Genomic DNA, 72,089 nt, shown 5'->3' with positions numbered 1-72,089 from the left:
TATACTAATCCTACATTAATCCCATATTCCTACCACATCCCCTCAATTCCCCTACCACCTACCTACACTAGGGGCAATTTACAATGGCCAATTTACCTATCAACCTGCAAGTCTTTGGCTGTGGGAGGAAACCAGTGCACCCGGCAGAAACCCACGCAGTCACAGGGAGAACTTGTAAACTCTGCACAGGCAGTACCTAGAATCGAACGCGGGTCACTAGAGGTGTGAGGCTGCGGTGCTAACCACTGCGCCACTGTGTCTTCTCCAGACACCCCTTGAGAAGTGAGACTTTTTGCCCAGAGATGGGGCTCTGTTTCTTGGCATCAGGATGGAACCACATACCAGTGGGCCTGTATGACATGCACAAGGATATCACACACTGCCCCATCTCTGGTACAGATCAGAGTCAGACACTGAACAGATTGCAACCCACAAGGACATCACAACCTTCCCGCTCTCTGGGACAGGTCAGTGTGATACACCAAACAAACAGCACCCCACAGGGACCTCATAAATGCCACGTCCCTGTGACAGATCAAGGTCAGACACTGCAAATATTGCAACCACAGGAATGTCACAAATTGCCCCATCCCTCGGACAGCTCGGGGTCTGACATTGAACATATTGCAACAAGGACATCACTGTATAACTCCCTCCATTTTGAAAAACAAGCATTCACCCTACTTTTTACCCTGCAGCCAATTTTGGATCCACACTGCCACTGCCTCTTTAATCCCATCTGCTTGAATTTTGTTAGCAAGTCATAGAGAGATGCAAAACTGAAACAGGCCATCCGGCCCACTGAGTCTGTGCTGACCAACCACCACCCATTTATCGTAATCCTACACCATAATCCCATATTCCCTACCACATCCCCATTCTCTTACCTACACTAGGAGCAATTTACAACAGCCAATTTACCTATCAACCTGCAGTCTTTGCTTGTGGGAGGAAACCAGAGCACCCAGCAGAAACACACACAGTCACAGGGAGAACTTGCAAACTCTGCACAGGCCGTACCCAGAACTGAACCTGGGTTGCGAGAGCTGTGAGGTTGCAGTGCCAACCACTGTGCCATTGTGCTGCCCCAAGTCTAGTTTATGGTATCTTTTCAAACACAATTTTGATGTCCAGACACGTACCATTAGCCTCACCGCCTTCGTCAACTCTCTCTGAAACTTCATCAAAGAAATTAATTCATTAATTATTTCAGACACAATCTTCTGTTAACCAAACTGTACTGGCTGTCATTTATTAGCCCATGTTCTACCAAGTGACAGTTAATTTCCTCCTGGATAATTGTCTCTAAAAGTTTCCCCACCACCGACATTAGACTAATTGGTCTGTAGTTCCTGGGTTTATCTCTCTTTTTAAACAGGGCTGTAATATTCACAACCCTTGCAGACTTATCTTTTCATTCTGGAAAGTCTATTGTGGACAATCACTTTGGGAATGACTTTAACCAATTAAAGCAACAGGATACTTGATTAATAAGTCCAGAACTTTTATTGAGAGTAAAATAGTACTTAATAATTGAAAGTAAAATTATACTTAACAAACTTGGGGAATATAACTTTACAGCTCTGGGGACTGGTCGAGCTTGGTCTCAGAGTGTCACGGTCCTCTTTGTCCAGTCTAGATCCCTCATCAGGTGGAGAACTTGGTCGATGATCTGAGCCTTTACCCCTGAGATCTTCTAGTGTTCCTGCACACTGAAACCTTACAAGATCCCTACTTTTAACCCCTGGATGGCCATCACACCACCATGTAAAATAATAATTGGTCCTAGCTGTTGCTAGGTACATTTAATTAGTTCTTAATAATGTCTTCCACCAACAGTCACCTGTCCTCAGAATCTCAGATATGAGTACAATGGAGTGGTTTCACACTGTCTCCCAATCTGATCTGAAACAAGTTTCCTGTTCATTAAATCAAGACTCTTGAAGGTCACGATGTAGCATACCATGGGTTTTATCAGGGGTCCTAGAAAGGTCCATTGTTTGAATAAATTTAGCTGAAACTGCCCTTTCCCACAAAGACACAGAAACTCACAGTAATTAGATTGAACTAACTTTAAATGAAAACCCATTCTCTCTAAAATGTTTATTGATTCATTAATTATAACTCAATCAAGGTTCATTACTTTTACAATCATCTGTTTCAGGATGGGTAGCTACTCATTAATTATACAGGATATAAACGTTAGTACTGAACACAAAATGGTTCCTTTGGTCATGTGTTCATTATAAAATGGCTTTCGTAACGTTGTTAGTTATGACAATGGATACATTATAAAAATGGTCAAGTTAAACTAAGATCGAACTACCCAAGCTTACCTCCATCCTCCAGTCCTCTGGCATCATTCCCATATTCAAGGAGGATTGAAAGATTGTGGTTCGAGTCTCCGCTATTTCCACCCTTACTTCCCTCAGCAACCCAGGATGCAGCCCATCCAGACCGGGTGACTTTTCTACTGTGAGCACTGCTAACCTTGTAATTGTCTCCTCTTTATCTATTTTCATCCCCTCCAAATTCTCCACTTCCTCCTCCTTTACTGTGACATTTGCAGCACCCGTTTGTTTTGTGACAGATGAAATGTACTTAATTAGTGCCTCAGCCACACCCTCTGCCTCCACAGGATCTCCTAATTGACCCACCCTTTCATTGACTGTTCATATGTTGGGAAAAGACTTCAGTGTTCCCAGTTATGTGACCTGCTAATCTTTTCTCATACAGCTTGCTGATCTCTTTTCCTTTTTCAGCTCTCCTCTGCACTTTCTGTATTCTGCTTGATTCTCTACTGCATATGAGTCCTCACATGATTTCTCAGTGAATGGTTTTTGAACTATTTTGTAAAAGGATTTAGTTTGGTAAATTTCTCCCTAGCTCCCCTCATGGTCAGGCAGAAAGTTTAACTGCTGTGTTTTCAAACAGCAACAGCTTTATTTGAAAAGCCATTGGGACAGGATTCCGGGTTTTAATCCAGTCACAAATCTGGTTCTGACGTCTTGTGGCTCCAGCTGTCACATGACCTGTCAGAGGATGACCTCATAATTGACCCAGTCATGGAGCTGTGGGTTGATGTTTAAATTGTTTCAAAATAATTTTCCAGAAGGACAATCAAAATGAATCCATATATAAAAGGTAGATTTTGTGAATTTGTGCTCCCAGTGGAAATTCCTGCAGAGTCTGCTGGTTTTCATTTCCCCAATTCCCCACAGGAAGCTTTGTGCTCGGAGTCTGTATTCATTACATCAACATTATACAGAATCATTTCATGGGAGACCCCAGTGTGAATTGTAGACAGGTGGGTCAGTTTTAACTTTCAAAGTAACACAGAAGCAAAATACTGCAGATGCTGGAAATCTGAAATAAAAACAGAAAATGCTGGAAATACTCAGCAGGACTGGCAGCATCTGTGGAGAGAGAAACAGAGTTCACGTTTCAGATCTGTGACCTTTCATCAGAACTGAGCTGATTGTGGAATCAATTTCAGGGTCAAAGACTTTGTACTTGGTAAGGATAGGAAGATGGAGATTATTAAGTATAGTGCAAAAATATAGATGCTTTTACATTATTATAATCAAAATTAATTTAAACTTTGCGCTCATGAATCCGATCTTTTGATCACAATGACACTGATAACAATGGAAAAAGCAAGACTTGCATTTCACGACCACAGGACATTGCAAACCCTTTTACAGCCAATGAAGGAAGGACTTTTCAAGTGTAGTCACTCAACAGTACAATAGAGTACCCTACAATAAAGATGTATAAGATTCTCACCACACAACTGCCAGACAATGACCATCCCAAACAAGAGAGAATCTAACCATCTCCCTTTGACATTCAATGGCATTACCATCGCTGAATCCCCCACTCTCAACAACCTGGGGGTTACCATTGAGCAGAAACTGAACTGCAGTAGCCATATAAATATTATGGCTACAAGAGCAGGTCAAGAGACTAGGAATCCTGCGGCAAGTAACTCACCTCCTGACTCCCCAAAGCCTGCACATTAGTCAGGGGTATGATGGAATACTCTCCACGTGTCTGGCTGGATGCAGCTCCAACAATACTCAATAAACTCAACAGGACAAAGCAGCCCGCTTGATTGGCACCCCATTTACAACATTCATGCCCTCCATCACTGGCACATAGTGGCAGCAGTGTGTACCATCCACAAGATGCACTGCAGCAATGCGCCAAGGCTCCTGAGACAGCACCTTCCAAACCCGCGACCTTTATCACCTGGAAGGACAAGGGCAGCAGATGCATGGGAACACCACAAGTTCCCCTCCAAGCCACACACCATCCTGAATTGTAACTGTATCACCGTTCCTTCACTGTTGCTGGGTCAAAATCCTGGAACTCTCTTCATAACAGCAGCACATGGACTGCAGTGGTTCAAGAAGGCAGCTCAGCACCACCTTCTCAAGGCAATTAGGGATGGATAATAAATGCTGGCCCAGCCAGCGACACCCACCTCCCATGAATGAATAAAAAAAATGATAATATCCTGTAATCCTCCAAAGTAGAAAATACAGATGGAAATGAAAAATAATAAAACACAGTCAGCATGGATTTCACAAAGAAAGACTTGATTAACCTTATCTTTGAAAAATCAACAGCAAGAGTAATATAGCAGATGTGGAAGAGTTTAATTTAATAAAGCCTCATCCAATTATGTGCGTGAACCATCAAATTGTAGGTGAACAAACAAACACACTAACTGACAGAGCTGCATGTTGTTCTTTCTAAATTACCCTAAAGTCGGGTGTTAATGAGTTAAAGCTTCAGGTTGCTGCAACCAGAATAGCCATTGTCCACTATCAGTTTTACTGTTATAAATAAAGATGGAACATTCATTGTGAATCTACAGAAACAGTCTGGTCCTGCACACTGCAGACACATCCACGTCATCACCAACCAGCTCTCCTATAATTGATGCAGTTATTTGACTTTGCCCCATTCGCTCCATGGAATTACTTTTAAAAGATTTTAAATTACAAGCAGTTTTGTTAATGTTCAGCCTTTGAGAAGAAATCATTCCCTGGCCACAGTTGAGAGAGCATTGAATATAAAACAGTAGACTACCAGGTAACACAGTGAAAGCTGATCAGCTAATCTATAATTACTTACTTTTCTTACTTTTGCTCTTGCTATTCGGTTTTTCATCATTTTCAGCTCCTGACTCCGGATATTATTGTGATTAAATGAGAAAAGATGCAATGTGTCTCAGCCCCGGTATATTGACTCTTTCTCTGTACAGTGCTGTACATACTCAGATACTGACACTGTCTCTCCCTCCCTCCATTTTCCAGCCCTGACGGTGCAGAAAGCGCTGCTCAAAGTTACACATTCTGACTGTTTGTAGTTGATTAGTGAGAGCTTATTAACGTATCCTTCTGCAGCGCTGCCTCGGTTAATAACAGCAGATCGAAGTCACATTTCAGGTACAGAAACAGACGCATCAATTATTCACTCTTTCCCAGAGTGAGTGAGGCCGGGACAAGCAGCAACATTCCGGCCCCACATTCTGCAATTACCCAGCACCAGCGGAAAGCAGTGAATACAGATTCAATCAGTGGGTTAATGTCCATTACAGGGATGCAAGATTCCACAGCCCAGGACAAACATCCCCATACACCGAGAACAAGCTCAGGAAAACCCGAAGGAGTTAATATCCCAATCACTGAGCATTCCAGTAACATTGAACAAGTTCCTGAACTGAGTGAACCTTTCAAAGTACAGAAATGAGGACGAGGTCAAAAAGGTCTGAACAGTTGAGGTGACTGAGTGGTTTCAGCTTCTCTGTTCAGGTTGCAGCTTTCACTGGAGGCATGTGTTTAAATCCCACTTCTGACAACTTGATTTTCAGTTACTTTACAGAGTTTCCTTGAAGGTTTGAGGGAGAGTAAATACTGAGGAACTGTTTCTAACTGCTGAAAGGTCAATAACCGAAGGTTATTGATTTAAGGTGACTCACAAAACCAGAAGGAACTTGAGGAAAAATTCCTTTCTGCGACATGTGGTTAGGATTTCAGTTACGTGGATAGATTGGAGAAGCTGGGGTTGTTCTCTTTAGAGAGGAGATTTGATAGAGGTGTTCACAATCATGAGGGGTCGTGACAGACCCGATAGAGAGAAAATGTTGGTAGAAGGATTGAGACTCAGGTAAAAGCTGTGGCTCAGTTGATCACACTCACCTCGAAATCACAAGCTTCTGGGTTCAGATTTCACAGCTGACACTCCAGTACAGCACTGAGGGTGCTGAAGGTGCTGCCTTTCAGGTGTGATGTTAAACCAAGACCTGGTCTGCATGTTTGGGTGAATGTAAAAGATCCCATGCTGCAATTTCAAACAAGTGAAGAGCAATTCTCCCTGGTGTTGTGATCAATATTTGCCCCTCAATCAGATCAGTTGGTCATTATCACATTGCTGTTTGTGAATATCAGCTGCTGCATTTCTGACATTACAACAGTGATGACACTTCAAAAGTATGTCATTGTCTACAAAGTGCTTTGATATATCCAGTGGTCTTGAAAGGTGCTATAGAAATGCAAGTCTTTTCTTTCTTTATCACAACACATTGCTGTGTAAAAAATGGTTCTTCATGTCACCTCTGGTTCTTCTGCCAATCACCTGATATCTGTGTCCTCTGCTTACTGACCCTTTTACCACAGGAAACAGTTTCTCCTGATTTAAACTATTGAAAACGTCCATGATTTTGAACAAATGTGTCAAATCTCTTCTGGATTTTCTCTGCTGCAAGGAGAACAACCCCAGCTTCTCCAATCTATTCACATAACTGAAATCCCTCACCCTGTTACCATTGTGGTAAATCTCTTTTTTATTCTTTCATGGGATGTGGGCACTGCTGACACAATGTGATTCCTGTCAACGCAGCGTCCCGCTGACATCATCGGACTGTGCCAAGCTGTGCATAGGCACAGCTACATCTTGCCAGGATTAAGTGGCACATGCGTAGGATGATGTCATTGCGCAGCGCCAACATCATCGCATATCTGCGCCTGGTCCATCTTCGCACATGTGCGCTAAAGAGTCATCGGGTATCCAGCCCCTCACTCAGCTGGAGGAAGCGGCTGAATAGGAGACTTTGAGGCTGGAGCTCTCCCCCCTCGGCAACTCGCTCCAGGCCTCGACGTTTCCTCCCCTCAGCCGCTCGCTCTACACCTCGATGCTCCCCTGGACAATTGTTCCCCACTCGCGTCATCCAGCTCTATGGCCGCTTGCTCTCTGCCCCCCAACCCCCGCTCCAGCCGCTAGCTCTAGGCCGTGCCACTTCCCTCCTCTAGGCCACTCACTACTCACTCCTACGTCATACTTTGCAGCCCACCTTGCTTCTTCGGGCGGCACGTGGAGACTGGACAAACGTGGGAGCAAGTAGCCGAGAGAAGGGAAGCAGCGCAGCCTAGAGCTAGCGGCTGGATGGGAGGGGGGGTGGGGAGTGAGCGAACGACTGGAGAATGGGGTGACATGATCGGGAGACAATCGGCCAGGGAAGTTGGGGGGGGGAGCAGCGAGGTCTGGAGCGAGCGACTGTGGAGGGTGGAAGCGGCCGGTGCAAAGCAGGGCGAGAAAGCGAGTTGTGCCACTTAGTGGTTGCGTTGTCAGCAAACGCAGCCTTTATTGTCCATCCTTAATTGCCCTTGAGAAGGTGGTGGTGAGCTGCCTTTTTGGAGCTGCTGCAGTCCATGTGTTGTACGTAAACCCACAGTGCTGTTAGGAAGGGAGTTCCAAGATTTTGATCCAGTGACAGTGAAGGAATGGTGATATAGTTCCCAGTCAGTACAGTGTGTAACTTGGAGGGGAGCTTGCAGATGGTGGTGTTCCCATTCATCCAATGTCCTTCTAGGTGGTCGAGGTTGGGGGTTTGGAAGGTGCTGTCGAAGGAGGCTTGGTGAGTTGCTGCAGTGCATCTTGTAGATGGTACACACTGCTGCCACTGTTCACTGGTGGTGCAGGAAGTGAATATTTAAAGTAGTGGATGGAGTGCTGATCAAGTGATCTGCTTTGTCCTGGATGGTGTTGAGTTTCTTTGGTGTTGTTGGAGCTCCACTCATCCAGGCAAGTGGGGAGTATTACATCACACTCCTGACTTGTGCCTTGTAGATGGTGGACAGGAGGTGAGTTACTTGCAGCAGAATTCCCAGCTTCTGACCTGCTCTTGTAGCTACGGTATTTATATGACTGATCCAATTCAGTTTCTGCTCATTGGAAACCCCCCGGATGTTGATTGTGAAGGATTCAGCAATGGTAATGTCATTGACTGTCAAGGGGAGATGGTTAGATTCACTCTTGTTGGAAATGGTCATTGCCTGGCATTTTTGTGGCGTGCATGTTACTTGCCACTTATCAGTCCAAGCCCAATCTTGCCCAGGTCTCTCTACATGTGGACACGGACTGCTTCAGTATCTGAGGAGTTACTAACGCAACTGAACATTTTGCAATCATCAGTGAACATTTCCACTTCTGACCTTATGATGGAAGGAAGTTTATAAATGAAGCAACTGAAGACGGTTGGGGCCTAGGACACTACCCTGAGGAACTCCTGAGCGATGTCTGGTACTGAGATGATTGGCCACCAAAAACCAGCACCATATTCCTTTGCGCAAGGTATGACTCCAACCAGTGGAGATTTTTCTCCTTGATTGCCATTGACTTCAATTTTGCAAGGGCTCCTTGATGCCCTTGGCAAGAGCAGTCACTGTCACCTCACCTCACCTCCTGAATTCAGCTCTTCTGTCCATATTTGGGCCAAGGCCATAATGAGGTCAGGAACTAAGTGGCCCTGGTGGAACCCAAAATGAGCATTGGTGAGTAGGTTATTGCTGTGTAAGTGCTGCTTGATAGCACTGTCAGCGACACCTTCCATCACTTTACTGATGATCAAGAGGAGGCTGATCGGGCAGGAATTGACCGGGTTGGATTTGTCCTGCCTTTTGTATACAGAACATTCCTGGGCAATTTTCCACATTGCTGGGTAGATGCCAGTGTTGTAGCTTGGCGGGCGGTGTGGCTAGTTCTGGAGCACAAGTCTTCAGCACTGCAGCCAGGATGTTGTCAGTATCCAGAGCCTTCAGCCATTTCTTGATATCATGTGGAGTGAAGTGGATTTAGCTGAAGATTGGCACCTGTGATGCTGGGGACCTCAGGAGGAGGCCGAGATTGATCATCTACTTGGCAGTTCTGGCTGAAGATGGTTGCAAATGATTCAACCTTGTATTTTGCACTGATATACTGGTCTCCCTTATCATTAAGGATGGGGATATTTGTGGAGCCTCGTCCTCCTGTTAATTGTTTAATTATCCACCACCATTCAGGACTGGATGTGGCAGGACTGCAGAGCTTTGATCTGATCTGTTGGTTGTGAGATCACTCAGCTTTGTCCATTGCATGCTGCTTCCGCTATTTGACATGCAAGTAATCCTGTGTTGTCGCTTCACTCATTTTTAGGTCTGCTTGGTGCTGCTCCTGACATGCCCTCCTGCACACTTCATTGAACCACTATTGCTCCCTTGGCTTGATGGTAATGGTAGAGTGAGGGATATGTCAGGCCATGAGGTAACATATTGTGTTTAAATACAATTCTGCTGCTGCTGATGGCCCACAGTGCCTCATGGATGCCCAGTTATGAGCTGCCAGATCTGTTCATTTCTTCCCTCAGATATAATTGAAAAAAAAATACTGAAGAAATGCATGAACTAAATAAAAAGGAGAGAGAAATAAATACTGACAAAATAGATGGCAGCATTTGGAAGGTAAAAAGATTTCAGTTTTATTATTGATGAGTGAGAGGAATATATCACACTTTGGGGCTTCTGGAAGTGGATTTACTGATAATCTGGGGAATTGATAGGAAACTGCTTCATAGTTGGTGGAACAAATTCCCGCCCTTGGGGTGGAGACAACAGCTGCATCCGTCCAATAACAGACAGAGTCGAAGTACTGTATCAGGCCTTGTTAACTCAGTTGGTACGGCATGAGACTTTTAATCTCAGGGTCTTGGATTTGAGAGCCTTGTTGTGTGGTTGTTCTTCCCTTTTTCAGTCTTCATCAGCAGAGCGTTGAAGGAGTGTTTGAAATTAAATTCAACAACATCACCAGATTTCAACTACTCCCACCCCGCCCCCTCCCAGTGTAATTGACAGGACTCTCAACCTCTGCCTTCCGCCTTCCCCTCCCTCCCAGAACTGCGACAGGGTTCCCCTTGTCCTCATTTTCCACCCCACCTGCCTCCACATCCAAAGGATCATCCTCCACCATTTCCGCCACCACCAGCGTGATGCCACCACCAAACGCATCCTCCCCTCCCCTGTCAGCATTCCGAAGGGATTGTTACCTCCGCGACACCCTGGTCCACTCCTCCATTACCCCCAATACCTCGTCCCCTTCCCAAGGCACATTCCCATGCAATCGCAGGAGATATAATACCTGCCCTTTTCCCTCCTCTCTGCTCATTATCTAAAACCCCAAACACTCCTTTTAGGTGAAGCAGCGATTTACATGTACTTCTTTCAATTATGTATACTGTATTCACTGCTCACAATGCGGTCTCCTCTAAACTGGGGAGACCAAACGCAGATTAGATGGAACACCTCTGCTCAGGCCGAAAGCATGATCCTGAGCTTCTGGTTGCTTGCCATTTCAACACTCCCCCCTGCTCTCATGTCAACATTTCTGTCTTTGGCCTGTTCCAGTGTTCCAGTGAAAATCAATCCAAGCTCGAGGAGCAGCACCTGACCTTTTGATTCGGCACTCTACAGCCTTGTGGATTGAACATTGTGTTCAATAACATCAGAGCATGACTGGTGTCAGGCAACCACAAGCATTAACACACTCTTTGCCTTTGTCCCAGGACAGCTTTGTTATTTAATCTCTCCTGCCCTCTGCCCTATCAAACACCTTCCCCTTTGTTCTCTCCCACATGCCCCTCCCTTTCACTTGTTTAAAACCGAATTCTTTTCTAACCTGTGTCAGTTCTGATGAAAGGTCACAGACCAGAAACATTAACTCTGTTTCTCTCACCACAGATGTTGCCAGAGCTGTTGAGTATTTCCCGCACTTTTTGTTTTCATTTCAGATTTCCAGCATCTGCAGTATTTTGCTTTTATTGTGTCAGAAAGTCTTTCCTTGATTCAGGACTCTGACCCCTCTCCAGAATCTCTCTGCTAAAGATTGAACTTTATCTCATTTCACTCACAGCTCAGGGTCAGTGTGGCACAGTGGGACTTCTGGTTGTCTCCCACTTCACAATCCATCAGTACTGAGAAAACAATGGGGAATATTACTCACATGTTGTGTTCTGTAACTTTTTGCAAACACTTTAATGTATATATTGTCTTCCAAAGCAGTGACAGAATGGTGGCTTTAGTGTGTTGTTGAAATAGCTTTGTTGAGTTCGTGTTGTCCTAACAGTTAAACAGTTCTTGGTTCAATCCCATGTTTTGGCACTTTCAACCTCTCCTGTGTCTTTTTCTTTGGCTCCAATTGTCAAGCTGCATGATTTACTCTGAAATTAGCACCAGAGAACCAAGGCACCAGCGAGCATGAGGAGCTGAAATTAGCACAGATCAAATCCACTTAATATTTCTGACTGAAGATGGTTGCAAATGCTTCAGCTTCATCTTTTGCACTGACGTGCTCACCACCACCATCATTGAGGATGTGAATGTTTTTGGAGCCTCCTCATCTTGTTAGTTATTTAATTATCCACCACCATTCACGACTGGATGTGGCAGGACTGTGGAGCTGTGATCTGATCCTGAGGGAGATATCCGTGCGTGGAGTGGCGGGATGTATGGAGAGTGATCCTGAAGAGGGTGTCCGAGCCTGGAGTGGAAGCTTTCTGTGGAGGTACAGGAGTAGGCCATTCAGCCCCACTGTTTTATAAAGGTTTAGCATAACTTATTTGCTTTTACTCTATGCCTCTATTAATAAAGCCAAGTGTCCTGTTTGTTCTTAGCAACCTTTTCAAACCTTGATCAAAAAAGATTGGTGTACATTGTCTCATTCTTCCTCCCAAACTGTATCACTTCACAATTCTCTGTGTAAAATTTTATCTGTTGTGTGAAAGCCCATTTTACCAGTGTGTTTAAGTTCCTCTGAAGTGTGTTACTGTCACTGGCATAGGACGAAATTCACGAGCATTCTTTGATGCTTTCTCCGTGGAAAGAGCAATCTTGCACACTTGCTCAAATGTGGTATTTTGTGTGTTTGGTATCTTTCCTCATCCACCAATATAAGCACAAATCTGTCTCAAAATGTGCGGTCTAAGAATGTGCCAATGTTGCAATGTGGTGATAAATTCTTCAGTGTCACAATGCACTCACCAACTGTTTCACTACTTTTCTGATTTCTGGATCCAAGTTTGTAGCTTTCCGCGATCTCTCGTGGCTTAGGGTTGAGCCTCACTTCAACGAAGAAACGGAAAGTTATGATTTAAAGATTACACTGTCAATCATTCACATCTCTGTCTTCTCCTGAACTTCGAGTTCAAATTTGTTTGTGAAGTTGAGTCACACGTTAAGACAGCACAGTCTTTGTCTTTGTGAAGGAATTGATTTGGGAATGGCTGTTTGAAATTGTCCCTTCTTGCACAGAAATTCAGTGCAAATACTTGATCACTCACAATTTCCTAGAGAGAAATTTGTTCACAATCGCATTCGACACGGAAACTGCCTCAGCATTAATCTCACTGAAGCAGAATGTGACCGTGTTGTATGTTTCAGAATGTTGGTGCCGTTATTTGTCGCTTTTAACCGAGACCGGGACACAGGGAAAGGTTCATCCGAGTTTGGAATATATGATCATTCAGGAGGAAGAAAAATCAACAGGAACCAAATAAGAAAACCCAGTCTCCAATTTGAGAATCTGTAGATCCGCTTTGGGAAAGTGAATCAGAGCAGAATGAAGGGTGAACAGTCCAACTGCCCAGAAGAGATGAAGACACGGCTCAGTCAACACGTTCCCCTGGTTTATGATGCTGGAACATTCCTCACACAGAAATGATTCAACCCAATGACAAACATTCTTGCAGCTGATAATTTATGCTACTGATTTAAGGACTGTCTCATGTGGTTACCGAGTGACGACGAGAAGATATTAAACTTTGTTCTATTCAATCTCGCTGTGATGAAATTTGAATTTTTCTACCTTTTATAAACAGCATTTGAAGGGTCTTGGTAACAATGTTCAGTGTTGATGAGAGTGGGGTCTGGGTGAGAAGCTGCTGAGTGTGACAGGGTCAGGACTGGATGCAGGAAGTTCTCTGACAGTCTCCCTCGATCTCTCTAATGGATTTGAGATGATTTACGACTGGTAGCTTTTATTTTACTTTTCTTATTTAGAGATACAGCACTGAAACAGGCCCTTCGGCCCACCGAGTCTGTGCCAACCAGCAACCACCCATTTATACTAATCCTACATTAATCCCATATTCTCTGCCACATCCCCACCATTCTCCTACCACGTACCTACACAAGGGACAATTTCCAATGGCCAATTTATCTATCAACCTGCAAGTCTTTTGGAGGTGGAAAGAAACCAGAGCACCCGGCGGAAACCCACACAGACACAGGGAGAACTTGCAAACTCCACACAGGCAGTACCCAGAACTGAATCCTGGTCGCTGGAGCTGTGAGGCTGCGGTGCAAACCATTGCGCCACTGTGCTGCTGTTGGTGTTTTGATTAATGAAGGAAGTTCCCTCCACCCATTTTTTTTGGACAGCCAGTGTGGTATAAGGATGTAAAGGGTTAATGCTGAAGATAGTGTGATCAACCCCTCCCACTGTCAGAGTGATGATGTAACAGTCACATGAGATGTAGTTTGGGAGAAGAGAGAGCAGCACCAAGGACATCGTGTAAATTAGAAATGAGTTCTTAGTTCTTTCAGCAGGAACTGTGTCCAGAAAATATCGAGAAACTCACAATTTTATTATTCAGGAGTCGGAACACAGATATTAATTCCAAGTGACAGTTCTGGGACCAATTAACAAAAAAAGTAGAGAATAATATTGCTCAGTGATTGAAATCCCCCAGTGAGGAGACAGTTAAACAGGTGATCTGTTGGGGCATCCTTCGATCCAAGGTTTCAGCAACATTTAATCTCCATTTTTGGTGAAATTCTCTGTTATTTGCAACTTTTTTTATCAGCTTTGTTGGGCGAGTGTAAAAACTGAAAAAATTGAACAGTTCCATCCTTTCTTTTCTTCCTTCTTCTCTTCTTTCCATCAGTTTCTCTTTTCTGTCCCAGATCAATATAATGATGAGAATCCCAATTTAATCTGCTGTTTCTGGTGTTTTATCCATTCCAATCAAAATTTCAACATTCCAATCAAATCTATTTGTTATTCCACAGTGTCTCTCCATGTGTTTTATTCTGTTGTATTCTCTCACAGTCTGTTTGATGATCAATGTTACATCTCACTCTCTGTTCTGGTGAAGATCAGAAGCAGTGATATCTGTTTACACCACCCGACAAGTCAGCCTGAGGCTGTGCCTCGCCGATCATCTGGAGTTAAAGCAATTCTTCCAGTCAGTTAGTTCAGTTGTCATTTCATGAGAAATTCGGTCATCATGACTTCATCAGTGACCGAATGGTTCAGGTGTCTGAGTGATGTTAATCATGATGTGATGAAATGATTGTATGTTCCAGTCGTTCCGTGGTGGGTTTTCACACTGAGTAGAAACGTGTTGGACATGGTCTGGAAATGTTTCACACCGCTCCATTCCCAACTTCATTTACTGACAGAAGATATATTTCCATCATTACACAGCTGGCTGCACAGCCAGAAACTGTGCTGAAGGTGACAACTATGCTTCTGCAGCTGGCAAGGTGGCAGAGAGGTTAAGGTGATGGACTGCTAATCCATTGTGCTCTGCACACGTGGGTTCGAATCGCATCCTTGTTGTTAGTTTATGAACTGTTCAGTGTATTGTTTGTGTTGGTGGAGTTTATGTGCAAAGTCAGCCTCGAAACCTGTTTTTGTTAATGTCCAGACAGTGATTCCAGAATTTGTTATACTTTATTAAAATTGAGACAGACAATTGGAATTCTTCACCCAAACTGCACTGGAATGAAGATCAAATAGGGATCACGAAACGGAGCAGGATTTTTCCTCCCCTCCTTCCTTCCATCTTTACTTTCTCTGGATTTGCACCAAGTGAAAGACAAATGGGAAAAGCAAATGGCGAGGGAGCAGATGCAGAAAATTATCCTTTGGCAAGAAATTTATTTTCAAATCTTCTTGATAGATTAAGTGAGTGAGCAATGCTTTGGCAGATGGAGTTCAAAATGAGGGGTCATCTACTACCTACGATAGATCAGAGTGTTTTTTTGTAAGAGGTGAGATGTTAGAAACGGCGGAGGAGCAGAGACCCGAATACTGAATTAATAAAAGCTAGTGGACTGGTAGAAAATAATGTGAAAAGTGAACAGAATCTGAAGACTGGAACTCATGTTGCAGTGATATAAAGCTCTGTGCTCCTGAAGTAAATGTCCAAGCCCAGATTGTGGGGAATCTGTGGAGAGTGATTTGGTTTTTATTCATTCTTGGGTGTGAGTATCGCTGTTAAGGCTAGCATTTATTACCCATTCCTATTGCCGTTGAGAAGGTGGTGGAGAGCTGCCTTCTTGAACTGATGCAGTCCATATGGTGCAGGAACACCCACAGTGCTATTGGGGAGGGAGTTCCAGGATTGTGACCCAACAACAGTGAAGAAATGGCGATATCGTTCCAAGTCAGGATGGTGAGTGACTTGGAGGGGAACCTGCAGGTAGTGAGTTCCCATGCATCTGCTGCCCTTGTCATTCGAGGTGGTAGTGGTCACGAGTTTGGAAGGTGCTGTTGAAGGATACTTGGCGAGTTGCTGCAGTGCATATGGAGATGGTACACACTGCAGCCACTGTTTACTGGTTGTGGAGGGATTGAATGTTTAAGGTGGCGGGTGAGGTGCCGATCAAGTGCGCTGCTTTGTCCTGGATGGTGTTGAGCTTCTTGAGTGTTGTTGAGTGGGATGTATTCCATCACACCCCTGACTTGTGCCTTGTAGATGGTGGACAGGATTTGGGGTGTCAGGAGGTGAGATACTTGCTGCAGAATTCGTAATCTCTGACCTGCGCTTATAGCCACAGCATAGATGTGACTGGTCCAGTTACGTTTCTGGTCAAGATGTTGATGGTGGGGGATTTAACGATGATAATGCTTCTAAATATCAAAAGGTAGATTTTTTTTCTCTCTCATTGGAGATGTTCACTGCTTGGCACTTGTGTGGCCGGAAGGTTGCTTGTCACTTATCAGCTCAAGCCTGAATGTTGCTCAGGTCTTGCTGCTTGCAGGCACAGACTGCTTCAGTATCTGAAGAGTTGTTAATCATCATCTAACATTCCCACTTCTGACTTATGTTGAAGAGAAAGTCGTCAATGAAACAGCTGGGATGTTTGAGTCTACGACACTACCCTGAGAAACTCCTGAGGCAATGTCCTGGGCTGAGATGATTGGCCTCCACTAACCACAACATCTTGTTTTGTGCTTGGTATGACTTCAACAAGTGGAGGGTTTTCCCCCTGATTCCCATTGACTTCAATTTTGCGAGGGATCCTTGATGCCACACGCACTCAAGGGCAATCACTCTCACCTCTCCTCTGGAATTCCAGTCTTTCGTCTCTGTTTGGACCAACCTGCAATGAGGTCATACGAACAGAAGATCGGAAGAACTCATAGCAGGAGTAGGCCATTAGGCCCCTCGAGCTTGCTCCGCCATTCAATAGGATCATGGCTGACCTGATCATGACCTCAACCCCACTTTCTTGCCTGCCCACATAACCCTTGGCTCTCTTGTCGATAAAAATCTTGAAGACATTCAATGACCCAGCCTCCACTGCTCTCTGCGGTAAAGAATTCCAAAGATTAATGACCCTCTGAGAGAAGAAATACCTTCTTAAATGAAAAAGCCCTAAATCTGAAACTGTGTCTCCTAGTTCTAGATCCCAACACGAGAGGAAACATCCTCTCAGCATCTACCCTGTCAAGCCCCCTCAGAATCTTATATGTCTCAATACGTTCTCCTTTCATTTTTCTCAACTCCAATGAGTATCGGTCCAACCTGCTCAACTTTCCTCATAAGACAACACCTTCATCACAGGAATTAATCCAATGAACCTTCTCTGAACTGCCTCCAATGCAAGTATATCCCTCCTTAAATAAGGAGACCAAAACTGTACACAGTACTCTAGGTGTGGTTTCACCAGCACCATGTACATTTGTAGCAAGACTTCTCTACTTTTATCCTCCATCCCCCTTGCAATAAAGGGTAACATTCCATTTGCCTTCCTAATTATTTGCTGCACTTGCATGGTAACTTTTTGTGATTCATGTACGAGGACACCTAGATCCTTCTACACCGCAGCATTCTGTAATCTCAAACAATTTAAATAATATTTTCCTTTTCTATTCTTCCTACCAAAGTGGATAACCTCACATTTTCCCACATTATACTCTATCTGCCAAATTATTTCCTGGAGTTGAGAGACCCTGGCAGAACCTAAATTGAGCATCGATGATCAGATTATTGCTAAGTGTGTGGTGCTTGATAGCACTGTTGATGACATCTTCCATCACTTTGCTGATGATTGATAGTAGACTGATGGGGCGGCAATTGGTCAGATTGGATTTGTCCTGCATTTCTTTTGTGGAGTGGGCACACTTGGGCAACTTTCCACATTGTCAAGTAGATGCCCGTGTTGTAGCTCCACTGGAACAGCTTGGCTGAGGGCGCAGCTAGTTCTGGAGCACAAGTCTTCAGTACTAGTGTGGAAGTGAGCAGAAAGGCATGGCACTATGCTTAATGGGAAATATAGCCAAGTTAGCAATAGTAGCTTTGCTGAGCTTTGATTTTAAGTGGCAGAAACCACAATGAAATAGTTAAAAGTAAAGGCAGAGCGTGTGAGACTGTAAAGACTAGCCGACACTGGTAATTGCAAAGACATCTGTTCTTTATGGCCTGATTGTGTGACTCCCTGTGGTTTGGAACAAATGGACTCCTGTGAATCAAATGATGACCATCCCAGTGTGAGTGATAAGGAGTGCACGGCCCCTCTTATCTTCGTGAACTGCCACTACTTGATGTAGCTGCAGACTGCATGAAACACTCAGGAATGTACACCTAACAGAGATAGCAGGATGCGCCACAATTACTTGTCACAAGGTAGAGACAGACTCATGATCCATGCAGGGAGTGAGACGAGAATGATTATTGATGATTCCTATGCTCTTGCTAATTAGCTTGCTTGTCTGCTTTGTTTTATCTTGCTGGTACAAAACAATATTTTATTAGTAACAAGTATGTATTGAAAATGGAGTGTATTGTCACCTCAGTAACAGATGTACTGCATGTCACCACGTGGGTGAAGTCGAATTGTATCGCACTGATTGGTTAAACAAGGGGGTATAGCATGAATCTTAATGTATAAACAGTAGTACCTGTATCAAAAAACTTCACTTACTCTAGTGGACCAGACAGACTCTGGGTGGAGTCAGTGTCGTTGCATTAGAGTAAGTCAGCCGGCTAAATGCGCAAATAAAGTAATTGATTTTACCTATACATCCGACTCAGTATATTTACTGAACCAGACTGAAGGCAAAAAGAACTCAGATTTACACTAGAGCCGGAATGTTGTTAGGGCCCATAGTCTTTGCTGTTTCGAGTGCCTTCAGCTGTTTCTTGCCATTATGCGGAGTGAAGCAAATTGGCTGAAAACTGGAAGCTGTGATGCTGGGGACCTCAAGAGGCCGAGATGAATCATCCACTGAGCAATTTCTGACTGAAGATGGTTTCAAATGCTTCAGCTTTATCTTTTGCACTGACGTGCTCGGCTCCACCAACATTGAGGATAGGGATGTTTTTGGAGCCTCCTCATCTGGTTCGTTATTTAATTATCCTCCACCTTTCATGACTGGATACCTAATTTCTCAGGGCAGTGTCCAAGGCCCAACCATCCTCAGCTCTTTCATTGATGGCTTTCTCTTCAACATAAGTCAGAAGTGGGAATGTTCGCTGATGATTCACAACTCCTCAGATACTGAAGCAGTCTGTGCCTGCAAGCAGCAAGACCTGAACAACATTCAGGCTTGAGCTGATAAGTGACAAGCAACATTCTTTGATCTGATCCTGAGGGAGATATCCGTGCGTGGAGTGGCGGGATGTATGGAGAGTGATTCTGAAGAGGATGTCTGAGCCTGGAGGGCAGAATCTGTGGAGAGTGGTCCTCAAAGGATGTCCGTGTCTGGAGATTTAGGATCTCTGAAGAGGGTCACCGAGCCCATAGTGCTGGGATCTATGGAGAGTGATCCTGAAGTGGGTGTCCGAACCCGGAATGGCGGGATCTGTGGAGAGTGATCCTGAAGTGGGTGTCTGAGCCTCGAGGGCAGAATCTGTGGAGAGTGATCCTGACGAGTGTGTGTAAACCTGGAATGGAAGCTTTCTGTGGAGGTACAGGTGGAGGCCATTCATTCCCAGTATTTTATAAAGGTTTAGCATAACTTATATGTTTTTACTCTGTGCCTCTATTAATAAAGCCAAGTGTCCTGTTTGCTCTTAGCTACCTTTTCAGTCCTTCTAACATTGGTGTACATTGTCTCTCTGCTCCTGCACCCAGTTTAGAATTGTAACGTTTCATTTATATGGCATTCTTCCTTCCAAATTGTATCACCTCACACTTCTCTGTGTAAAATTTCATCTGTTATGTGAAAGCCCATTTTACCATTTTTTTTTAAGTTCCCCTGAAGTGTGTTACTATCACTGGTATAGGACAAAATTCCTGAGCATTCTTTGATGCTATCTCCATAGACAGAGCAATCATTTACGCGAGCTCAAATGTAGGATTTTGTGTGTTTAGTATCTTATTTCACCCACCAATAGAAGCACAAATATGTCACGTAAATCTTGTTCACTGCAGTCCCTGCTGCTGTTTGCTGCCTACATTTACAGACTTTTATCTCAACCTCGACACCATGTTCTCTAATATATTCAGGGGGCATCAGCAGAGAAAATGTTTACCAAGCGTGGCAAGTGCAAGGAAGTGTTTATTTACGTCATTATGTCATGAATATAATATACAAATACATTACATGTGTGAATCATCAAGATGTGTCTGAATAAATGGAACCCCGTTACAATAAACACCGTTACCTTTCAATGTTTAGCGGACAGGTTTGACGGCTTGATGTGTGTGATTCCCTCATTAATATGTTTGCACAAAGTTCGGGGAAAGGCGGAGATATGAATAATGTATAGGGAAATCTTTTAAACATATTACCACATCTCTCACTCACAAAGATCTGCAAACACATGGATTCCAAAAGAACCTGAGTACAAAATCACCTAACATAAACACAGCCAGAGAGACTTGCAAAAACCTGTAGCTCAGGGAAGGTACATGATGTTATGGAAGTGATTCTGTTTCTTCTGTTAAAATATTTTTTGAAGAAGTCATAATCAAACTGAATAAATGTTGGACCAGTTCTTTTTCAAGAGAGCACCATAAGAGCCAATTTGGCAACTATGTTTCCTGTTTGTCACATAATTCAAGTTAAATATAGAACAGAAACCATGGTAACATGGAGATGTGGTTAGGGAAGTCATTCGCGCCCCTTGATTGGACAAGCTCGGCAGCAGCAGCGTACACCTAAGACAGCAGAAAACTCACAAGCTTTTGGTTGTAGAGTCAGTGTGTTTTACCTGCTGGAGTGAGCAGCTGATAAAGTTAGCCTGAAGAAGTGTCAAGGAAGGAGAGAAGACCACAACCCAGCTTGTTTTCCAGAAAATCTTTAAAAGACCCTGCGAAGTCCACTGAGTTAATTCATCTTGTCGCATGTCTTTGAAGAAGGCCTGCTAAAAGTAATTCTCAATGCCTTCTGAAAAGAACTGTTCTAAAATACCCTAGTGACCTGTCTACGTATACTCAGAAGTTAGAATGTATTCCAATTTTGGAGCAACGTATATCATCTGATGTTTTCTTCAAAAATGAGCAAGTAAACAGCCCAAGAGTTTTTTTTTTGTGTTTGTAACATGTTGGAGAAATGTTCTTAGCTTTGCTAATTATTACTTAACTTAGTAGAAGCAGAAAAGCAGGAGACAGCTTGTAGCTAATCTAACCACAACCAACGGTCATAAAATGTAGACAGAGCAGCTAACCACAATCATACGTTACGGCCAGATATGGTGTCTGGAGTGGGCATTGAATTAAGGAACTAGCTTGTTATTGTTGAAACTGATGTTTTGCTGACCTCGGACCCTGCATGGTGCACCGTTACGTAGGCAGTCTTGTGGGTGCTTATCTAATTGTGAAACTGTTAGCTCTGCCTCTTTTATGCTATATTAGTCCACGGCGAACTGTAGCTTTTTGGGTGTAGCACTGGACCGCCTTTAGGTAAGGTGTGTTCCCCCATGATATCATGCAATAAAGTGTTTGTTCTCAACGTCTGAGTCCGGTGAATTTGTTAAACAATTGGGCACAATCTGGATTTTCTCCAACAGTTTGGCATAGTTGGCAGGATCCCTGAGTTCACGGGATCCAAAAGAACCTAGTGAAAAAATAATCAACAGGATCAGGGGTAAGTCAACTTTTCTGCGACCCTGATATCCCAATCACCCAGCCTGAGCCGGAATTAAGAGGACAATTGGGTGCCACGTGAAGGCCAGGATTTAAATGGGCGAAGGGAACAAAGGGGTCAAGGAAGAATTGGCTGAAACCTGATCAGAAAAGGTCTAAAATTGAGTAAGTTAAGCTCACACATGGGAAGTGAGTAATTCTGCGAAGGGAAGTTGAAAAGTAGATAAGTGGAAAATCCAGTAAATTTAGGAATCTGGCATAGTCGGCTGGGCCGAATACCTGATCCCATTGAGTATACGAAGTTAACTCTCACACATGGGAAGTGAGTAAAATACGTTGACAAGATATGGGACAGAGATGACTGGGCCTGTAACTAAATTACCAAATTGACCCAACAGGCACGTTTTCGGGGCTCCTGAGTACACCCGCTGATCTGGCCCTAGAGAAAGATGCGGGTGACAAGAGTTGGAGAACGAAAATACCGTTGACCTGAAGAGACAGGGATGAGCCGGTTAGCTGACCTTGAGAATTTAACATTAACTGCGCCTGTTTGTCTCCTTGTGTGTGGTTTTGTCTTTTGTTTGTGTTAATGTTGTTTATTCCATCGAAATTAACTCATAAAATTAGAAGGTTTTGAGAAAGTAGAAGTAGGAGTGGACTCAACGGCTTCCAAGAAGGAAGGGTTGCCCCCGGGGACGAGTAATCCATGTCCTCTGGAGAAAGGCGACCCACGTCCGTTTCCCCCCTCGAAGAAGACGCAGAAGCGCCACGGTAAATATGTGTTTTAAAGATAGGTATGTTTTAGAGTAAAACAAATAACTGTGTCTTTGATTCGACTGTGAGAATGTCGGAAGCTTCCGCGAATGAATTGAATATCTGGATTTTACAGTTTGTGTTCTGTAGAACTGACTGTCGTTAACTCTTTGTTGTCTGGCTTTAATGTTAAAAACATGAGTCTATTAAGTTGGAATTGAATGAGTGTGAAAAGTGATTGTTGAGTGTGTTCATTTCGATTTAAGATTGTGCACCCAGGAATGGGATATAAAATTGAATTATATTTTAAGTTAAAGTTTTATTTTTAGTTGTTTTTGCAACTGTGAAAAGGCAATGAACAATTTTCTGAGGGATAAGCTTCAGCCTCGAAGGTCTGAAGATGTCTGGCAGAAATCTAATTTGGGGTTTGGAACATTGTTTTAATTGGAAACTTTGCTATTGTTTTATTTTACAGTCTAAATTTGAAGACATGTTTTATTGACTGTTATATTGTTTTAAGGGAGAGATAAATAAACAAAGGAGATATAGGAAAGATTCTGTCTGTTTAAAAAGCTGGTGTTAAATCTTTTGTTGTAAGAATGTTAAATAACTTTTTCTTTAGTTTTTGGTTTTATTACAGGCTGGCACCTGAAGAAAGAGCAAGAAAAATGACGTAATTTACCTATCTTTTAAAATAAGCACATGCTATTCTGTTCTGTTGTGTGTAGTTAATAAGTATTATAAGTTAATAAGTCTGAATTGAATTAATACTGTTAAGGTTAATGGACCTGTTTAAGTTGAAGAACTGGAAATTTCATTTGTTGCAACAATGAACTTTCAAGTTTATTATGTCATGTTTTGGAGGAGTCTTAAGTTCCGGACGTGGGACTCACTCATATACATCGGCAGTTTTGATTTTTTAAAAAAATATTTATTGCAGTGAATTGGAATTTGGAAACAATTGGAGTTTAATCTAAAAATGCTGTCTTTCCTGATGGAGATGCTTTCCTTTGAAGTTGAAAATGTTACACATGATTTTGTTGTTTATAAACCCTAAGGATACCAAAAGGATTGAAAAAAATTTAAAATGGATAGTTCTTTTTGATCACGTAGCTGAGAATGTTTTGCTCCGCCCCCTTGGATACAAACAAAGAACTTAACCCGCTGCAGTTTTTGCATTGCTGAGAGTCAAATTTATACATATTGGACATTGCCAAATTTTATATTTCGAAGTTGACAGATAGAATTGGACAAATTAACCCATTGGGCTCAGGGGCAGAGCCACAATGGATTCTTTTTAAGCAGGTGACGGCAGGTTCCAAGGCCACATGAGAACTGATGCCACAACAAGAGATCCAGCAGCTTTGAGAATTTAAAACTTAATTGCAGACATCAAATATCACAGCATCTTTATCAATGAGACAAAATGCTTGAGAAGGAAAGATAGTTGCAAATACTTCTGTCCTTAAATGGACAAAAAGTACAACCAAGTCTGGGCATAAGATATTGGAATCAATAAACAAAATTTAATTGATATGAGTGGTTATTTAAAGCACTCAAAGGGATATCTATCTGATATTTAAGAGGACAATCAAAGTTTTAGAAAATAACAAAATCAGTGGTTGAACATTAGCAATGGATTCTGGTCCATACAGTTGGCACAAGAGTGTGAATATAAATTTGCGTTTATGTTCAAGGGACAACAGTACATCTGGACGTGTCTCTCCCAGGGATTTTACAATAATCCATCGATATTCCACCTTCCTTCAGAAGGTCAGAGTGAAAGTTAGGCTGAAAATGGCACCGATAATGAAGGAAAAGGTTTCTTATTTGGGAATAGTAATAACACAGGGAAAGCATGAGACAGAGCAAAAGTGAGTGCAGCCAATCCTCGAACTCCCCCTAGCGCAAGATATTAAAGCTCTAAGATAAAAAAAGGATAGTTCCTATTTCAGGTTGTGAGATTAAACAGACAAGAAGCACCAACCCCACGGTTAACCCCACATCCGAATTACCGACGAGTAAGGTTACGACCCAACAGCCACATGTGACTTGTCTCCCTTGCCTTGCATTGACTACAGGACCAGAAAATGGACTTGCGATAATAAAAAATGAATAAAATTGTAAATGATATTGTAAAGCTTGAGTTGGTAACGGTAATATTGATTTTCTCAGACATCCAGCTACCTGACTGGTGCCCTGAGAAGACCCGAGAGTTGTACAAGATATTACTGTGACAATTGTTGAGACAGGAATTTGGTAATGAGAAAATGATGAGGGGAAAAGATTACATAAAATACAATGATATTTTACCCTATGTTGTGGAAATTGGAAAAGAGGCAATTGGAACAACATTGTCCATTGTCTGAGTGTAGTCTGGAAAACCAGGTGATCATATGTCCTCATCCTATAGATAAATTGGCAGAATCAAAATGTGGATTTAATGCCACTGTAAATAGCACCAGGGAGGCTGGGAAAGCATTGTCAGGACTAACCCATGTGGCCTATGTGGGAAAGGGGAGATATTGCTTAACCACCACAGCGAAGGAGTACCAGTATGGACAGAAACGGACTTGTCCGGTGAGCAACAGTACATTTTGGTTCAACCCACAAATACCAACCCGAGTAGGGAAAATGGAGTTGGTAGAGATACATAAACAAAAGGCAGAAACGATAACTGTGACAGAAAGTATTAAGGAGGATTTGACATATTACCTCCGGGACTATGAATATACTATTCAACCATTGCCCATACACTTGGGTAAAGATAGACAGCAGCTAGAAGCCATTGCAAGCTGGAACAACAGTCGAAGATGCTACAAGATGAGATTGACAAGATAAATGATTCTACCTTGCAGGAGGACTTCTGGAACTGGGGTCAGACGTGCAGATACACCCCTGGTTTAGAATCATCTCCCATGTCCTGATAGTGGTTTTGGGTATCCTGGTGTTAGATGTGACATACTTAATTTGGCAACTTAAGAAATTAATTAGGCGATGCAAGAGGATGTATGAACACAGGTTGGACAGCTACCCGAAAAGCAATTAGTGTTCGAACTTACTCTGTCAAAGGAGGGACAATTAGTTGTGCCATAAAAGGGTAATTGTATAACCTTTTCATATATACTTAAAGTGAGCAAATGAATGATCAATGTACTTTATGAAATTGTATTATGTTTATACAATCAATAATGTAACAGTGATGTTTAAATGAATTTGTAATTGTACAAGTGTACCACCCTTTTATTTTGTAAGCAAGTATTTGAAGCCCCTGCAAAACTTATGCCTTTACAGAGTTCCCGCTGCCCCCTTGTGATATAAGCAGGCGACGTATTGAGTGCGACCCCTCCGGGTGTTTAAGGCTGTTTCTAGACAAATAGAGACCATTAAAGGCACCGAGGTGGGATCAAGGGACGGATTCTTAAAAGGGTTGTAGAAGAGTCAAGAGGGGACTGTGAGAACAGAATTTTAGAATTTTAAGAACAGAATATTATGGGGACATTTAAGCTGAGATTAATCAATCATGTATTGCTAGCTTGGCCTTGCGGCTGCCACAGCGCAATGGCAGAAAAAGATATTATGCTTCAATGATTACTTTAAGCCCCTGCCTCTCCCTCGACTCATGATGATGCTGTATTATCATGGTATGATAAAAGGAGGGATTGTTGGAGAAATTTTCTTAGCTTTGCTAATTATTACTTAACTTTGTAGAAGCAGAAAAGCAGGAGACAGCTTGTAGCTAATCTAACCACAACCAACGGTCATAAAATGTAGACAGAGCAGCTAACCACAATCAGACGTGACGGCCAGATATGGTGTCTGGAGTGGGCATTGAATTAAGGAACTAGCTTGTTATTGTTGAAACTGATGTTTTGCTGACCTCGGACCCTGCATGGTGCACCGTTACGGAGCCAGTCTTGTGGGTGCTTATCTAATTGTGAAACTGTTAGCTCTGCCTCTTTTATACTATATAAGTCCACGGCGATCTGTAGCTTTTTGGGAGTAGCACTGGACCGCCTTTAGGTAAGGTGTTATCCCCCATGATATCATGCAATAAAGTGTTTGATTCTCAAGGTCTGAGTCCGGAGAATTTGTTCAACAATTGCACGCAATCTGGATTTTCTGCAACATAACAAAATGTAAATTTTTTTTTTTTTCAAATCCCTTTTATCTTTTCAGTTAACCGGTGTATGTGTGTGTGTGCATGTGGCTCGAAGATCAAAAAAAAAGACTTTAAAAGTAAAGGTGAAAAGGGAACTTTTAAAATTTCCACCTGTGTGTTTATGCTTTACTTCATGACTAGTTAAAACTTGTTCTACAATAAATGAATCATTTTGTTGTTCATTAAAGAAACCTGGTCAGTGTCTTCTATTCTGGGAAAAATAGTGTATATGATTCACTGTTTCAGTAAGTGGGAAAAGTTAAGATAGATGTTGGACCTGTGTAGAAGTGGGATGAGAATAAAGAGTGCCCTCCTCTGCCCTTAGTTGTCACAGCATTTGTGACCTGCCTCTGCAGCTTTGTTGGCTCGAGTGTTTGTCCAATAATCAGAAAATCTTGGATTCATATCCTTGCTTCAAAGGTTTAGCTATCCATCGTTTACATCTGTTTTCTTGTGAACAGATCTGTTTGAGAATCTGTAGATCCGCTTTGGGAAAGTGAATCAGAGCAGAATGAAGGGTGAACTGTCCGACTGCCCAGAAGAGATGAAGACACAGCTCAGTCAGCACGTTCCCCTGGTTTATGATGCTGGAACATTCCTCACACAGAAATTATTCAATCAATACTCATCTGCCAAGTCGGTCTGAGGCTGTGCCTCTCTGATCATGTGGAATTAAAGCAATTCTTCCAGTCAGTTAGTTCAGTTGTCATTTCATGAGAAATTCGGTCATCATGACTTTGTCAGTGACCTCATGGTTCAGGTGTCTGAGTGATGTTAATCATGATGTGATGATATGATTGTATGTTCCAGTCTTTCCGTGGTGGATTTTCACACTGAGTAGAAACGTGTTGGACATGGTCTGGAAATGTTTCACACCGCTCCATTCCCAACAGGCCATGTCCTGATGTGATGGAAATTTCATTTGCTTGCAGAAGCTGCATTTCCATCATTTCACATCTGGCTATACAGCCAGGATCTGTACTGTCCAAGCAGCTGACAAGGTGGTCGAGAGGTTAAGACGGTGGCGTGCTAATGAATTTTGCTTTGCATGTGTGGGTTCGGATCCCAATTTTGTCGTTAGTTTATGAAGTGTCTAGTACATTGTTGTGGGGGAGCTTTTGTGGAAAGTTGGCCTGGAAACATGTTCTTGTCAATATCTCGCTGGTGATTCCAGAATTGTTTATCCTTTATTAAAATTGAGACAGATAATTGGAATACTTCGCCCAAATTGGACTGGAATGAAGATCAAATAGGGATCACGAAAAGGAGGAAGATTTTTCCCTCCCTCCTGCCTTCCATCTCTACTTTCTCTGGATTTACACCAAATGAAAGACTAACGGGAAAAGCAAATGGCGAGGGAGCAGAAGCAAAACATTATCCTTTGGCAAGAAATTTATTTTCAAATCTTCTTGATAGATTAAGTGAGTGAGCAATGCTTTGGCAGATGGAGTTTAAAATGAGGGGTCATCCAGGACCTACGAAAGATAGATCAGAGTGTTTTTTATAAGTGGTGAGATGTTAGAAACTGGAGAAGCAGAGACCCGAGTGCTGAATCACTAAAAGCTAGTGGACTGGTAGAAAATAATGTGAAAGCTCTGTGCTCCTGAAGTAAATGTCCAAGCCTGGATTGTGGGGAATCTGTGGAGAATGATTTGTTTTTTATTCATTCTTGGGTGTGAGTATCGCTGGCAAGGCTGGCATTTATTGCCCATCCCTAATTGCCCTTGAGAATGTGGTGGGGAGCTGCCTTCTTGAACTGCTGCAGTCAATGTGGTGTAGGAACACCCACAGTGCTATTGCGGAGGGAGTTCCAGGATTTTGACCCAGCAACAGTGAAGAAATGGTGATATAGTTCCAAGTCATGATGGTGAGTGACTTGGAGGTGAACCTGCAGGTGGTGGTGTTCCCATGCATCTGCTGCCCTTATCCTTCGAGGTGGTAGTGATCACGGGTTTGGATGGTGCTGTTGAACGTTACTTAGCGAGTTACTGCAGTGCATCTTGTAGGTGGTACACACTGCTGCCACTGTGCTCTGGTGGTGGAGTGAGTGAATGTTTAAAGTGGTGGGTGAGGTACCGATGAAGAGGACTGCTTTGTCCTGGGTGGTATTGAGCTTTTTATGTGTTTTTGGAGCTGCAGCTATACAGAAAAGTGGAGAATATTCCATCACACAACTGACTTGTACCTTGTAGACAATGGACAGGCTTTGGCATGTCAGGAGGTGAGATACTTGCTGCAGAATTCCCAATTTCTGACCTATGCTAAAAGCCGCAGCATAGATGTGACTGGTCCAGTTTAGTTTATAATCAATGATAACCCCCAAGATGTTGCTGGTGAGGGATTCAGTGATGATAATGCTGCTGAGTATTAAAAGGTAGATGGTTTGATTCTCTCTCATTGGAGATGTTCACTGCGTGGCACTTTTGTGGCAACCAAGTCGCTTGTCACTTATCAGCTCAAGCCTGAATGTTGTTCAGGTCTCGCTGCTTGCAGACATGGACTGCTTCAGTATCTGAGGAGTTGTGAATCATCACCTAACATTCCCACTTCTGACTTAAGTTGAGGGGAAACTCATTAATAAAACAGCTGAGGATGGTTGAGCCAAGGACACTACCCTGAGAAACTCCTGAGGCAATGTCCTGGGCTGAGATGATCGGCCTCCACCAACCATAATCATCTTGCTTTGTGCTAGGTATGACTCCAACAAGTGGACAGTTTTCCCCTGATTCCCATTGATTTCAATTTTGCTGGGGATCCTTGATGCCACACTCACTCAAGGGTAATTACTCTCACCTCTCCTGTGGAATTCCACTCTTTTGTCTCTATTTGGAACAAGCTGCAATGAGATCATAAGAACAGGAATAGTAGCAGGAGTAGGCCATTTGGCCCCTCGAGCCTTCTCTGCCATTCAATAGGATCATGGCTGATCTGATCATGGCATCAACCCCACTTTCTTGCCTGCCCCCCATAACCCTTGACTTCCTTGTAGATAAAAATACAAAGATGAACAACTGTCTGAGAGAAGGAATTCCTCCTCATTTCCTTCTTAAATGGAAAATCCCTAATTCTGAAACTGTGTCCCCTAGTTCTAAATTCCACCACGAGGGGAAACATCCTCTCAGCATCTACCCTGTCAAGACCCTTCAGAATCTTATATGTCTCAATACGATCACCTCTCATGTTCCTAAACTCCAATCAGTATGGGTCCAACCTGCTCAATCCTCCTCAAAAGACAACCCCTTCATCACAGGAATAAATCCAGTGAACCTTCTCTGAACTTTTTTTTAAATTTCCAACATATACTTTATTCGTTAAAAAACTATAAAAAGATACATTACAAAACAGTTCAAAAACAGCACCAAGTCAACAATACAAAGATTGCAAAGGAGATCAGTTTCCTTCAGTACAGGAGTGAATTGCCTCACAACCCTTCCATTTCATTTTACCTGCCATGTACTTTTTGCAGCAAACAAATATTTTCTGGAATAAAAACAAGAAATACTGGAACCACTCAGCAGGTCTGGCAGCATCTGTGGAAAGAGAAGCAGAGTTAACGTTTTGGGTCAGTGACCCTTCTTCGGAACTGACAAATATTAAAAATGTCACAGGTTATAAGCAAGTGAGGTGGGGGTGGGGCAAGAGATAACAAAGGAGAAGGTGCAGGTTGGACAAGGCCACTGAGCTGACCAAAAGGTCATGGAGCAAAGGCAAACAATATGTTAATGGTGTGTTGAACGACAAAGCATTAGTACAGAATAGGTGTTAACGGACTGAATATTGAACAGCAGCAAGTGCAAACCTGAAAAAAAACAGTGGGTAAGCAAACTGAATAAACTAAGATGAAATGAAATAAATGCAATATAAAAGGTTGTAAAAAATGTAAAAAAGCAAAAAAGAAGAAAAAAGAAAAAACAACTAAAAATGAAAGTAAAATGGGGGGCTGTCATGCTCTGAAATTATTGAACTCAATGTTCAGTCCGGCAGGCTGTAGTGTGCCTAATCGATAGATGAGATGCTGTTCCTCGAGCTTGCGTTGATGTTCACTGGAACACTGCAGCAATCCCAGGACAGAGATGTGAGCATGAGAGCAGGGGGGAGTGTTGAAATGGCAAGAAACCGGAAGCTCAGGGTCCTGCTTGCAGACCGAGCGGAGGTGTTCCGCAAAACGGTCACCCAGACTGCGCTTGGTCTCCCCAATATAGAGGAGACCACATTGTGAGCAGCGAATACAGTATACTACATCGAAAGAAGTACAAGTAAATCGCTGCTTCACCTGAAAGGAGTATTTGGGGCCTGGGATAGTGAGGAGAGAGGATGTAAATGGGCAGGTATTACACCTCCTGCGATTGCAGGGGAAGGTGCCATGGGATGGGGACGAGGTGGTGGGGGTAATGGAGGAGTGGACCAGGTTGTCGCGGAGGGAACGATCCCTTCGGAATGCTGACAGGGGAAGGGAGGGGAAGATGCGTTTGGTAGTGGCATCACGCTGGAGGTGGCGAAAATGGCAGAGGATGATCCTTTGGATATGGAGGCTGATGGGGTGGAAAGTGAGGACAAGGGGAACCCTGTCACGGTTCTGGGAGGGAGGGGAAGGGTTGAGGGCAGAAGTACGGGAAATGGGCCGGACACGGTTGAGGGCCCTGTCAACAACAGTGGGGGGATTCCTCGGTTGAGGAAAAAGGAGGTCATACCAGAAGCACCGTCATGGAAGGTAGCATCATCAGAGCAGATGCGTCGAAGACGGCGAAACTGGGAGAATGGAATGGAGTCCTCACAGGGGGTAGGGTGTGAAGAAGTGTAGTCGAGGTAGCTGTGGGAGCCGGTGGGCTTATAATGGATATTGGGAGACAACCTATCCCCAGAGATGGAGACAGAGAAGTCGAGGAAGGGAAGGGAAGTGTCAGAGATGGACCACGTATGGGTGAGAGAAGAGTGGAAATTGGAAGCAAAGTTGATAAAGTTTTCCAGTTCGGGGCGGGAGCAGGAAATGGCACCGATACAGTCATCAATGTACCGGAAAAAGAGTTGGGGGAGGGGGCCTGAGTAGGGCTGGATCATAGAATGCTCGACATATCCCACAAAAAGACAGGCATAACTAGGACCCATGCGGATACCCATAGCGACACCTTTTACTTGAAGGAGGTGTGTGGAGTTGAAGGAGAAGTTGTTCAATGTGAGAACAAGTTCAGCCAGGCGGAGGAGGGTGGTGGTGGATGGGGACTGGTTGGGCCTCTGTTCCAGGAAGAAGCGGAGAGCCCTCAAACCATCCTGGCGGGGGATGGAGGTGCAGCGCGATTGGACGTCCATAGTGAAGAGGAGGCGGTTGGGACCAGGAAACTGGAAATTGTCAAAATGACGTAAGGCGTCAGAAGTGTCATGGATGTAGTTGGGAAGAGACTGGACCAGCGGAGAAAAGATAGAGTCAAGATAGGAAGAAATAAGTTCAGTGGGGCAGGAGCAGGCTGACACAATGGGTCTGCCGGGACGTACCCGTTTGTGGATTGTGGGAAGGAGGTAGAAGCGGGCTGTCCGGGGTTGCGGGACTATGAGGTTGGAAGCTGTAGAGGGAAGATCTCCAGAGGAGATGAGGTCAGTGACAGTCCTTTGGACGGTGGCTTGATGTTCGGTGATGGGGTCATGGTCCAGAGGGAGGTAGGAAGAAGTGTCTGTGAGTTGGCACTGAGCCTCTGCAAGGTAGAGGTCGGTACGCCATACAACAACAGCACCACCCTTGTCTGCAGGTTTGAAGACCATGTCGGGGTTAGACCTGAGAGAACGGAGTGCCTCAAGATCGGAGGGGGACAGGTTAGAGTGAGTGAGGGGGGCAAAGAAATTGAGATGACAAATGTCTAGCCGACAGTTTTCAATGAAGAGATCAGGAGCGGGTAAGTGGCCGTGGGGGGGGGGGGGGGGGGGGGTCCAAGTAGAGGGAGAATGCTGGAGGTGGGAGAATGGGTCTGCTGGTCGGGAGGAGGACTCCTGGTCAAAGAAGTGAGCCTGGAGGCGGAGAAATATTTTCTGGATACAGCCCGAGGGGATTTCCATGGATCCAGTCCCTCACTTCACCTTGGTGGGGGTACCTTACACAGTGGTCTTCCCCAGTGAACCTTTGCAGCGGCTGCCCCAAGCTGTAGTGCGTCCCTCAGCACGTAGTCCTGGACCTTGGAATGTGCCAGTCTGCAACATTAGGTCGTGGACAACTCTTTGCGCTGGACGACCAGCAAGTTTCGGGCAGACCAAAGGGCGTCTTTCACCGAATTGATAGTCCTCCAGCAGCAGTTGATGTTTATCTCGGTGTGCATCCCTGAGAACAGCCTGCAGAGCACAGACTCCTGTGTTACACAGCTGCTTGGGATGAACCGCGATAAAAACCACTGCATCTTTTTCTGCACCTGCTTTGCAAAGACAGACAGGGCAGTCCTCTCTCCTCTGTCTTGTTTGTTTGCTGTATTGAACCCTTTGCTGAGTCTATTAGGAAGGATGCAAGCATAAGGGGGTGTTACAATCCGAGGCAGTGGAGTCACTCAGGTTAAAACTTCCCTGTACCTGGATGACGTCGCCGTCTTTTGCTCGGATCTGCTGTCCGTTCGCAGACTGATCAGCATCTGCGACCAGTTCGAACTCGCCTCGGGAGCCAAAGTTAACCACGGCAAGTGCGAGTCCATGTTCTTTGGGAACTGGGCTGACCGATCCTTTGTCCCCTTCACCATCAGGTCAGACTACCTGATGGTGCTGGGGATATGGTTTGGAAGGTCTGGGACGTGCACCAAAACCTGGAAGTAGCGAGTATCCAGGATACACCATAAGCTGAGCATGTTGGAGCAGCGATCTCTCTCCATTGTGGGTAAGAACCTGGTGATCAGGTGCGAGGCGCTCACGTTGCTGTACGTGGTGCAGGTCTGGCCCACCCGCCACTCCTGCGCTGTGGCGATCACCCGAGCCATTTTCCGCTTCATATGGGGTTCCAAAATGGACCAGGTCTGGAGGGACACGATGTTCAAACCCCTGGATAAGGGCGGGAAAAATGTACCCAACGTCGCCCTCATCCTGATGACTACCTTCGTGTGCGGCTGCATCAAGCTGTGCGCAGATTCCCAGTGCACAATCTCCAAGTGTCACTACGTGCTGAGGTTCTGTCTGTCCCCAGCGTTGTGAAGGATGGGCCTGGTCACATTGCCGCGGAATGCTCCATCCAGTTGGACCGTGCCGTACCACCTATCCTTCGTGGGAAAGTTTCTGTGGAAAAACATCTTTGACCACCAATCCTTCAGGTAGTGGTCTGCACGGAATGTCCTCAAGGCCCTACAGGAAAAGGAGACGGTGGATCCAGTCGGATGGTTCCCCGAGCAAACTTCCAAAGTCATTGGGCGGAATGCCTCATCACCAGAACTTTCAAACAAGCACCAAGATGAAACTTGGCTGGTGGTGAGAAGAGCCCTCCCCATCAGATCCTTCCTGCACGCCCGAAGTCTAACCCCCTCCGCACAATGCCCTCGAGGTGGCTGTGGTGGGGAAGAGACAGCTGCCCACCTCTTTCTCTGAATTGCCTCCAATGCAAGTATATCCCTCCTTAAATAAGGAGACCAAAACTGTACACAGTACTCCAGGTGTGGTTTCACCAACACCCTGTACATTTGTAGCAAGACTTCTCTCCTTTTATACTCCATTCCCCTTTGTAATAAAGGGTAACATTCCATTTGCCTTCCTAATTATTTGCTCTACCTGCATGGTAACTTTTTGTGATTCACATACGAAGACACCCAGATCCTACTATACCGCAGCATTCTGTAGTCTCTCGCAATTTAAATAATATTTAATTTATCTGTTCTTACTACCAAAGTGAATAACCTCACATTTTCCCACATTATTCTCCAGCTTCCAAATGTTTGCCTGGATCCGAGAGGCCCTGGCGGAATCTAAACTGAGCATCGATGAGCAGATTATTGCTAAATGCGTGGTGATTGATATCACTGTTGATGACATCTTCCATCACTTTGCTGATGATTGATAGTAGACTGATGGGGCGGTAATTGGTCAGATAGGATTTGTCCTGCTTTTTTTTTTATGGACAGGACACACCTCGGCAATTTTCCACATTGTCGATTAGCTGTTTGTGTTGTTGCTCAAAAAAAATCATCTTAATAAATTATCGGCTGTAAGCACGTTTGTCATCGGGTTGAATAATTTCTGTGTGAGGAATGTTCCAGCATCATAAACCAGGGGAACGTGCTGACTGAGCTGTGTCTTCATCTCTTCTGGGCAGTCGGACAGTTCACCCTTCATTCTGCTCTGATTCACTTTCCCAAAGCAGATCTACAGATTCTCACATCTGGAGACTGGGTTTTCTTGTTAGGTTCCTTTTGATTTTTCTTGCTCCTGAATGATAATATATGCCAACCTTGGATCAACCTTGCGTTGTGTCCCAGTCTTGGTTAAAAGCGACACATAACAGCACCAACACTCTGAAACAAACAACACAGTCACACTTTCCTTCAGTGAGATTAATGTTGAGACGGTTTCCATGTCGAATGCAATTGTGAACAAATTTCTCACAAAGAAATTGTGGGTGATTTGAGTATTTGCACTGAATTTCTGTGCAAGGAGGGGCAGTTTCAAACAGCCATTCCGAAATCACTTCCTTCACAAAGACAAAGACTGTGCTGTCTTAACGTGTCACTCAACCTCACAAACAAATTTGAACTCGAAGTTCAGGAGAAGACAGAGTGGTGAATGATTGATAGTGTAATCTTTGGATCAGAAAAGATACTTAACATACAAAATCCAACATTTGAGCTCGCGTGTAAGATTGATCTTTCCATGGAGATGATCACTGGAACACTGGAACAGGCCCAAGACAGAAATGTTGACATGAGAGCGGGGGGAGTGTTGAAACGACAAGGAACCAGAAGCTCGGGGTCATGCTTTCGGACTGAGCAGAGGTGTTCGACATAATCTGCGTTTGGTCTCCCCAATTTGGAGGAGACTGCAATGTGAGCAGCGAATACAGTACACTAAATTGAAAGAAGTACAAGTAAATCGCTGCTTCACCTGAAAGGAGTGTTTGGGCTTTAAATAATGAGCAGAGAGGAGGGAAAAGGGTAGGTATTATATCTCCTGCGATTGCATGAGAAGATGCCTTGGGAAGGGGACGAGGTGTCAGGGATAATGGAGGAGTGGACCAAGGTGTCGTGGAGGGAACTATCCCTAAAGAATTGTGTGAAACGTAGCCCACTTAATAATAATTTACACCAAGTCAAACTCTGAAGAAGTAAGTTTATTTAACATTCTTGCAAGATCGGGTGTCCTACAAGCAGGCACACCGATCAACATATTCAGTTCATGTTTATACAATACAAATCCATTTGTCCACGCCTTTATTTTACATTATTGGTTTTAACGTATTATGACACTAACCTATCCTATGGTTGCTACAGTCTCCTCCTCTGTTTACTTCTCCCCCTACTCTAACTTTCTAGCCCCTAACTCTTGTTTTTGTTTTAACTTATTTGGCTCTCCATTGTGTGTTTTAACTTGCAGCTGTCAGCCTTTATCTTAGTGGGGCAGTTTCTTATTCACTACATCCTTTGTTCTAACTCTTGCTGTTTCTCTTTTATCTGCCTAAGCACAATTTTTAAGTGATGTACTGTCCCAAGGTCTGTACTTACATACCCTTATCAGTTCTCTTTTTCAGTGATGTACTGTCTTAAGGTCTCCACTTACATACCCTTATCAGTTCTCTTTGTCAGTGATGTACTGTCTTAAGGTCTCTACTTACATACCCTTATCAGTTCTCTTTTTCAGTGATTTCATTATGTTGTGTACAAATGACTTCTTGGTAACTTTCCACAAGCTGTAGAAACAACATTTCAGTATTTCTTATTCTCACAGAATGCTGACAGGGGAGGGGAAGATGAGGTAGGTGGTGGCATCACGCTGGAGGTGGTGGAAATGGTGGAAGATGATCCTTTGGATGTGGAGGCAGGTGGGGTGGAAAGTGAGGACAAGGGGATCCCTGTCGCAGTTCTGGGAGGGAGGGGAAGGGGGAAGGCAGAGGTTGATGGTCCTGTCAACTACACTGGGAGGGGGGCAAGGGATGGGGGTTGAAATCTGGTGATGTTGTTGAATTTAATTTCAAACACTCCTTGAACTCTCTGCCGATGAAGACTGAAAAAGGGAAGAGCAACCACACAATAATGGTCTCAAATCCAAGACCCTGAGATTAAAAGTCTCATGCTCTACCAACTGAGCTAACAAGGCCTGAAACAGTACTTCTACTCTGATACAGTAAATCCACTTACAGAAGCCCCAAAGTGTGAGAAATTCCTCTCACTCATCAATAATAAATCTGAAATCTTTTTACCTTCCAAATGCTGCCATCTATTTTGTCAGTATTTATTTCTCTCTCCTTTTTATTTAGTTCATGCATTTCTTCAGAATTTCTTTTTTCAATTATGTCTGAGGGAAGAAATGAACAGATCTGGCAGCTCAAAACTGGGCATCCATGAGGCACCGTGGGCCATCAGCAGCAGCAGAATTGTATTTAAACACAATATGTTACCTCATGGCCTGGCATATCCCTCACTCTACCATTACCATCAAGCCAAGGGAGCAATAGTGGTTCAATGAAGTGTGCAGGAGGGCATGTCAGGAGCAGCACCAAGCAGACCTAAATATAAGGTGTCAACCTGGTGAAGCTACAACACAGAATTACTTGCATGTCATATAGCGGAAGCAGCATGCAATAGACAGAGCTCAGCAATCTCACAATCAACAGATCAGATCAAAGCTCTGCAGTCCTGCCACATCCAGTCCTGAATGGTGGTGGATAATTAAACAATTAACAGGAGTCACAGGGAGTCATAAAGTCGTACAGCATAGAACCAGGCCCTTTGGCCCACCGCGTCCATGCCGACCATAATGCCTATCTATACTAATCCGACCCGCCTGCATTTATTCCATATCCCTCCATGCCTTGCTCATTCAAGTATCTGTCCAGATGCCTCTTAAATGTGACTACTGTTCCTGCCTCCACCAGGCAGCTCATTCCAGATACCCACTATACTTTCTGTGAAAAATTTACCCCTTTGACCCCCTTTAAACATCCTCCCTCTTAGCTTAAATCTATGCCCTCTAGTTTTAGTTACCCCTACCATGGGAAACAGAGTCTGGCTATCTACACTATCTATGCCTCTCATAAAGCGTGACGTAGGAGTGAAGAACGAGCGACCAAGAGGAGGAAAGTGGCACGGCATAGAGCTAATGGCTGGAGTGGGGGTTGGGGGGCTGGGAGCGAGTGGCAGGAGAGCTGGGTGACGCGAACAGGGAACAATCGGCCAGGGGAGCAGCGAGGTGGAGAGCGAACAGCTGAGGAGAAGAAGCGTCAAGGCCGAGTGGGGAGAGCGCCAACCTCAAAGTCTCCCATTCAGCTGCTTCCTTCAGCTGAGTGAGAGGCTGGATACCCGATGACGCTTTAGCGTGCATGTGCGAAGATGGACCAGGCGCTGATTTGCGATGATGTTGGTGCTGAGCCATGACATCATCCTGTGCATGTGCCACTTAACCCTGGCAAGATGTAGCTGTGCCTATGTGCAGCTTGGCGCTCTCTGATGATGTCAGCAGGCCGCTCCGTTGATAGGAATCACATTGTGTCAGCAGTGCCCACAACCCAGGAAAGAATAAAAAAGAGATTTACCACAATGGTAGCAGGTTGAGGGATTTCAGTTATGTGGAGAGATTGGAGAAGCTGGGGTTCTTCTCCTTGCAGCAGAGAAAATTCAGAAAAGATTTGACACATTTGTTCAAAATCATGGAGGTTTTCAATAGTTTAAATAAGGAGAAACTGTTTCCAGTGGTAAAAGGGTCAGTAAGCAGAGGAGACAGATATCAGGTGATTGGCAGAAGAACCAGAGGTGCCATGAGGAACAATTTTTCCACTGCAATGTGTTGTGATAAAGAAAGAAAAGACTTGCATTTATATAGCACCTTTCCTGACCACTGGATATATCAAAGCTCTTTGTAAACAATGAAATACTTTTGAAGTGTAATCACTGTTGTCATGTCAGAAATGCAGCAGCTAATACCCACAAACAGCAATGTGATAATGACCAACTGATCTGATTGAGGGGCAAATATTGATCACAACACCAGGGAGAATTGCTCTTCACTTGTTTGAAATTGCAGCATGGGATCTTTTACATTCACCCAAACATGCAGACCAGGTCTTGGTTTAACATCACACCTGAAAGGCAGCACCTTCAACACCCTCAGTGCTGCACTGGAGTGTCAGCTGTGCAATCTGAACCCAGAAGCTTGTGATTTCGAGGTGAGTGTGACCAACTGAGCCACAGCTTTTACCTGAGTCTCAATCCTTCTACCAACAGTTTCTCTCTATCGGATCTGTCACGACCCCTCATGATTGTGAACACCTCTATCAAATCTTCTCTCGAAGGAGAACAACCCCAGCTTCTCCAATCTATCCACATAACTGAAATCCTAACCACACGTTGCAGAAAGGAATTTTTCCTCATGTTCCTTCTGGTTTTGTGAGTCACTTTAAATCTGTAACCTTCGGTTACTGACCGTTCAGCAGTTAGAAACAGTTCCTCAGTATTTACTCTACCTCAAACCTTCAAGGAAGCTCTGCAACGTAACTGAAAATCAAGTTGTCAGAAGTGGGATTTAAACACATGCCTCCAGTGAAAGCTGCAACCTGAACAGAGAAGCTGAAACCGCTCAGTCACCTCAACTGTTCAGACCTTTTTGACCTCGTCATCACTTCTGTCCTTTGAAAGGTTCACTCAGTTCAGGAACTTGTTCAATGTTACTGGAATGCTCAGTGATTGGGATATTAACTCCCCCGGGTCTTCCTGAGCTTGTTCTCGGTGCATGGGGATGTTTATCCTGGGCCGTGGAATCTTGCATCCCTGTAATGGACATTAACCCACTGATTGAATCTGTATTCACTGCTTTCCGCTGGTGCTGGGTAATTGCAGAGTGTGGGGCCGGAATGTTGCTGCTTGTCCCGGCCTCACTCACTCTGGGAAAGAGTGAATAATTGATGCATCTGTTTCTGTATCTGAAATGTGACTTCGATCTGCTGTTATTAACCGAGGCAGCGCTGCAGAAGGATACGTTAATAATCTCTCACTAATCAACTGCAAACAGTCAGAATGTGTAACTTTGAGCAGCGCTTTCTGCACCATCAGGGCTGGAAAGTTGAGGGAGGGAGAGACACTGTCAGTATCTGAGTGCACACAGCACTGCACAGAGAAAGAGCCAATATACCGGGGCTGAGACACAGTGCATCTTTTCACATTTAATCACAATAATATCCACAGTCAGGAACGGAAAAGGATGAAAAACCGAATAATAAGAGCAAAAGTAAGAAAACTAAGCAATTATAGATTAGCTGATGAGCATTCTCTGTGTTACCTGATAGTCTACTGTTTTATTTTCAATGCTCTCTCCACTGTGGCCAGGGAATGATTTCTTCTCAAGGGCTGAATATTCACAAAGCTTCTTGGAATTTAAAATCTTTCAAAATTAATTCCATGGAGCTAATGGGGAAAAGTCAAATAACTGCACCAATTATAGGAGAGCTGGTTGGTGATGACGTGGATGTGTCTGCAGTGTGCAGGACCAGACTGTTTCTATAGATTCACAATGAATGTTCCACCCTTTATTTGTAACAGTAAAACTGATCGTGGACAATGGCTATTCTGGTTGCAGCAACCTGAAGATTTAACTCATTGACACCCTGCTTTCGGGTAATCTAGAAAGCACAACACCCAGCTCTGTCAGTTAGTGTGCTTGTTTGTTAACCCACAATTTGTTGGTTCAAGCACTTAAAAGGATGAGGCTTTATTAACTTAAACTCTTCTACATCTGCTGTATTACTCTTGCTGTTGATTCTTCAAAGATAAGTTTAATCAAGTCTTTCTTTGTGAAATCCATGCTGACTGTGTTTTATTATATTTTCATTTTCATATGTATTTTCTACTTTTGGGGATTACAGGATATTGTCATTTTTTATTGATTTTATTTTTATTTATTGCACTTATTGCCCATCCCTAATTCCCTCGAGAAGGTGGTGGTGAGCTGCCTTCTTGAACCACTGCAGTCGATGTGGTGCTGTTAGGAAGGGAGTTCCAGGATTTTGACTCAGCCACAGTGAAGGAACGGTGATATAGTTCCAATTCCAGGATGGTGTGTGGCTCAGAGGGGAACTTGCAGGTGATGGTGTTCCCATGCATCTGCTGCCCTTGTCCTTCTAGGTAGTAGAAGTCACGGGTTTGGAAGGTGCTGTGTAAGGAGGCTTGCTGCCTTGCTGCAGTGCATCTTGTGGATGGTACACACTGCTACCACTGTGCGTTGGTGATGGAGAGAATGAATATAGTGAATGAGGTGCCAATCAAGTGGGCTGCTTTGTCCTGGATGACGTTGAGCTTCTTGAGTGTTGTTGGAGCTGCACCTATCCAGGCAATGGAGAGGATTGCATCACACTCCTGACTTGTGCCTTGTAGATAGGGGACAGGCTTTGGGGAGTCAGGAGGTGAGTTACTCGCCGCAGGATTCCTACTGTCTGACCTGCTCTTGTAGCCATGATATTTATATGACTACTGCAGTTCAGTTTCTGGTCAATGGTAACCCCCAGGATGTTCATAGTGGGGGATTCAGCACTCGTAATGCTGTTGACTGTCAAGGGGAGAGGGTTAGATTCTCTCTTGTTTCAGAAGGTCATTGCCTGGGACTTGCGTGACTCGAATGTGAAATATCCTTATTGTAGGGTATTGTATTGTACTGTACAGTGACTACACTTGGAAAGTACTTCATTGGCTGTAAAAGGCTTTACAAAGTCCTGTGGTCGTGAAATGCATGTGTTGCTTTTTCCATTGTTATCAATGTCATTGTGATCAAAAGATAGGTTTCGTGAGCACAAAGTTTAAATCAATGTTGATTCAAATAATGTAAAAGCATCTATATTCTTGCACTATACTTAATAATCACCATCTTCCTATCCTTACAGAGTACAATGTTTTTGACCCTGAAATTGATTCCACAATCTCAGTCCCTCAGACAATTTCAGCCCAGTTCTGATGAAAGATCACAGATCTGAAACGTTAACTCTGTTTCTCTCTCCACAGATGCTGCCAGACCTGCTGAGTATTTCCATCATTTTCAAGAGTCTTGATTTAATGAATAGGAAACTTGTTTCAGATCAGATTGGGAGACAGTGTGAAACCACTCCATTGTACTCATGTCTGAGATTCTGAGGACAGTTGGCTGTTAGTGGAAGACATCATCAATTAAATGTACGTAGCAACAGCTCAGACCAATTATTATTTTACAAGGTGGTGTGATGGACATCCAGGGGTTAAAAGTAGGGATCTTGTCAGGTTTCAGTGTGCAGGAACACGAGAAGATCTCAGGGGTAAAGGCTCAGATCATCGACCAAGTTCTCCACCTGATGAGGGATCTAGGCTGGACAAAGAGGACCGTGACACTCTGAGACCAAGCTCGACTAGTCCACACACCTGCTAGAGCAGTAAAGTTATATTGTCCAAGTTTGTTCAAGATAATTTTACTTCCAATTATTAAGTACTATTTTACTCTCAATAAAAGTTCTGGACTTATTAATCAAGTATCCTGTTGCTTTAATTGGTTAAAGTCATGCCCAAAGATATTGTCCACAATAGACTTTCCAGAACTGAAAGATAAGTCTGCAAGGATTGCTAATTTTACAGCCCTGTTTAAAAAGAGAGATAAACCCAGGAACTACAGACCAGTTAGTCTAATGTCAGTGGTGGGGAAACTTTTAGAGACAATTATCCAGGAGAAAATTAACTGGCACTTGGTAGAACATGGGCTAATAAATGACAGCCAGTACAGATTGGTTAACAGAAGATTGTGTCTGAAATAATTAATGAATTAATTTCTTTGATGAAGTTTCACAGAGAGTTGACCAGGGTGGTGAGGTTGATGGTGTGTGTCTGCACTTCAAAATTGTGTTTGAAAAAGTACCATAAAATAGACTTGTTAACAAAATTTGAGCAGATGGGATTAAAGAGGCAGTGGCAGCATGGATACAAATTTGGCTGAGAGACGGAAAGCATAAAGTAGGGTGAATGCTTGTTTTTCAGAATGGAGGGACTAATACAGTAATGTCACTGTTGTTGCAGTGTGTGCAGTGTCTGACCCTGAGCTGTCCTAGGGAGGGGGCTGTTTGTGATTTTCCTGTGGGGTATATTATCATCAGGGTATCTCTCTGAGCTGTCACAGGGATGGGGCAGTGTTTGATATCCTTGTGCATGTCATGCAGGCCCACTGGCGTGTGGTTCCATCCTGATGCCAAGAAACAGAGCCCCATCTATGGGCAAAAAGTCTCACTTCCCTGTGGGTGTCTTGAGAGAGAAGAAGGCTTAGGGAGTAAACCTGGACAGTGAATCCGGAGTGGAGTCCCATACCTGTTACTTATCAGGTAGTTTTCCAGCAACTCCTACAGCAGAGCTGGTACCAAATAGTACTGGTTTTTTCCTTTCCTTTGGACAATACTAGCAATGCTGAGAGGGGGTCCTGATGCTCAGTGTCTCCATACTATTTGCCCAGGCCTGTGCCCTGGAGAGGACACTCCAGCTTCATGGTTAAACATTAGCAAAACATGGGAAGAAACAGTTACCGATTGTAAGCTCTCACTCAATTGGTGTAGAGTATGAGCACCAGGGGCTACTTTTGACAGTGGGAGAGATCATCGCGTCTCAATGGATAACTACCACCTACTCCAAGCTGTGCAGCCCCCAGTCAGTTAGGTGCTGGCCTGCCACGACCTGCTTGCTTCAATGGGTGCTTGCAGCTTCGAGAGATATCTCTCAACTGGCGGATTGATAATCTATGCACCAGACAAGACAAACTCAACAAAGAAGACACCAGTGCTTCGCATCACAAGCTGGAATGTAAGGGCCATGTGTCCTGGCCTTACCGACAACCTTCTGCAGGTTGATAGCACACACAAGACAGCTGTGATTGACAAGGAACTCACAAGGCTCAATGTGGACATTGCTGTGCTGCAAGAAACTAGACTCATTCAAAGTGGATCCCTCAAAGAGAAACACTACACCTTCTTCTGGCAGGGGAAAGCCCAAGAGGCAACTCGTGAGCATGGAGTGGGTTTCACAGTAAATAACATGCTACTTGTGATGAGTGAACCACCCACAGAAGGCTCAGAGAGACTTCTTACCCTTCACTTGTCAACAAGCGCGGGCCCAGTTAATCTCATGTGCATCTATGTGCCGACACTCACCTCCACCCCAGATGTCAAGGATCAATTCTATGAGACACTTGACACTGCCATCAGTAGAATTCCCAGCACTGAGGGACTGTATCTTCTAGGGGATTTCGACGCAAGCTTGGGTACTGACTACAGCTTGGCCAACGAGCATAGGGCACCAGGGGATTAGCAAGATGAACGAAAATGGACAGAGGTTTCTGGAGCTATGCTGTCACCATGGACTCTGTGTGACGAGCAGCTATTTCCAGGTCAAGCTGTGCCACAAGGTGTCCTGGAGACATCCGAGATCATGCCACTGGCACCAGCTAGACCTTATCATCACCAGACGTACCACCCTCAGCAGTGTCCTCATCACACGCAGCTATCACAGCGCTGACTGTGACACTGACCACTCCCTGGTGTGTAGCAAGGTCAGGCTTCAGCCAAGAAAGCTTCACCCATCCAAGAAGAAAGGTCGTTCTCGGATCAACACTTGCCGAACCACTGATCCAGAAAGGACCCAGGAGTTCCTCAACATCCTCGATCAGGCTCTTTCAGAAAACGCCCAAGGCCTCAGTGTGGTATCAAAGTGGAATCATCTGCACGCCACCATCTATGACTCTGCACTCGCTGTGTATCGGAAAAGAGATGGGAGGAATGCTGACTGGTTTGAGGCTTATTGGACTGAAATGGAGTCGGTTACTGCAACTAAGAAGAGAGTCCTCATGAACTACAAACAAGTCCCCAGCAAACAAACTGTAGACGCTCTCAGAGCTGCCAGAAACAAGTCTCTGCAGACTGCTCAGGACTGCACCAATCAATACTGGCTAAAATTCTGCAACAGCATACAAACTGCCACTGAATCTGGGGGATGCTAGAGGGACATATGAAGGAATTCAGCACACCAAGGTTCCTTAGACAGCACCTTCCATACCCGCAACCTCTACCAACTAGAAGGACAAGGGCAGCAAATTCATGGGAACACCACCACCTGCAAGTTCCCCTCCAAGCCACACACTATCGTGACTTGGAACTATATCGCCTTTCCTTCACTGTTGCTGGGTCAAAATCCTGGAACTCCCTTCCTAACAGCACTGTGGGTGTACCTACCTCACACAGACTGCAGCGGTTCAAGAAGGCAGCTCACCACCACCTTCTCATGGGAAATGAGGGATGGGCAATAAATGCTGGCTTAGCCAGTGATGATCACATCACATGAATGAATAAAAAAAAATTATGAAAGCAATGGGAGCAGCAGTAACTAAATCAACACCTTTGAAGACAAAGACAGGGGTGATCATCACTGAACCTAACAAGCAGATGGAAAGGTGAGTGGAGCATTACCTTGAACTCTACATAACGGAGAACATTGTCATTGAAGTAGCTCTCAGCACCATTCCAGACTTCCCTGTCATGGAGGAGCTGGACAGCGACACCACCATAGAGCTCAACAACGCCATTGACCGTCTTGCCAGTGGTAAAGCCCTGGGAAATGATGATATTCCACCTGGAATCATCAAAAGTGGAAAAGCAGCTCTGCTGCAGCATCCCCATGAACTTCTGTGTCTCTGTTGGAAGGGGAGATCTGCGCCTCTCAACATGCGTGATGCAAACATTGTCACCTTGTGCAACAATAAAGGCGATCGCAGTGACTGCAGCAATTAGCGAGGCATCTGCTTGCTAAGTATTGTGGGGAAGGTCTTTGCTCGCATTGCTCTGACCAGATTGCAGACTCTGACATCACATCTATCCTGAGTCTCAGTGCAGCTTCAGAGCTGGTAGATCGACAGTCGACATGATTTTCTCACTTCGGCAGTTACAGGAGAAGTACTGTGAACAGTACAGACCACTCTACATTGTCTTTATAGACATCACCAAGGCCTTCGATCTTGTTTGCAGAGACGGACTCTTCAAACTGCTGTGGAAACTAGGCTGCCCTCCTGAACTCTTGGGCGTCATCTCTTCTTTCCACGAGAACATGCACAGTTCCGTCAGTTACAATGGAGCAACATCAGACACTTTCACGATCAGCAGTGGGGTAAAACAGGGCTGTGTCCTGGTGCAAACTCTCTTCGGAACGTAGGAGGAGGCAGTTTACCCTGTCGAGCCTGATCTGTCATTCAATTACATCCTTGATGATCATCTACCTCAACAACACTTTCCCGCGCTCTCCCCATATCCCTTGATGTCATGAGTATCAAGATTTCTATCAATTTCTGTCCTGAACATGCTCAATGATTGAACTTTCACAAACCCCTGAGGTAGAGAATTCCAAAGATTCACCACCCTCTGAGTGAAGAAATTCCACCCTATCTCAGTTTTAAATGGCCTTTTAAATGAAACTTTAAGGAATACAAGCCCAGTTTCCTCATAAGACAATCCCACCATCCCAGGGATTAGTCTGGTGACCCTCCGTTGCACTCCCTCTGTGGCAAGTATATCCTTCCTTAGATAAGGAAACCAAAACTGTGCACAATACTCCAGCACGATCTCACCAAGGCTCTATACAATTGCAGCAAGACATCTTTATTCCTGTACTCATGACCCCTCGTGTTAAGGCCAACATACCATTTGCCTTCCTAATTGATTGCTGCACCTGCATGCGAGCTTTTAGTGTCTCATGAACAAGGACACCCAGGTCCCTTTGGACATCAACACTTCCCAACCTCTCACCATTTAAGAAATATTCTGTCTTTCTGTTTATTCTACCAAAATGGATAACTTCACACTTATTCACATTATATTCCATCTGTCATTTCATTCACTTATCCTGTCCAAGTCCCCTGGAAGCCTCCTTGTAACCTCCTCACAGCTCACATCCTTTACAATTGGCATATGCTTCTCCATGCTGCTATTTTAAACTTTCAGTGACTCAGATGGGGGTGTCCACCTGCATACCAGAGCTGATGACAAGCTGTTCATCTTGGCAAGACTGCGCACCAAGACCAAAATGAGTCAGTTCTTGGTCTGTGAGTTGCTGTTTGCTGATGACGCTGTGCTGACATCCCATAATGAAGTTCATTAACAGCAGCTTGTATATCGGTTCTCCCTGGCCTGCAAGGAGTTTGGACTGACGATCAGCATCAGGAAGATCAAAGTTATGGGCCAGGACGTAGAGACTCCACCTTCCATCAACATCGACAACCTCACTTTGGAGGTTGTCAACAGCTTCACAGACCTTCGATCAACAATCACCAGCAATCTGGCCCTTGATACTGAAATCAGCACCAGGATTGTCAATGCTGCAGCTGTCATGTCAAAGTTGAGAAGACGAGTGTGAACCGACAGCAAACTGATCGAAAATACAAAACTCCGCGTGTACCAGGCTTGTGTTCTCAGCACCCTCCTTTATAGTAGAGAAGCATCAACAACTTATGCAAGCCAAGAAAAGCAGCTGAACAGCTTCCACCTCCGCTGTCTCAGATGGATATTGGGCATCTCCTGGCAGGACAGAGTGCCGAATGCAGAAGTACACCAGCGTGCAGGGATCTGCAGCATGTTTGCCCTCTTGAGTCAGCAGTGACTCTGTTGACTGGGTCATGTGTGCTGAATGGATGACGGTCGCTTTGCCAAAGACATGCTCTTTGGTGAGCTTGCTATCAGCACGAGACCAACAGGTCACCCACGTCTGTGATACAAGGACATCTGCAAAGCGAGATCTCAAGCTGACTGGGATTGGAGTCGATGCATGGGAAGTCCTTCCTGCTGACTGGAATTCCTGGAGAAAGGCATTCAGGAAGACCATGGGAAAAGCAGAGGACAAAAGAAATGACCAGATGGTGGGAAAGAGAGCTCAGAGGAAGGAAAAATTATCAGTCGACCTCGGGCCAATGATATTCATCTGTACCAGCTATGGAAGGGATCGTCACTCACGAGTCGTCCTCTCCAGCCACAACAAACGATGTTTCACACAGAAGTGACGTACACCCCGGGTGTAGCCCATCGTCTTCCGAGACGGACGGTTGCCGATTACAATTACAACTACAGCTACAACTACAAGAGCGAGTCAGAGGCTGGGAACACTGCCGTGACGAACTCAGCTCTTGACTCTCCAAAGCCTGCCCACTATCTACAAGGCCTTCCTCTGATTTCAATTGCACACACATTCGTGATCTGGCTCTGTAGCTTAGTTGGTTAAAGCACCTGTCTATAAAACAAGAGATCCTGTGTTCAACTCCCAGCAGAGCCTTATTTCACAGTTGCAACATGATTGAAAAGTTTCATTATGAACACTGACATCTGTGTCTTGTGAACTTTAATTCAAAATACTTGATGAATTTCAATCACATAAAAAAACAGCCTTTGTGAAGGATATGAGTTTGGAATGGCTGTTCCTCCTTGTACAGAATTTCAGTGCTGATACATCAAAGGTAACTTCTTTGACATAAATTTGTTCACAGTGACATTCAACCTGGAAAACAGCTTGATATTAATCTCACTGAAGGAGAGTGTTTGTGTCATTATGTGTTGCTTTTAACCGAGACTGGGACATGACGCAAGTGGGAGGGTTTATCTGAGGTTTGGAATATTTGTCAGTCAGGAACAAGAAAAATCAAAGGAACCAAATAAGAAAACCTAAGTCTCATGTGGTTACCGAGAAACGGTGAGAAGATATTAAACTTTGTTGTATTTAATACAACTGTGTGAACTTTGATCTTTCCTGCCTTTTATAAACAGTATTTGAAGGGTCTCAGTAAAAATGTTCAGTGTTGATGAGAGTGGGGTCTGGGTGAGCAGCTGCTTCATGTGACAGGGTCAGGACTGGATGCAGGAAGTTCTCTGACAGTCTCTCTCTGATGGGTTGAGTTGATTTTCAACTGGCAGCTGTTGCTGTTTTGATAATTCAAGTTCCCTCCACCGATTTTTTTGGACAGACAGTGCAGTATGAGGATGTAAAGGATTAATGCTGAAGAGAAGTGGGATTAACCCCTCCCACAATCAGAGTGATGATGTAACAGTCACATGAGATGAGGTTTGGGAGGAGAGAGCAGCACCAAGGATGCGAGTTTCGGAGGCCTGATGAGTGTGTATATAGTATTGTGTAAATTAGAAAAGAGTTCTTAGTTCTTTCAGCAGGAAATGTGTCCAGAAAATATCACGAAACTCTCAATTTTATTGTTCAGGAGTTGGAACACAGTGATATTAACTCCAAGTGACAGTAGTGGTTTCATTTAACAAAAGAAAAGGAGAGAATAATATTGCTCATTGATTGAAATCCCCCAGTGAGGAGACAGTTAAACAGGTGATCTGTTGGGGCATCCTTCGATCCAAGGTTTCGGCAGCATTTAATCTCCCTTTTTGGTGAAATTCTCTGTTTTTTGCATCTTTTTTAATCCAGCTTTTATGGACCAGTGAAAAAACTGAAAAAAGTGAACAGATCCATCCTTTCTTTTCTTCCTTCTTCCCATCAGTTTCTCTTTTCTGTCCCAATTTAATCTGCTGTTTTATCCATTCCAATCATAATTCAACATTCCAATCAAATCTATTTGTTATTCCACAGTGTCTCTCCATGTGTTTTATTCTGTTGTATTCTCTCACAGTCTGTTTGATGATCAATTTTACATCTCACTCTCTGTTCTGGTGAAGATCAGAAGCAGTGTTATCTGTTTGCAACACCCGACAAGTCGGCCTGAGGCTGTGTCTCATCGATAATGTGGAGTTGGGAACATAGGAACATAGGAGCAGGAGTCGGCCATTCAGCACATCGAGCCTGCCCCACCATTCAACATGATCATGGCTGATCATCCACTTCAATGCCCTTTTCCCCACACTTTCCTCATATTCCCTTATGTCATTTGTATTTAGAAATCTGTCAATCTCTGCTTTAAACATACTCAATGACTGAGCTTCCACAGCCCTCTGGGGTACAGAATTCCAAAGATTCACAACCCTCTGAGTAACAACATTTCTCCTCATCTCTGTCCGAAGTGGCTTGCCCCTTATTTTGAAATTGCGTCCCCTGGTTCAGACTCCCCAACCAGGGGAAACATCTTAGCTGCATCTACCCTGACTGTCCTTTAAATATTTTGTAGGTTTCAATGAGATCACCTCTCATTCTTCAAAACTCCAGAGAATACAGCCCCAGTTTCCCCAATCTCTCTTCATAGGACAGTCCCACCATCCCAGGAACAAGTCTGATGAACCTTCTTTGCACTCTATCTATGGCAATAATATCCTTCCTAAGGCAAGGGGACCAAAACTGCACACAGTACTCCAAGTGCAGTCTAACCAAGGTTCTATACAATTGAAGCAAGAATTCACTACTCCTGTACTCAAATCCTCTTGTGATAAAGGCTAACATACTATTAGCCTTCCTAATTGCTTGCTGCACCTGAATGTTAGCTGTCAGTGACTTATTGCCATGGATACCAGGTCACCCTAATACTCTATACCTCAGTTAATAAAGGAAAGGATTCCATTTACCTGCTGAACCAGCTTATTGACCTGTACTGCTACTTCAGGGATCTGTGGACATTCACTCCAACGTCCCTCACTTCCTCTACACCGTTCAGTGTTCTCCCATTAATTGTGTATTCCTTTGCCTTTTTTGACGCCTGCTCTCGCTGTTCCCTGCTCTCCGAGTGAACTCTTGCTCCCTCTCTCTCCTGGGCTCTTTATGCTCCACTCTGCTCTCACTGTTTCCCGCTCTCTTAATGTATCAATATTTGTTTGTCTTGTGTTTAATTTAAAATATGGATTAACTGTATTTTACAGTTGTAGGTTTTATTTGGTAATCCTGTGCAAGTTGTGGATTGGTATTCAATATTAAGCTCTGTGAAAATGATTGTGAATGAAAATATAACTTTCAATCTTATACATGGGCTGGTCTGCATGCTCCAAGTCCTTCATTTTGTAGTAATGGCTTGATACTGTATCTTTCAGTCTTAATCTCTGTGGGATTTTTGAACTGGTATGTAATGCATAACTTGGTCTAACGTTCTGATGTACATTATTGGGATTCATAGGATCATAGGAAATAGGGGCATTAGGCCATTCAGCCCATCAAGCCTGCTCCAACATTCAAACAGATCGTGACTGATCATCTACCTCTACGCCATTTTTCCCTGCCATCTCCATATCCCTTGATCTTGTTAGTATTTAGAAATCTATCGATTTCTGTCTTGAATATGTTCACTGCCCTCTGGGATGAAGAATTCCACAGATTTTTCACCCTCTGAGTAAAGAAATTCCTGCTCATCTCAGTCTGCCCTTATTCTGAGACTGTGTCCCCTTGTTCTGGACTCACTAGACAGAGGAAACATCCTATTCATATCTACCCTGTGACACCCTGTAAGAACTTTGTCTGTTTCAATGAGATCACCTCTCATTCTTCAAAACTCTAGAGAATTTAGGCCCAGTTTCTGCAGTCTCTCATCAAAAGACAATCCCACCATCCGAGGGGATGAGACCGGTGAATCTCTGTTGCACTCCCTCTGTGACAAGTCTATCCTTCCTTAGATAATTAAACCAAAATTGGACAGAATACTCCAGGTGCGGTCTCATCTAGACTTCATACATCTTTACTCATGTACTCAAATACGCTTTCAATGAAGCCAACATACCATTTGCCTTCCTAATTGCTTGCTGCACCTGCATACTAGTTTTTCGTGTCTCATGAACAAGGACACCCAGGTGCCTTTGGACATCGACACTTCTCAACCTCTCACCATTTAAGAAATACTCTGTCTTTCTGTTTATTCGACCAAAGTGGAGAACTTCACACTTATTCACATTATATTCCATCTGCCATGTTCTGCCCATTCATTTAACCTGTCCAAATCCCCTTGAAGCCTCCTTGCATTCATTCTGTACCTTTCAATTCTGTAAATTTTGCCTGTTCTATTTCAGATTTTATATTTAAAATGTGACCATGGTGACAGAGTTTATTTAGATCTGATAGTGAGTTTGTTTTTGGACTGTGATTGATGTATCAACCTGTCAGCTGTACTGAATTGGAGTGAAATAGAAACAACTTCTGTCTCTCCTGCTGTTGTTTGACTGTTGGATTGAAAATGTGTCTCTCTTGACTTTGGGATCAGTGTCTGTCTGACTACTTCTTTTGTTTGTTCCAGTGGAACTGATGAGCTGGCAGTATCTCTGTGCTTTGGGAGTGATCCTGTACCGACTGTGTGTTGGAACGAGATCACTGCACTTTTCCTTGTGCCCAAGAATCACCACATCCAGTCAGGTTCCTTCATGTATTTTCCTGCAGGAATGAAAGAACTGGTGAGATAGAAGATACAAAAGCGATCAATGTAATCGTCCCAATAATAATCATTATGAACAATCATAAAATGAAAACCAGGAACACAAACAGTGTCAGTGTCTGACTCCACTGCAGTACTGCAGTATTCAGCTTCTGTTTACCAGGTGTTTGCAGTGGATTTACAACAAGTTTGTGACATTCAGAAACAACACAAGCCCTGCACTGCTCAATGACTGGGACTGTCCGATAGAGCAGTGACCTTTACACAGTCACATTTCTATTTCAACGGAAAACAAGCAGCCACTATTTAAAATGTGCCTTTCACACTTCTCACCTGGTGTCTGCAATAAATGCTCTTTGTCTAACTGTCCACATCGTTATTTTGCGGCTATTTTTCCCCCACTGTTCACAATCCAACAAAAAGTGAGAGACTGGAAGTAAAGCAGGAAAATTCCCTCTCCTTTGGGTGGTGAAATTCTCAGTGATTTTCAATAGTGATTTCTTCCCATTGTGTCTCCCTGAGCCTGTACAGACACTGTCCGAGAATGAACTCTCCCTTCCCCGTGTCCCCAGCTCACTCCATGTTCCGGGAGCAGCTCCTGCTCCACAGTTTCTGTTACAAACACTCCCCGACTCCCCCTCAACTTCCCACCACTCAATGCTAATCTCTGAGCACATCTGCGGACACGCTCCCAAAGCAATGGCTGCTGGAAGCAGATGCTGTTTGTTCCCTTCCCCCGGGCCCGGGAAGTCTCCATTAGCAGCTGATTTAAAGCATCTTCCCCTGATTGAGTGAATGGCCTCACAGACTGGGTTGGGGAAAGGATGCGCAATGGCTCCACTCCTCATTGTGACGTTCCACTGGGGGCGGGGCAACACCGCGCGTGCGCAGATCTCTGCAGCAATTCAGCATTCAAACACCAATGAGAACTTTCCCCATTTCACCCTCATCAAAGTCCCAAACAAAGTGAAGAGGGGCTTGGACTGGAGGGAGGGACGGGGTAGGGGGAACCTAGAACCCAGAAAGCTGCCTACTTGCCCCATTTTGATGCTCAATTTGCGGTCATTCCCTGCAGGGGGTTTGTTATTATTGAGCCCCTCCTGGTAAAACAATCCGATAGAAAGAGGGGAGAAAGGAGGGAGCCGGTGTGTTTGCTGGGACCTTGCAGAATTCATTTCAGCAGCAAAAGTCCCGCGTTATATTAACCCGAGTGAAACACGCTGTCAGTGAGAGGAAAACCGAACGGCCCTTTTCATCTTTTCATTGGAAACAAAGTAGAGCCGGAAGTGCGGCGAGCAGAGCAGACACACAAGCTCAATGACAGGAGAGCTCGGCCGTCCCTGAGTTTCAGCTCCCGGCTCTTCCATTTCCTCATCCACACTGTCTTTACTGTGGATGTTCAGGGGTTTCTTGTCGGATCTGAGGACTGTATCCATTAAACATTCTGAGTCAGGAGATCCACACACTCTCTGTTATCAAGATTGATGGGCAGGAATGTTTCAAAACTTTGTCTATTAAATCATTGTATTATTCACAGAACTAATGAGGCAATTGGTTCATTATTCAGGCCTTGAACTTGGTTTGGGTAGACCGAAAACTGAGAGGTTCAGCACCTTTTCAAGCCTTCGATTCTGGTCGTGTGGCCTAATGGATAAAGCGTCTGACTTCGGTGTATTTAACGAGGTTATCAGAAGATTGTAGGTTCGAGTCCTGCCACGGTCATTTTGGGCGATCAGTGTTTAGCACCGCAGCCTCACAGCTCCAGCGACCCTTGTTCAGTCCCTGTGCGCAGTTTGAGTTCTCCATGTGACTGCGTGGGTTTCTTCGCACAGCCAAAGACTTGCAGATTGATCGGTAAATTGGCCATTGTAAATTGCCCCCAGTGCAGGTAGGTGGGAGAAGAATGGTGGGGCTGTGATCGGGAATATGGGATTAATGTCGGATTAGCATAAATGGGTGGTTGTTGGTCGGCACAGACTTGATGGGCCGAAGGGCCTGTTTCAGTACTGCATCTATTAATAAATAACTGACTTTTTTGATGAAGTAACAGAATGGTTGATGAAGGGAAAGCAATGGATGTTGTCTACATGGATTTTATGAAAGCGTTTGACAAACTACCACATAAAAGGCTGGGTAACAAAACTGAGGCTCCTGGAATAGGAGGGTCAGTATCTGCTTAGATTAAAAAATGTATGAAATATCAAGAAAAGCGAGTTGTGGTATTTAGTTGTTTTTCAGAATGGAAGATGGTGGACAGTGATGTCCACAAGTGTCAGTGTCAGGACCACCATATATATAAATGACTTGAATATTGGAATCACAGAATCACAGAATTGTTACTACACATTCACAATGCTTCCAATTTTCGTGTCATCCATAAACTTTGAAATTCTGGCCTGTACACCAAGGTCTAGGTCATTAATATATATCAGGAAAGGCAAGGGTCCCAACACTGACTCCTGGGGAACTCCACAACAAACCTTCCTCTAGCCCGAAGAACATCCATTGATCTCTACTCTTTGTTTCCTGTCACTCAGCCAATTCCATATCCATGTTACTACTGTCCCTTTTATTCCATGAGTTATAACTTTGTTCACAAGTCTGTTGTGTTGCATTGTATCAAACTCCTTTTGAAAGTCAATAAAAGCAAAATACTGCAGAAGCTAGAAATCTGAAATATAAACAAAAAGTGCTGGAAATACTCAGCAGGTCTGGCAGCATCTGTGGAGACAGAAACAGAGCTAATGTTTCAGGTCAGTGACCATTCAGATGCTGCCAGACCTTTTGAAAGTCCATGTACACCACATCAACAGCATTGCCCTCATCAACCCTCTCTGTTACCTCATCAAAAAACTCCAGCAGGACAGTTAAACATGATTTTCCCTGAAGAAATCCATGCTGGCTTTCTTGAATTAACCCACATTTGTCCATGGGACTATTAATTTTGTCCCGAATTATTCTTTCGAGAAGTTTTCCCACCACCAAAATTGAACTGACTGGGGAGTGAGACGAGGTGAGTTGCTCCAACAGAGAGCCAGCACGGGTTCGACAGGCCGAAGGACCTCCTTCTGTGCTGTCGCCATTCTGATTGTATGATTCTAGCGACAACTGTTGGTGGAGAGGCAGTGATGCAGGAATGTGTTGACAGAAAGGTGAAAGTCTGGGCTGGTGTGTGTTTGCAGCATTTGCAGCTTGTGTTCGGGTTTGTGAATCAAGGTGATTTGGAAGCTGTGTTCCAAATTGAAGTGTTTATTGGAAGCAAGAAGTTGATGTAAATAAAGAGTAAAACGTGTTAAGATGAAGCGTGGTGTGAATGTGGATAGCAGTAAATATAGTGTTGGTGAATTATTTGTGTTAATAAACTTCCACTGTGCCCTCTGCTGCAGGCTGCTGTTTATATCCAGCTGTGTATTAGTGCTGTGTGTTAGCGAGATAAATGTTTGTTTCAACGCTGTTTATAAAGCAATAGCATTGCACTCAAACAGTCCCAGACATAGCAACACACATACAAAAGCAAAATACTGCAGATGCTGGAAATCTGAAACGTAAACAGAAAATGCTTGAAATAGTCAGCAGGTCTGGCAGCATCTGTGGAGAGAGAACAAAGTTAATGTGAGCTAAGGAAACAGACCTGAACTGTTAACTGTTTCTTTCTCCACAGATGCTGCCAGACGTGCTGAGCATTTCCAGCATTTTCTGTTTTTATTACAGCAACACAGGTGTTGGGAGGCTCAACCTGGCTACACAATGTTACAAAGACGCTGAGTAACACCATCGACAACAGGACAGAGAAAAACACACAGAAAACCAATAGACTGCGAGGAAGCAAAACTGAGGGACAGAGAGAGGGAGACAACGAGACTGAGATGGAGAAACATGATTGTATTCTCCCTGTTGTCTAAAGGTATTTCCTGGTGTGTAAATATGTTTCTGTTGTGTAAAGATGTACCCTGTTGTTGTGTAAAGGTTTTCCCTGTTATTGTTTTATTTTTTGTTACTGACCGTCTCCTCACTGTGACCATTTGCCCTGGTTTTATTGTGGCCAACATCACCATCTGGTGGTGGAGCGGAGGCTCTGCAGGAAGGGGTTGACAAAGTGGGAGAGACTCGGCTGGTCTGTGTTTGGAGCTTGTGTTCGTGTGAGCAAAAGTGAGTTGTTGCTGATTGATGTGTTCACTGGAAGGAAAAAGCTGATTGCAATAGAGTGCCTTTGGAAGCATCTTGTCATTATGGGTAAATACTTGACGTATTGAAAGTGAACGGTTTGTATTATTACAAAGCATAAATAGCAGAAAAGGGTTTCGATCCATCGATCTCTGGGTTATGGGCCCAGTATGCTTCCGCTGCGCCACTCTGCTAACTGCTGTATTAAATTATAGCTGCCTGTTAGTGAAATATGTTCATTTCCCCCATGTTTTTATGAAAATAGGATTGTCGTCGGATTTCTCAAGAATCCCGGACTCAGCAACACACGTGCTGACGGACTCACCCTCATTGCACAATGACACAAGGACACAGAGTAACAGCACCAACAATGAGGCAGGCAGAGAAAGACACACAGAAAACCAGGAAGAGATTATCAGGACCCAGAAATGAACAGACAGAGAAAGGTAAAAGCAAAATACTGCGGATGCTGGAAATCTGAAACAAAAACAAGAAATGCTGGAATCACTCAGCAGGTCTGGCAGCATCTGTGGAAAGAGAAGCAGAGTCAACGTTTCGGGTCAGTGACCCTTTGACGTTTTGAAAGGGACAGAGAAAGGGACTGAGCAAACCAGCAAGAGACAGCGAGAGACTGATGAACACCACTTGGAGGGAGCACTGAGGGTGGCAAGGGTCCAGAATGTACTCTGCCTGGGGGATTTCAATGTCCATCACCGTGAGTGGCTCGGTAGCAACACTACTGACCATGCTGGCCGAGTCCTAACGGACATAGCTGCTCGATTGGGTCTGCAGTAGGTGGTGAGGGAACTAACAAGAGGGAAATACATACTTGACTTCATCCTCACCAATCTGCCTGCCGCAGATGCATCAGTCCATGACAGTATTGGTAGGAGTGACCACTGCACAGTCCTTGTGGAGATGATGTCCTGTCTTCACATTGAGGATACCCTCTATCGTGTTGTGTGCCACTACCGCTGTGCTAAATGGGATAGATTTTGTACAGATCTAGCAATGTATAACTGGGCATCCATGAGGTGCTGTGGACCATTACCAGCAGCAGAATTGTTGTCAACCACATTCTATAACCTCATGGCCCGGCATATTCCCCCACTCTAACATTACCAACAAGCTGGGGGATCAACCCTAATTCAATGAAGAGTGCAGGAGGGCATGCCAGGAGCAGCACCAGGCATACCTTGAAATGAGGCGTCAGCCTGATGAAGCTACAGCCCAGGACTACTTTCATGCCAAACAGCAGAAGCAGCATGTAATAGACAGGGCGAAGTGATCCCACAACCAACGGATCAGATCTACACCCTTCCACATCCAATGATGAATGGTGGTGGACAATTAAACAACCAACAGGAGGAGGTGGCTCCACAAATATCCCCAACCTCAATGATGGGGGAGCCCAGCACATCAGTGCAAAAGACAAGGATGAAGAATTTGAAACAATCTTCAGCCAGAAGTGCCGGGTTGATGATCCATCTCGGCCTCCTTCTGAAGTCCCCAGCAACACAGATGCCAGTCTTCAGCCAATTCGATTCACTCAACGTGATATCAAGAAACGACTGAAGGCACTGGATACAGCAAAGGCTACGGGCCCTGACAATATTCCGGCAATAGTACTGAAGACCTGTGCTCCAGAACTTGCCGCGCCCCTAGCCAAGCTGTTCCAGTACATCTACAACACTGGCATCTACTCGGCAATGTGGAAAATTGCCCAGGTATGTCCTGTACACAAATAGCAGGACAAATCCAACCCAGCCAATTGCTGCCGCATCAGTCTACTCTCAATCATCAGTATAGTGATGGAAGGTGTCATCGACGGGGAACTTGCTTTGCAATAACCTGTTCAGTGACGCTCGGTTGGGTTCCGCCAGGGCCATTCAGCTCCTAACCTCATTACAGCCTTGGTTCAAACAAGGACAAAAGAGCTGAACTCATGAGGTGAGGTGAGAGTGTCTGCCCTTGACATCAAAGTAGCATTTGACTGAGTATGGCATCAAGGAGCCAGAGAAAAACTGGAGTCAATGGGAATCAAGAGGAAAACTCTCCAGTGGTTGGAATCGTACCTAGCACAAAGGAAAATGGTTGTGATTGTTGGAGGTCAATCATCTCAGCACCAGGATATTACTGCTGGAGTTCCTCAGGGTAGTATCCTCGGCCCAACCTTCTTCACTACTTCATCAGGGACCTTCCTTCAATCATAAGGTCAGAAATGGGGATGTTCACTGATGATTGCAAAATTTAGCACCATTTGCGACTCCTCAGATACTGAAGCAGTCCATGTAGAAATGCAGCAAGACCTGGACAATATCCAGGCTTGGGCTGATAAGTGGCAAGTAACATTCGCGCCACACAAGTGACAGGCAATGACCATCTCGAACAAGAGAGAATCTAACGATCTCCCATTGACATTCAACAGCATTACGATCGCTGAATCCCCCACTATCAACTTCCTGGGCGTTCCGATTGACCAGAAACTGAACTGGAGTCGCCTTATAAATAGTGTGACTACATGAGCTGGTCAGAGGGTAGGAAGCATGCGGTGAGTAACTCACCTCCTGACTCCCCAAGCCTGTCCACCATTTACAAGGCACAAGTCTGGAGTGTGATGGAATACTATCCACTTGCCCGGATGGGTGCAGCTCCAACAACATTCAAGAAGCTCGACACCATCCAGGACAAAGCAACACGCTTGATTGGCACCCCGTCCACAACATTCACTCCCTTCACCACTGACGTACAGTGGCAGCAGTGTGTACCATCTACAAGATGCACTGCAACAATGCACCAAGGCTAGTCAGGCAGCACCTTCCAAACCTGCATCCTCTACTGCCTAGAAGGACAAGGGCAGCAGATGCATGGGAACACCACCACCTGAAAGTTCTCCTCCAAGCTGCACATCATCCTGACTTGGAACTATATCGCTATTCCTTCACTGTCGCTGGGTAAAATTCCTGGAACTCCCTTCCTAATAGCACTGTGGGTGTACCTACCCCACATGGACTGCAGTGGTTCAAGAAGGAAGCTCACCACCACCTTCTCATGGGCAATTAAGGATGGACAATAAATGCTGGCCTGGCTGGCGACGTCCACATCCCATGAAACAAATAATTAAATGCAATAACAGCTCATCTCAATTCCTAGTATTTCTAAATCCCACCAGTCCAACATAAGCTGAACAATTATTGCATGTTGTGATTGACGGTCTGGTCTGTAAACTGCACTGTATCACAGATTGCTGACATTTGCTAACTGGAAGTGAGAACTGCAAAATCGGGACAGTAGTTCACATAGTCTGTCAGTGTGAAAGAATCAGGCAATGTGAGGTAATAGAATTTGTCTGTAAATGTTACACTAATATTGCTTTATATTTTTATATTGAAAATAAAAGTAATCATTTCGTGAAAATAGTGACATATTGTCCAAACTTTGGTAGCCAGTTGTTTTCGTCTTGCACTCAGCAGGGCAATCCACAAGAATACCAATTTAAGGGAAAACACCAACTTTCTTCTGTGTGAGAAGAGAGTGCTGATTGGTTGGCAAGTGAACTCTGATTGGTCGAGGCATTGCCATTCGGAATGCATCAGTTTATGGTCATTGACAGATAACTGCACAGCTTTGTTTGAAGTTTAAACCAGGCAGCTTGACTCTGATTGGTCAGGGCATTGCCCTGTGGAATGAGCCAGTGAATGGCTGTCACTTATTTTGTTTAGCTTAAACTGGCACAATGTGTGTGCATGTTCTTTCTGTCTGCAAAGAACAGGGCCCTGTGTATTAATATATGTATTTTACAGTACACACCAATGCACCACACTGCGAGCCCGACTGACAGTCTTAAATTGGTTGTCAGTGTAATTCTTAGCACACTGAGAATTATTTAGCAAATGTTGTCCTATTGTGGAATCACATCTCATGTTGGATACTGTGTTTTGAGTTTTGCAAGCACGGGTTGGTTGGGTAGGGCCCATTGCGAACAGCGGAAGGGACATGTTATTTGATACAATCCGCGAGTTTTGGGATGTACGGTCTAGAAACCTAGCATCACACTGGTATTGAAATTCATATATCACGTTACTTATTTGTGTGATAGGCAGGACGTCTCTTTTGTTTGACAGCAGCATCCTGTTAGTGGTGAACACCACACTTGTTGCTCCTGCATAGTAACAGCAGGAAACAGCTCGCTTCACCTGTTACTCAAATACTGGGGTTAAATTACCCTTCCAGGGTAATTTGAGGGAGACTGGGCACTTTTCAGGGCTCAAAATGACGTCCTTCAGCCCATTTATAAGTTTGTGCGATATACAGTGAGAAATGATCTGATCAGTGTAGCCATTGTAATGCAGGATGTCTTTGATTCGCCCTATTTCAGCATCAAGCTTGCATGGAGGTGGTTACGGAGGGAGGGAGGGAGGTGATTACGGAAGGAGGGAGGTGGTTACGGAGGGAGGGAGGTGGTTACGGAGGGAGGAAGGAGGTTGGGACAGGTGAGAACACATAAGGATTTAGAAACAAGGATGAGTATTTTGAAATAAAAACAAGAAAAAACTCAGCAGGTCTGAGGATTTTGAGGTTGAGTTGTTGCTGGACCAGGAGCCAATGTCGGTCAGTGATTGGTTGCCGATAAGGCCAATCTTATAGCGCGTGGAACTGTAATAATCCCAACGCGTGTATTGACCAGTGAAGGTAGGTTTGCGGTAGACCGTGGTGGAAAACCCCTTAGCAGATTTCTCAACTAGTACATCAAGGAAAGGGAGCTCATTTGACAGCTCCATTCCAAAGGTGAATTTGAGTGCAGGATGGAGCCCACGAAGACGTGCAAGGAAATTATTTCATGCAGCTGCGGATTCAAATATAGCAAACGTATCATCTACATATTGGAAATATGCAAGAGGTCGGAGGTTAGGTGTCATTCCCTTAAAAACAGGTTTGTCATGGAATCCAACAAAGATGTTTGTGAGAGCTGGGCCTAGAGGGGATCCCATGGCAACACCAGCGATACATGGTGTCAATAAAACTGAACTCAACTGTGCAAGTTGCCGAGTTCATAAGTTCAATGAATACTGATTCTCACAATGGTGACGGGTCTAGATCACCATGATGTAGCACTGCAGTGCAAATATCTATGGCTTCCTGAAGTGGTACATTGGTGAATAGGCTAGCAATATCAAATGACACATGGACACGGCATTGCTATCGATATGCAATTCCTGGATGGTCTTCACAAATGTGAAGGAATCCTTCACTGTGTTTGTGGAGAACTTGCTCAAAAACTGGTTGTAACAATTTGCCCAACCATTTGGCAAATTCATTTCAGGTTACTATTTACATTACTTCAAATAAAGAAAACACAACGACACAAAGAATTGAGCACAACGCTGAAAGTTTCACAGCAAATAGTCAAATGGGAAAAGGATGAAATACAGAAAGAAAAAGCCTAAAATACTGAAAACACTCAGCCAGTCCGGAAACAACTGTGGAGAAGAGAAGCTCGGGTTAGTGGTCCAGTTCTGTGACCCTTCTATAGACCTGAAACATTGCTCCTACCTTCCTCTCTACACAGATACTGCTGGAACTGCTGAGTGTTTCCAGAATCTTCTGTTATTATTCAGGTTTCCAGTGAGTGCAGTATTTCTCTTTTTGAAAATTAAATATTCCCTGAGAGGAATGGAACTTTACATAAAAAATAGGAGTAGGCCATTCGGCCCATCGAAATAGCTCTGCCATTCAATAAGATCACAGCTGATCTCCTACATCAACTCCATCTTACCACACTAGCACAGATCCCTTGATTCCCTTCGTATCCAAAAACCTATCGATCTCTCTCTTGGATATACCCAATGATTGAGCATCCACATCTCTAGAGTCACAGAGAGATACAGCACTGAAAAAGGCCCTTCGGCCCACCGAGTCTGTGCCGACCAATAACCACCCATTTATACTAATCCTACATTCATCCCATATTCCCTACCACATTCCCACCATTCTCCTACGACCTATCTCCACTAGGGGCAATTTACAATGGTCAATTTACCTATCAACCTGCAAGTCTTTGGCTGTGGGAGGAAACTGGAGCACCCGGCGGAAACCCACGCGGTCACAGAGAAAACTTGCAAACTCCGCACAGGCAATACCCTGAACGGAACCGAGGTCACTGGAGCTGTGAGGCTGCGGTGCTAACCACTGCGCGTAGAGAATTCCAAAGATTCACAATACTTTGAGTGAAAAAAGATTCTCCTCTTCTCAGTCCTAAATGATGGAGCCATTTATACTGAGACTGTGATTCCTAGTTCTAGATTCCCCAGCCAGAGGAAACATCCTCCCAGCATTTACCCTGTTAAATCCCTTAAGATTTTTAGGTGCCAGTAAGATTACCTCTGACTCTTCTCAATTCTGAGGAATATCGGCCTCGTCTACTCAATCTCTTCTCATAGGACAATCCCCTCATCCCAGGAAGCAATCGAGTGACACTTTGATACACTTCCTTTAAGGCAAGTATATCCTTCCTTAGAGATAAGGGGAACCAAAACTGTACACAGTGCTCCAGGTGTGATCTCACCAAGGCTCTGCCTAATTGTAGTCAAACTTCTTTCTTCTTATAAAAACTCTTCACAATGTTGAACACAACTATTAACTGCCCCATTAACATCTCTTCTCTAAGAAGAAGGACCCCAGCTTCACACACCCCAGACCCCTATTCTTTCCACATTAGCTGAATTCCTGCATCTCTGATACATTCTAGTAAATCTCCTCTGCACCCTCTCTAAGGCCTTGCCATTCCTGCTAAAGTGTGGAGCATGGAATTAGACACAATGCTCCAGCTGAGGCCTATAACCAGTGAGTTTTAGAAAGGTTCAGCCTCAATTCCTTGCCTGTGTCCCATACTCCCATTTCTGGTTTCTGACTCAATGTCGGCTCTGAGCTGTTGAAACTGCCTGAAGAAACATTTCCACCCAACAAAGCGCTCGGAATGTGAGAAGGGACAAAGTGAGTGACCAAGTACATCAACTCCAAGTAAAACTCCACCGTGTAGTGAAAACACTCGAAACACAACGGCTCTTTTAAGAGCCACCCACAATCTCTCTGAAAAAGCTGCACCAACATCTCTCTAGAATTGGTTTATTTCATTGGTTTTAATGCTCAGTAACTCTCTGGAACTTTCTCACTGTCTTTGTGTTTTCTGTTTCAATCTGGTATGGAGATTCTGGGAAGATGAGTTTCACTGCCTGGGAGGATCTTTGTGGTTTTCCTGCAGAAACACAAAACAAAGTCTCTTTTCAGAGTCAGCCACCGCCTCATCGGGACAGCAGTGACATGGGAACGGGAGCTGGGGTGTGTTTTATGCCGGAAATATCAGTTAATGATTTATGTTGTGCTCTCGTTATAGTCCAATCTCTGAATTGAGCCTTTCCACCGCACCAGGGTTATGGGGAGAGTTTTCATCGTTTCTTTTCCAAACGTACAGACGATGTTATAAAGTTGCTGATTTACCCAGATGGTGGATTCTCCCCTCACAGTGAAAAGTAACATCACACCTTCACATCTGCCCATTGTTTTATAATTGAATAATTAGTGAAATGGAATTATTTGTGATGTTATTTCTCCCGAGACGGTGTTTCCTGCAGTGAAACTGATCAGTTTCAGCTCAGTCATTCAGGGACCTGGAATTCCTGCAGTTTGAGCCCGCTGTCACCCCAGCCCACTTCTGATTGGGCACCCTCTTTTCATAAAGTCAGCGACAGCACATGAGGAGGCCATTCGCCCCATCAAGTCCATGTCGGGTTTCCAATCTGTTCAGTCCCCGACTTGATCCCCAAAGCCCTGCAGAATCCCTTTGGGTCAAAATGACTGTGGCAGGACTCGAACCTGCAATCTTTTAATAACATGATCGAATATACCGAAATCAGACGCCTTATCCATTAGGTCACACGGCCATTAGTGCTCAGGGATGATTCAATCAGAGAACCTCGAAGCACAAAATACAAAAAATCATTGGTTGAACCTGTCAACCTGGCAGAATATTTGAATTTGTGAAAGCCGCCAATTTCACTTTGGAAAAGAACTGATCGACTGGAAAAGTACATAAAAATCTATTTTCCCGTAGCGGTTTAAATAAACTTTTAAAACACAATTTTGCTTCTACCGACTCAAATTTCTGGTGCTATTTTATGAACAGCTTTATTTTGCCAATTTTTGTCAACTTCTCATCCGTAACTGACAGTAAAAGACTCCGTTCAGCAAACTTTCACACGACAAATAACTCAAACTCGGTGTGGAAGTAATAAATTACAGACTATTGGTAATTCCCCTTCACACAGGCTTCAGGGGGACAGTGAGAAGCCGCTGAAATAGTTGCTTCATCCTTTTAAAAGGTTCCCATTCTGTCCTGTTACTGACATGTTGGAATCAGATTTGTATTTAACAAGCTATTTCTGTGAAAACAAAATCCTCAACGGACCAGCTGGGAATCTGGGAATCACTGAAGTAAAATAAAAGGCTTTTGATTGAGAAGACGGGACCTTCTCACCAGCAGCCGGGTTACATTCCCCTCACATCCTTACACAGTGAGCTGCTCTTTCCCTCGAGAAATAGACAGCAGCAGCTGGAAGTTCAGTAAAAGGATCGGTTCATTGAGACAAGTTTCTGACTGACAGGTGGTGCTGAATATTAATACAAGAAGGTCCTGGAATGGGAAACAAGTGTCCAGAGTGGGGTCTGAAATCAGGACAGGGAAATGGCCAGCACTGACACAGATCATTTCATTATTACATTGATATCTGACTGTCTATCAGGAGAAGCGAGTTAAACACATGATGGTGAAAGGAATGGAAGATGACGCTGGTTGTTCTCGATGAAGAGGGATAGACAGAGGTGTGCGTACAGCAGATTTCAGACAGTAATCAGCCCTTTCAGATACTGTGGGTGGATCTGAAAAGAGCCTTTGGGATAGGGAAAAAAACTCTTTGTTTAAAAACCCTCAAATAGCTACCTTATAATTGGTCAGGTTACTAATGTTTTAGTTAGTGTAATTTATGAATAATTACTAATTAGAAAGTGCTGTTTGGACAGAGTGTAAAGCTGTGAGTTGATGTGTGAGGGACTTCACTGACTAGGGGAAGGAGGTGCTCTTTGGTCTCTTCTCTTCTGCCTTTTCAGCCTCCATGATACAGGGGAAGAAGCTGATCGGTGAGTAACTGGTAAATTATTCTACTTATTACACGAGCAATAATGAGTTTGTAAAGCTAAGTAATGGCAGGGCAGCTCGAAAAGTAAAAGTTCGAAATTGGGGGAAGGCAAATTTTACAAAACTGAGAGGTGATTTGGTGCATGTGGACTGGATACAACTACCTGAAGGAAACCCAAAGATGTTTTATCAGTCCATGAAGAGCGAGAGGATAACTAAGGAAAGGGTATGGCCTATCAGAGATGTACAAGGGAACTTCTGTGTGGATCCAGAAGATGTGGGCGGGGTTCTTAATGAGTTTTTTGTCTCTGCCTTTACAAAGGAGAGGGATGATGCAGACATTGTAGTAAAAGAAGAGGAGTGTGAAATATTAGATACGATAAGCATAATGAGAGTGGAAGTACGAGAGGGTCTGACATCCTTGAAAATGAATAAATCACCAGGGCCAGATGGTTTGCATCTGAGGTTGTTAAAGGAAGCCAAGGAGTAAATAGTGTATGCGCTGAGGATCATCTTCAAATCCTCACTGGATATGGGGGAGGTGCCGGAGGATTGGAGGTCTGCGAACGTTGTACTATTATTTTAAAAAGATGTGGTAAGTCTGACCTCAGTGGTGGGTAAATTATTCGAATCAATTCTGAGGGACAGGATAAACTACCACTTGGAAAGACATGGATTAATCAGGGATAGTCAGCATGGATTTGTTAAGGGAAGGTCATGTCTCACTAACTTGATTGAGTTTTTTGAGGAAGTAACAAGGAGCATTGATGAGGATAGTGCGGTGGATGTGGTTTACATGGATTTTAGTAAGGCATTTGATAAGGTCCCACATGGCAGTCTGGTCAATAAAATGAAAGCCCATGGGATACAGGGGAATGTGGCAGGTTGGATCCAAAATTGACTCAGTGGCAGGAAACAAAGGATAGTAGTCAACGGATGTTTTTGCACATGGAAAGCGGTTTTCAGTGGCGTTCCACAGGGTTCAATGTTGGGTCCCTTGCTGTTTGTGGTGTATATTAGCACACGGGCAGCACAGTGGCGCAGCGGTTAGCACCGCAGCCTCACAGCTCCAGCGACCCGGGTTCAATTCTGGGTACTGCCTGTGTGGGTTTCCTCTGGGTGCTCCAGTTTCCTCTCACATGCCAAAGACTTGCTGGTTGATAGGTTCATTGACCATTATAAATTGTCCCTCGGTAGGTGGTAGGGAAATATAGGGACAGCTGGGGATGTGGTAGGAATATGGAATTAGTGTAGGATTAGTATAACATGGATGGTTGATGGTCGGCACAAACTCGGTGGGCCGAAGGGCCTGTTTCAGTGCTGTATCTCTTAAAAAAAAATTAATTATTTGGAATTAAATGTGGGAGCTGTGATTGGGAAATTGGCTGTGTAATTGATGGTGAGGAGGATAGCTGTCGACTTATGAATGGATTAATTGAGTGGGCGGAAAAGTGGCAAATGGAATTCAATCTGGAGAAGTGTGAGGTAATGCATTTGGGGAGGGCAAACAAAGCAAGGGAATACACAATAAACGGGAAGATATTGAGATGGGTAGAAGAAGTGGGAGACTTTGGAGTGCATGTCCACAAGTCCCTGAAAGTGACAGGATAGGTAGATAGAGTGGTGAAGAAGGCATATGGAATGCTTTCCTTTCTTGGTTGACAAAAGCAGGGATGTAATGCGAGAACTGTTTAAAACGGTGGTTTGGCCACAGCTGGAGTATTGCGTACATTTCTGGTCATCACATTACAGAAAGGACATAATTGTTGTGTAGAGAGTACAGAGGAGATTTACAAGAATGATACTGTGGGTGGCTCTGAAAAGAACCTTTGGGTATTTGATAAAATCCTGGCAGATTGCCTTGGTTTTGGTGCCCGGAGCGCTGGTTTTCTTGGGCAGCAGAATGCCCTAGATATTAGGCAGCACCCAGCCCGGAGTGATGGTCACCCCTCCCAGCAGCTTGGTGAGCTCCTCGTCATTCTGGACAGCCAGCTGTAGGTGTCTGAGGATGTTGCGGGTCTTCTTGTTGTCCTGGGCTGCGTTACTGGCCAACTCGAGGATTTCAGCGGTCAGATACTCGAGCATAGCAGCCAGATAGACCGGGGGTCCGGCACCCACACGCTCAGCATAGTTGCACTTTCTCAGGAGCCTGTGAACACGGCCCACCAGGAACTGCAGTCCAGCCCGGGAGGAGCGAGACTTGGCCTTGGACCGAGCTTTCCTGCCGGTCTTTCCTCTTCCAGACTTTTCTTTTCCAAAAATAGACTTGAGGACATTCCGTGCAGACCACTGCCTGATGGATTGGTGGTCAAAGGTGTTTTTCCACACAAACATTTCCACGAACGCACAGTCCAACTGGATGGAGCGTTCCGTGGCAATGTGACCAGATCCATCCTTCGCAACACCGGGGTCAGATAGAACCTCAGCACATAGTGACACTTGGTGTTTGCATACTGGGGCTCTACGCACAGCTTGATGCAGCCACATACTAAGGCGGCCATCAGGTTGAGGGCGACGTTGAGTACATTTTTTCGCCTTTATCCAGAGGTTTGAACATCGTGTCCCTCTGGACCCTGTCCATTTTGCGTCTTCAGATAAAGCGGGAAATGGCTCGGGTGATCGCCACAGCACAGGAAGGGGTTATGGGCCAGACCTGTGCCACTTACAGCAACAACGTGAGCACCTTGCACCTGATGACCAGGTTCTTACCCATAATAGAGAGAGATCGCAGCTCCCACTTGCTCAGTTTATGTTGTACCCTGGCTATTCGCTCCTCCCAGGTTTTGGTGCACGTCCCGGCCCTGACAAACCATATCCCCAGCACCTTCAGGTAGTCTGACCTGACAGTGAAGGGGACAAAGGATCGGTCAGCCCAGTTTCCAAGGAACATGGCCTCGCTCTTGCCATGGTTAACATTGGCTCCCGAATCCAGTTCGAACTGGTCGCAGATGCTCATCAGTCTGTGAATGGACAGCGGATCCGATCAGAATACAGCAACATCATCCATGTACAGGGAGGCTTTGACCTGAGTGACTCCACTGCCTGGGATTGTCACCTCTCTTATGCCCGCATCCTTCCAAATAGACTCAGCAAAGGGTTCGATACAGCAAACACACAAGGCAGGGGAAAGAGGACAGGCCTGTCTGACTCCAGATTTGATTGGAAACTTTCTGATTACCACCCAATTTTTTGGACTGTACTACTGATGTTTGTGTAGAGCAGTTTGATCCAATTGCAGATTCCCTCCCCAAACCCCATTTTGGAAAGCACATCCATCATATATGTGTGCGATATCCTGTCAAAAGCCTTCTCCTGGTCCAGGCTGATGAGGCAGGTGTCCACCCTCCTGACCCGTACATAGGCGATCGTATCCCTGAGTAGCACGACACTATCAGGGATCTTCCTGCTGGGTACAGTACAGGTCTGGTCAGTGCATGAACAGCGATATATTTGCAGATCAGATGGTGTGTGACTTGGAGGGGAGCTTGCACATGGTGGTGTTTCCATGCATCTGCAGCCCTTGTCCTTCAAGGTGGTGGAGGTCTTCGGTTTCGAAGGTGCTGTCTGCGGAGCCTTGGTGAGTTGCTGCAGTGCATCTGGTAGATGGTACACACTACTGCCACTGTGCGTCAGTGATGAAGGGAGTGAATGTTTAAGGTGGTGAATGGGGTGACAATCAAGGCGGCTGCTTTGTCCTGGACAGTGTCGGGTTTCTAGAGTATTGTTGGTGCTGCACTCATCCTGGTTTGTGCCTGTAGATGTTTGACAAGTTTTGGAGAGTCAAAAATCACAAAATTATTGCAGTGCAGAAGGAGGCCATTTGGCCCATTGTGTCTGCATAGAATCATAGAACATAGAAAGTTTACAGCACAGGCAGGCCAAAAAACGAGCCACCCAGCTGAATCCCATTGCCCAGCATTTGGACCGTAGCCCTGCAGGTTCAGGTACTTGAGGTGCACATCCAGACACCTTTTAAATGAGTTGAGGGTTTCTGCCTCAGCTACCCTTACAGGCAGTGAGTTCCAGACTCCAACAGCCCTCTGGGTGAAAAAACATTTCCTCATCTCCCCTCTAATTGTTCAACACATCAATTTAAATCTATGCTCCCTAGTCACTGACCTCCCTACTAAGGTAAATAGACCCTTCCCATCCATTCTATCCAGACCCCTCACAATTTTGTACATTTCAATCAAATCTCCCCTCAGCCTCCTCTATTCAACCCCAGCTGATCCAATCTTTCCTCATCGCTGCATTTTTCCAGAGCTGGCAACATCCTCGTAAATCTCCTCTGGAACCTGTCGAGTGTAATTACATCCTTTCTGGAATGAGGTGACCAGAACTGCACACAGAACTCAAGTTGTGGCCTAACTAATGATATATACAGTTCCAGCATAACCTCCCTGCTCTGATATTCTATACATCGGCTAATAAAGGAAAGGATTCCATAAGCCTTCTCAACCAACTTATCAACCTGTCCTGCTACTTTCAGGGATTTGTGGACATTCACTTCAAGGTCCCTCACTTCCTCTACACCTCTCAGCATTCACCCATTAATTGTGTATTCCTTTGCTGTGTTTGACCTCACCAAAGGCATCACCTCACACTTCTCCAAGTTGAGTTCCATTTGCCACTTTTCTGCCCACCTGACCAGTCCATTTCTCCAGCTCTCCTAATGAGCATTTCACCACGTGCCTTGAGCTGAGTTACTCATCACAGAATTCCCACTATCTGATTTACTCTTGTAGCCAGAGTATGTATATGAATGGTCCAGTTAAGCTTTTGTCAATGGTAACCCCCAGGATGTTGATGGTGGGGGGATTCAGCGATGGTAATGCTGTTGATCGTCAAAGGGAGATGGTTACATTCTCTCTTGTTGGAGATGGTCATTGCCTGGTACTTATGTGGTGTGAATGTTACTTGCCACTTAGCAGCCCAAGTCTGAATGTTGTCCAGGTCTTGCTGCTTCTGGACACGGACTCCTTCAGTATCTGAGATGTCCCGAATTTGTCCTTTTATGAAACCTTGGTCAGGACTCACTTGGAATATTGTATCCAGTCTTGGTCTCCTCACATGATGGGTGATATTGAGGCTTTGGAAAGGGTACAGAGGAGAGACATTCGACGAATTCCCAGTATAAGACATCTTGGTTATCAAGTTAGAGTAAAAGAGTTGGGACCCTACACCTTAGAGAAACCTAAACTGAGGGGTGATCCGATTGAGGTTCATAAATAATGAAGAGTCCAATTTAGCATGGGAGAGGAGTCTTAACTTTATATTGGAAAAGGCCAGATGGCAACCGGATCACATTAAATTTCATTTTCAGTGGTGGCCTAATGTACCAGGATGGCCGAGTGGTTAAGGCGTTGGACTTAAGATCCAATAGACATGTGTCTATGTGGGTTCAAACCCCACTCCTGGTATCTGTGCTTACAAAATGTTACTTATTCTTTCCCTGACTTTTGCCTTGCACCATCATCTCTTCTGTCATTTAATCACTCTTGCCTTCCAACTGATCACAGCTTCCTATTATTTGATCTGCCCCAGCACCGTTCCTTGGCTCTGCGCTTGCTTATAAACTGTTAAATCTTTAACTTAATCTCCTCTGTACCCTGACAATGACCTTCTCATCCTTCCTGGATTGTGGTTTTTCACAGGATTCGCTGCCTCTCCGACTCCCCTCCAGGTAACTGAAGGCCCTGAGCCTTGGTCTCGCTTTATACGCTAGCTGGTAGTTGATTCCTTGCAGGTCTGCCACCGCTCAGGAGAAGCTCAAGACCCAGATCAAGCAAAGTATCAAGAGGAATGTGAACAAAGGCTCCCTGGTGCAGAGCAAGGGACAGGGCGCCTCCAGCTCCTTCAAAATCAGCAAGAAGGAAAACCCAGGGAAAAGTGGGAAACAAGGTGAAGAAACCAGCAGCCAAGAAATCTTTAGTGAAGAAACCAGTAGACAAGAAATCTTCAGTGAAGAAACCAGCAGACAAGAAATCTTTAGTGAAGAAACCAGCAGACAAGAAAGTGACAACAAAGAAAGTAACAGCCAAGAAAACGAGCAGCAAGGCGGCGGCAACGCCAAATAAGGCGGTGAAGAAAGCACCGCTTCAGAAAAAGTCTCCTGCGAAGAAGGTCAAAAAAGGCAAGAGTGCGGCGGGCGGAAAGGCGCTGAAGAAAGTGCAGACATGGAAGAGCAAGGTCAAGCCGAAAGCAGCGAAGTCTCAGAAAGCAGGGTCTGGAAAGAAGTGAAAGCGCGGGAAACTTGTAAACATCTGAACACAAAGGCTCTTCTCAGAGCCACCCACATCTCTCAGGAAAGAGCTGATCCCCTGATCAAATGATCCCTGTCCAGGCCCCGCCTGCAGATTCCACATGGAAATGATTTGGAGTAAATCCAGGATCCCTGGTGACTCCCCTCCACCCAGCCCTTTCCCCACTCTCTGTCATAAAACAGAGGGATGTCCGGCCCTCACTCTAACTGGGGATGTGTTCGGTGCAGTCTCAGTTCACAAATTCAGGGGGAGAGTTTGTAAGACAGTAACACTGGCGGAGAAACCCCACCTCACAACTCAAACCCCAACACATGAGTTTCTCCAATTCAGCTGGAGTCGGGTGAAAACAGGAGCTGGGATAGGCTGTGATCGGGAATGTTAGGAATGGATTTGTTCAGGGAGGAATGTACCTGGAATCTCCGAATATAATAGTTCCTTATTTCCCCAGA

General features: G+C 44.4%; 2 non-coding genes across 2 annotated transcripts; both read left to right on the top strand.

Annotated features, from left to right (window-relative positions):
• The first annotated feature begins 47,931 nt into the window (after window positions 1-47,931).
• On the top strand, window positions 47,932-48,005 carry trnay-aua (transfer RNA tyrosine (anticodon AUA)). Its single transcript has one exon. It is a non-coding gene; the product is annotated as a tRNA-Tyr (tRNA).
• A 22,709-nt stretch (window positions 48,006-70,714) lies between these two features.
• Window positions 70,715-70,797, top strand: trnal-uaa (transfer RNA leucine (anticodon UAA)). Its single transcript has one exon. It is a non-coding gene; the product is annotated as a tRNA-Leu (tRNA).
• Window positions 70,798-72,089: the final 1,292 nt, after the last annotated feature.

The sequence above is a fragment of the Heterodontus francisci genome, unplaced genomic scaffold, assembly GCF_036365525.1.
Source record: "Heterodontus francisci isolate sHetFra1 unplaced genomic scaffold, sHetFra1.hap1 HAP1_SCAFFOLD_88, whole genome shotgun sequence".
Taxonomy (NCBI): Eukaryota; Metazoa; Chordata; class Chondrichthyes; order Heterodontiformes; family Heterodontidae; genus Heterodontus; species Heterodontus francisci.
Note: the sequence above shows the minus strand (reverse complement) of the source record. Positions and strands in the feature narration are given on the sequence as shown.